The 72,089-nt window shown below is 44.0% G+C and overlaps 2 protein-coding genes and 1 pseudogene across 2 annotated transcripts in view; all 3 read left to right on the top strand.

Moving 5' to 3' along the window:
* LOC135532622 (cytochrome P450 3A27) overlaps positions 1-6,778 on the top strand; it is an 18,990-nt gene extending 12,212 nt beyond the window's left edge. Inside the window, exons 7-13 of the mRNA XM_064960091.1 lie at positions 1,320-1,468; positions 3,034-3,161; positions 3,506-3,584; positions 3,904-4,064; positions 4,161-4,387; positions 4,650-4,812; positions 5,666-6,778. Of these exons, the coding sequence (XP_064816163.1) occupies positions 1,320-1,468; positions 3,034-3,161; positions 3,506-3,584; positions 3,904-4,064; positions 4,161-4,387; positions 4,650-4,812; positions 5,666-5,791 (1,033 nt within the window). The 3' untranslated portion in view covers positions 5,792-6,778. The remainder of the gene's footprint in view (positions 1-1,319; positions 1,469-3,033; positions 3,162-3,505; positions 3,585-3,903; positions 4,065-4,160; positions 4,388-4,649; positions 4,813-5,665) is intronic.
* A 19,924-nt stretch (positions 6,779-26,702) lies between these two features.
* On the top strand, positions 26,703-49,686 carry LOC135532624 (cytochrome P450 3A27-like). Its single transcript, XM_064960092.1, has 13 exons — positions 26,703-26,907; positions 28,959-29,052; positions 29,436-29,488; positions 32,588-32,687; positions 33,241-33,354; positions 40,538-40,626; positions 44,223-44,371; positions 45,767-45,894; positions 46,242-46,320; positions 46,640-46,800; positions 47,015-47,241; positions 47,504-47,666; positions 48,598-49,686. Exons 1-13 carry the CDS (start codon positions 26,834-26,836, stop codon positions 48,721-48,723), a joined length of 1,557 nt encoding a protein of 518 aa, XP_064816164.1. The 5' UTR covers positions 26,703-26,833; the 3' UTR covers positions 48,724-49,686.
* An 11,876-nt stretch (positions 49,687-61,562) lies between these two features.
* Positions 61,563-71,932, top strand: LOC135532621 (cytochrome P450 3A27-like; annotated as a pseudogene).
* The last annotated feature ends 157 nt before the right edge of the window (positions 71,933-72,089 follow it).

The raw sequence follows: 72,089 nt of genomic DNA, 5'->3' as shown, positions 1-72,089 counted from the left end.
GGTCCGTAACTGTGTGATTGTGGTCAGTAGTTAGTTGTGTGGTCAGTAGGTGTGTGGTCAGTAGTTGTGTGGTCAGTAACTGTGTGATTGTGGTCAGTAGTTGTGTGGTTGTGGTCAGTAGTTGTGTGGTTGTGGTCAGTAGTTGTGGTCAATAGTTGAGTGGTCAGTAGTTGTGGTCAGTAACTGTGTGGTTGCGGTCAATAGTTGTGTGGTTGTGGTCAGTAGTTGTGGTCAGTAGTTATGTGGTCAGTAACTGTGTGATTGTGGTCAGTAGTTGTGTGGTCAGTAGTTGTGTGGTCAGTAGTTGTGTGGTTGTGGTCAGTAACTGTGTGGTTGTGGTCAGTAGTTGTGTGGTTGTGGTTAGTAGTTGTGGTCAATAGTTGAGTGGTCAGGTGTTGTGGTCAGTAACTGTGTGGTTGGGGTCAATAGTTGTGTTGCTGTGGTCAGTCATTGTGTGGTCAGTAACGGTTTGGTTGTGGTTAGTAGTTGTGGTTAGTAACTGTGGTTGTGGTCAATGGTTGTGCGGTTGTGGTCAGTCGTTGTGTGATTGTGGTCAATAGTTGTGTGTTCTGTAGTTGTGTGGTTGTGGTCAGTAGTTGTGTGGTCAGTAGTTGTGTGGTTGTGGTCAGTAGTTGTGTAGTTGTGGTCAGTAGTTGTGTTGCTGTGGTCAGTAGTTGGGTGGTCAGTAGTTGTGGTCAGTAATTGTGGTCAGTAGTTGTGGTCAGTAGGTGTGATCAGTAGTTGTGTGGTCAGTAGTTGTGTGGTTGTGGTAAGTAGCTGTGGTCAGTTGTTGTGTTGTTGTGGTAGGTAGTTGCGTTGTTGTGTGGTCAGTAGTTGTGTGGTTGTGGTCAGTAGTTGGGTGGTCAGTAGTTGTGTAGTTGTGGTCAGTAGTTGTGTTGCTGTGGTCAGTAGTTGTGGTCAGTAGTTGTGGTCAGTAATTGTGGTCAGTAGTTGTGGTCAGTAGGTGTGATCAGTAGTTGTGTGGTCAGTAGTTGTGTGGTTGTGGTCGGTAGCTGTGGTCAGTTGTTGTGTTGTTGTGGTAGGTAGTTGCGTTGTTTTGTGGTCAGTAGTTGTGTGGTTGTGGTTGTGTTGCAGGTTCTTTGGGCCCTACAGTATGGACGTGGTTGTGATCAGTAGTTGTGTAGTTGTGTGGTCAGTAGTTGTGTGGTCGGTAGCTGTGTGGTGTGTAATTGTGGTTGTGTTGCAGGTTCTTTGGGCCCTACAGTATGGACGTGGTTGTGATCAGTAGTTGTGTAGTTGTGTGGTCAGTAGTTGTGTGGTCAGTAGCTGTGTGGTGTGTAATTGTGGTTGTGTTGCAGGTTCTTTGGGCCCTACAGTATGGACGTGGTCACCAGCACAGCCTTCAGTGTGGACATTGACTCTCTGAACAACCCTTCAGACCCCTTTGTCTCCAACGTCAAGAAGATGCTCAAGTTCGACCTGTTCAACCCACTGTTCCTCCTAGTCGGTGAGACCACACACACACGCATTCGCAGACACACAAGGACGCAAAGTTTACTTTTTAATCCTATAAAGTTGTATGCCTCTGTATAAGAAGGGTATAAAGTCTGACCCTGGGATTTATAGGCCTGTATGTATCCTCTATGCTAGGCTAGAAAGTCCAAGCTGCTTGATAAGGACTCCATGAAAGTGCTAGCTTCTGGCGTTCCGCAGGGGAGCGTGCTTGGGCCTCTGCTGTATATATTGTATATTAACGATATGATGAAAGATGCTTGTTCTTGCTGTCTTTTTCTTTATGTGGATGACTACACTTCTGGTGTCTCACAAAAGTAATACTGTGTTGGAGAGCATACTTAGCACAGAGCTTACTAACATTAGCAAATAGCTTGGAGATATTAAGTTATATCTGTACTTAGGGAAAACCTGAAGCAATTATTTTTTGTTCCAGACCTAAATTGAGTAGGTCCTCTAAAATCAGAGTGGAGATAGGGGGTGAGGTGCTGACTACTCAAACCTCTGTTAGCTACTTGGGATGTATCCTTGATGGAAGCTTGGGAGGTGTGAGCATGGCCAATAAGGTGCTAGGGAAGGTTAATGCAAGGATTAAGTTTTTGGCTAGAAAGTCCAAGCTGCTGGATAAGGACTCCATGAAAGTGCTAGCTACTGCCCTCATTCAATGCCATTTTGACTATGCTAGTACTTCCTGGTTTGGGGGCTTATCTAATCTTATGAAGGGGAAGCTCCAGATAGCCCAGAATAAGCTGATCAGGGAAGTATTGAAGGTGAGTCCACGTACTCCCATAGGCAGGAGCTGCTTTCAGGAACTAAACTGGCTGCCTGTTGAGGCTAGGGTTTCCCAGACGAGACTAGGTCTGGTTAACAGAAGTATTTATGGTCCTGGTTCAGGAGTAATGCTGGGAAAGGTACTGTCTTGTATACTGGAGCCTCAGAATGAAATGAGTTGCCTCTGCCCATAACAACAACATCCTCTCTGGGCAACTTTAAAAATAAAGTAAAACTGTGTTTGATGTCTTCTGTGCCCATATGAATAACCCCTATGATGTAACTGGATTGATGAGATAGATGTTATTCTTCTCTGTTGTTGTTTGATTATTTCACAGCCATACTGTGTTTGATCTTGTCCAGCCATCTTGTCTCAAAGAGGAACACAATGGAAACAAGTCCCAGACTTTATTGTGTTTTATCCTCCATGATTTAACAATGGAAACAAGTCCCAGACTGTATAGTGTTTTATCCTCCATGATTTAACAATGGAAACAAGTCCCAGACTGTATAGTGTTTTATCCTCCATGATTTAACAATGGAAACAAGTCCCAGACTGTATTGTCTGTTATCCTCCATGATTTAACAATGGAAATAAGTCCCAGAATGTATTGTCTGTTATCCTCCATGATTTTATTCATGTGCTGTATGGCTTTTTCAAGTTTTATGTGTGCTTTTCTTTTTAAATGGTCGAATTAATAAACTAAACTAAAACTTTCTGTAAAACGTTCCTCTCCTCCTCTCCCGTCCTCCCCTCCATTCCTCTCCTCCTCTCCTCTCCTTCTCCAGCTTTCTTTCCCTTCACAGGTCCTATCTTGGAGAAGATGAAGTTTTCTTTCTTCCCGGCTGCGGTGACAGACTTCTTTTATGCCTCGCTGGCTAAGATCAAATCTGGACGTGACTCTGGGATCTCAACCGTAAACATGTTTTATATTTTTATTTAATTATTTTGATATTTTCATCTATACATTTACATTTGTAATGGAATATTCTGTATTTACTTATTAAGTTTAGGAAAACCTATGTAACTAGTAATGGACACCAATATGAAACGTCCATATCGATATCATGTTGGAATTTAAAAATACTATTATTGGGACCCAAATATCTGCATTCATATTAGAATCAGTTTGTGTTGGTTGTGATTGGTCGAGATCCAGTAGAATCTGTTTGTGTTGGTTGTGATTGGTCCAGATACAGTGGAATCTGTTTGTGTTGGATGTGATTGGACGGATTTGACCTCATGTCTTTCTGCTTCCAGAATCGGGTGGATTTCTTACAGCTGATGATCGACTCTCAGAAAGGCAACGACACAAAGACAGGAGAGGAACAGTCTAAAGGTACCTGCCGAACAAACAACTGTAATCTACTGTTACAAACACACACCTGTTACAAACACACACCTGTAAGCTACTGTTACCAACACACACCTGTAAACTACTGTTACAAACACACACCTGTAAACTACTGTTACAAACACACACCTGTTACAAACACACACCTGTTACAAACACACAACTGTAAACTACTGTTACAAACACACACCTGTAAACTACTGTTACATACACACACCTGTTACAAACACACACCTGTAAACTACTGCTACACACACCTGGAATCTCTCTCTCTCCCTCCTCTCCTCTCTCTCTCCCTCCACAGGACTGACTGATCATGAGATCTTGTCTCAGGCCATGATCTTCATCTTCGCCGGCTACGAGACCAGCAGCAGTACAATGAGTTTCCTGGCCTATAACCTGGCAACCAACCCCCATGTCATGACCAAACTGCAGGAGGAGATAGATACTGTGTTCCCCAACAAGGTAACCCCCACACCATGACGAAACTGCATGAGGAGATAGATACTGTGTGGGTGCCAGATGTGGTGACGTACTGATTTGTATGTAACCTCGGTGCAGGCTCCAATCCAGTACGAAGCTCTGATGCAGATGGACTATTTGGACTGTGTTTTGAACGAGTCTCTGAGACTGTACCCCATCGCCCCGCGACTAGAGAGGGTCGCCAAGAAGACGGTGGAGATCAATGGCATCATCATCCCCAAAGACTGCGTTGTCCTGGTTCCCACATGGACCCTTCACCGTGACCCAGAGATCTGGTCCGACCCTGAGGAGTTCAAACCAGAGAGGTACTGGGCCGCATTGTAACCACAGCACAACCATAACACAACCTTAATAGAACCACAGTACAACAATAACACAACCACAAATCAACTACAATACAATGTGTAATGTGTCTGAACCACAACCACAAATCAACAACAACACAATGTTTAATGTTTCTGAACCACAACCACAAATCAACTACAATACAATGTGTAATATGTCTGGACCACAACCACAAATCAACTACAATACAATGTGTAATGTGTCTGCCCTCCCCCTGTCCAGGTTCAGTAAGGAGAACAAGGAGCCTATTGATCCATACACGTACATGCCGTTTGGGGCGGGGCCCAGGAACTGTATCGGGATGCGCTTCGCCCTGATCATGATCAAACTGGCCATGGTCGAGCTCCTCCAGAGTTTCACTTTCTCCGTCTGCGACGAGACCGAGGTGAGACGCTCACCTGAGCAGACAGAATATGACATCATCAAACATCAGTATCTGTTTCAGCATGGTCAGCACCTGTTTTAACATGGACCTGTTTTAACATGGTCACCACCTGTTATAACATGGACCTATTTTAACATGGACCTGTTTTAACATGGTCACCACCTGTTATAACATGGTCACCACCTGTTTTAACATGGTCACCACCTGTTTTAACATGGTCACCAATTGTTTTAACATGGTCACCACCTGTTTTAACATGGTCACCACCTCGTTTAACATGGTCACCACCTGTTTTAACATGGACCTGTTTTAACATGGACCTGTTTTAACATGGTCACCACCTGTTTTAACATGGACCTGTTTTAACATGGACCTGTTTTAACATGGTCACCACCTGTTTTAACATGGACCTGTTTTAGCTTGGTCACCACCTGTTTTAACATGGACCTGTTTTAACATGGACCTGATTTAACATGGACCTGTTTTAACATGGCCACCACCTGTTTTAACGTGGTCAGCGCCTGTTTTAACATGGTCACCGCCTGTTTTAACATGGTCAGTGCCTGTTTTAACATGGTCACCGCCTGTTTTAACATGGTCACCGCCTGTTTTAACATGGTCACCACCGGTTTTAACATGGACACCACCGGTTTTAACATGGACCTATTTTAACATGGTCACCACCTGTTTTAACATGGTCAGCACCTGTTTTAACATGGTCAACACCTGTTTTAACATGGTCAACACCTGGTTTAACATGGTCAGCACCTGGTTTATCATGGTCTGTTATTCTCTATAGATCCTGTTGGAGATGGACAACCAGGGTTATGTTCTGATATTTTATTCTCTATAGATCCCTCTGGAGATGGACAACCAGGGTCTGCTGATGCCAAAACGACCAATCAAACTGAGGCTGGAGGCCCGTAGAAACACCCTGAGCAACACCACAGCTACCACTCTGAAGAGTCCAACAACGTGACCAAATGCAGTAGCACCCTACCCTGGAGTACCTCTCTCTCTCTTCCCCCTCTCCCCCCCACACAAAAGGGCAGACAGAAATACTCCTCTGCACGCACCCTCACCCCGCTAATTCTGGGATCTTTTATTTCAGCTCATGAAACATTTTTGTTCAACAGCCTCTCTATCTATCTATCTGTCTGTCTATCTGTCTGTCTATCTGTCTGTCTATCTGTCTATCTATCTGTCTGTCTATCTGTCTATCTGTCTGTCTGTCGATCGGCTACTGAATATTCAGGCCTTATCCTATAAGATACTGAATATTCAGGCTGGGATTCAATAGGCTACTTAATTAATATAATATGATATTAAGACTGCATTCACAATGAATGAACTGACTGAACTGAACAATCAGAAATGACCTTTAAAATGGCACATAGCTGACAAAGCGCTGGGATTGAATCCTGGTCTCAGTCTCATGCTTGGTTTGAGTAGGACTCAGAAACCCATTTCCACCAGATAACAGAGAGATAGAAATACTATGGATGCATTAGAGGTACATGTCTTGTTAAAGTTCAACACCAGGGGTATTAAATCCATGGCATGATGTCATGTCTGGATCCTGCACACTGGTGGCTGGTGGCTGGAATTCTCCTAGAATGTAGAACCTTAGCTGGTGTTCTCTAGAACTGTACTCTCATTCTGTTCCTCTGGGTGTTCTGCTGTCCAGTCATTCCAAAATAGAATCTTTACTGTCTAATCTAGAGGTACATGTCTTGTTAAAGTTCAACACCAGGGGTATTAAATCCATGGCATGATGTCATGTCTGGATCCTGCACACTGGTGGCTGGTGGCTGGAATTCTCCTAGAATGTAGAACCTTAGCTGGTGTTCTCTAGAACTGTACTCTCATTCTGTTCCTCTGGGTGTTCTGCTGTCCAGTCATTCCTAAATAGAATCTTTACTGTCTAATCATCACAAACCAATAAAATCATCACACTAATGAACAAGGTCGTCTGTGTATTTATTAACATTCATAAGACAAAACGTAAGACACAAACACACACAAATATACATGAGAACAATCAATATAGATTGATTTGTGTTATTTATCAAGACATACTGTATTTCTAATTTCATTCAGCTCGCCTAATTGTAGTGTGACGACTTGGTCGTCCACACGTTTCTTTTCAGATCCCAATACCGCCCCTGTGTGGCCGTTGGATGTAAATACACAGCCCAGGTCCCATTACAAACTATTAATCCACTGTCCACATTTTCCAGCTCTTGTAAATAAGAAAAGCATTTTGAATCAGAGATAATCTTGCAGCTCATTGGAACACTAGGATCGCATCTTACATCATACTCATAGTGCCATCTAGTTTAATACATTAAAAGAATTTAAAGAAATCTATGGCCTTATTTAGGATCATGAAGACCAACTTCTACTCTACTAAATAAATAAAAATATTAGAATAACAGTGCGGTTTCACATGAAACTATTTTGGAAATAGTTTGCCTTTAAACAGAAGCAAACGTGACGAAACACGGAGAAACAAAAACATCCTATGGCGTTCTGCATTAGCATCGAACAGCCCCCGTGATATGCAGCTGCTCAGGGAAGCTAGAAACCATTATACACGTGCAGTTAGAAAAGCTAAGGCTAGCTTTTTCAAGCAGAAATTTGCTTCCTGCCACACTAACTCAAAAAAGTTCTGGGACACTGTAAAGTCCATGGAAAATAAGAACACCTCCTCCCAGCTGCCCACTGCACTGAAGATAGGAAACACTGTCACCACTGATAAATCCACCATCATTGAGAATTTCAATAAGCATTTTTCTACGGCTGGCCATCCTTTCCACCTGGCTACTCCTACCCCGGTCAACAGCACTGCACCCCCCGCAGCAACTCGCCCAAGCCTTCCCCATTTCTCCTTCTCCAAAATCCGTTCAGCTGATGTTCTGAAAGAGCTGCAAAATCTGGACCCCTACAAATCAGCCGGGCTAGACAATCTGGACCCTTTCTTTCTAAAATGATCTGCAGAAATTGTTGCCACCCCTATTACTAGCCTGTTCAACCTCTCTTTCGTGTCGTCTGAGATTCCCAAAGATTGGAAAGCAGCTGTGGTCATCCCCCTCTTCAAAGGGGGGGTCACACTTCACCAAAACTGCGACAGACCTATATCTATCCTACCATGCCTTTCTAAGGTCTTCGAAAGCCAAGTCAACAAACAGATTACCGACCATTTCGAATCTCACCATTACTTCTCTGCTATGCAATCTGGTTTCAGAGCTGGTCATGGGTGCACCTCAGCCACACTCAAGGTCCTAAACGATATCTTAACCGCCATCGATAAGAAACATTACTGTGCAGCCGTATTCATTGATCTGGCCAAGGCTTTCGACTCTGTCAATCACCACATCCTCATCGGCAGCCTTGGTTTCTCAAATGATTGCCTCGCCTGGTTTACCAACTACTTCTCTGATAGAGTTCAGTGTGTCAAATCGGAGGGTCTGCTGTCCGGACCTCTGGCAGTCTCTATGGGGGTGCCACAGGGTTCAATTCTTGGACCGACTCTCTTCTCTGTATACATCAATGAGGTCGCTCTTGCTGCTGGTGAGTCTCTGATCCACCTCTACGCAGACAACACCATTCTGTATACTTCTGGCCCTTCTTTGGACACTGTGTTAACAACCCTCCAGGCAAGCTTCAATGCCATACAACTCTCCTTCTGTGGCCTCCAATTTCTCTTAAATACAAGTAAAACTAAATGCATGCTCTTCAACCGATCGCTACCTGCACCTGCCCGCCTGTCCAACATCACTACTCTGGACGGCTCTGACTTAGAATACGTGGACAACTACAAATACTTAGGTGTCTGGTTAGACTGTAAACTCTCTTTCCAGACCCATATCAAACATCTCCAATCCAAAGTTAAATCTAGAATTGGCTTCCTATTTCGCAACAAAGCATCCTTCACTCATGCTGCCAAACATACCCTTGTAAAACTGACCATCCTACCAATCCTCGACTTTGGCGATGTCATTTACAAAATAGCCTCCAATACCCTACTCAACAAATTGGATGCAGTCTATCACAGTGCAATCCGTTTTGTCACCAAAGCTCCATATACTACCCACCATTGCGACCTGTACGCTCTCGTTGGCTGGCCCTCGCTTCATACTCGTCGCCAAACCCATTGGCTCCATGTCATCTACAAGACCCTGCTAGGTAAAGTCCCCCCTTATCTCAACTTGCTGGTCACCATAGCATCTCCCACCTGTAGCACACGCTCCAGCAGGTATATCTCTCGTCACCCCCAAAACCAATTCTTTCTTTGGCCGCCTCTCCTTCCAGTTCTCTGCTGCCAATGACTGGAATGAACTACAAAAATCTCCCTCACTAGCTTTAAGCACCAACTGTCAGAACAGCTCACAGATTTCTGCACCTGTACATAGCCCACCTATAATTTAGCCCAAACAACTACCTCTTTCCCTACTGTATCTAATTAATTTATTTATTTGGCTCCTTTGCACCCCATTATTTTTATTTCTACTTTGCACATTTTCCATTGCAAATCTACCATTCCAGTGTTTTACTTGCTATATTGTATTTACTTTTGCCACCTTGGCCTTTTTTTTGCCTTTACCTCCCTTATCTCACCTCATTTGCTCAAATCGTATATAGACTTGTTTATACTGTATTATTGACTGTATGTTTGTTTTACTCCATGTGTAACTTTGTGTCGTTGTATGTGTCAAACTGCTTTGCTTTATCTTGGCCAGGTCGCAATTGTAAATGAGAACTTGTTCTCAACTTGCCTACCTGGTTAAATAAAGGTGAAATTAAAAATAAAAATAAATAAATAAAGACAAACCTTAATTTATCCCAGTAGAAACTCTCATTTTGCTCTGTTGCTTCCTTTTACTTCATAAACGTTAAACTGTTTCCGTAATGAATCTGCCCCTGCTCTCTCTGTGAATCTTTCACCATCCCTCCCTGCTTCACTTTCACCTCTCACACAGTCTCCCTCTAATCTCCTTATTGTGGTTGTGTCGTGAACATTTGCCTGAGCAACAATAGTAGAATTGGTGGTTCGGTTTTCAAAATAAAAGTTACCCATTGAATCGGATGCAAACGAAAATAAATTGTGGAATCATGCAACAATCCTGGAGGGCCTTTAGGTTGCTAAACATGTATAATACATTCAACAAAGGACAATAATTAGTTCATTTGACACCAAATAAAATCTGTAAAATTGCTCTGTGGATGTTTAGTATTCAGGACTGCAACATACCTTCAACGTGCAGCCTTATGGGTCTTGGGTTCATGACATATCGTACCAGTCTTATGGATCCTGGGTTCATGACAGGGGGTACCAGCCTTATGGATCCTGGGTTCATGACAGGGGGTACCAGCCTTATGGGTCCTGGGTTCATGACATATCATACCAGCCTTATGGGTCTTGGGTTCATGACATATCGTACCAGCCTTATGGATCCTGGGTTCATGACAGGGGGTACCAGCCTTATGGATCCTGGGTTCATGACATATCGTACCAGCCTTATGGGTCCTGGGTTCATGACAGGGGGTACCAGCCTTATGGATCCTGGGTTCATGACATATCGTACCAGCCTTATGGATCCTGGGTTCATGACATATCGTACCAGCCTTATCTACCTGGGTTCATGACATATCGTACCAGCCTTATGGATCCTGGGTTCATGACAGGGGTTACCAGCCTTATGGATCCTGGGTTCATGACAGGGGGTACCAGCCTTATGGATCCTGGGTTCATGACATATCGTACCAGCCTTATGGATCCTGGGTTCATGACAGGGGGTACCAGTGTTATGGATCTTGGGTTCATGACATATCCTACCAGCATTATGGATCCTGGGTTCATGACATATCGTACCAGCCTTATGGGTCTTGGGTTCATGACAGGGGGTACCAGTGTTATGGATCCTGGGTTCATGACAGGGGGTACCAGCCTTATGGATCCTGGGTTCATGACATATCGTACCAGACTTATGGATCCTGGGTTCATGACAGGGGGTACCAGCCTTATGGATCCTGGGTTCATGACAGGGGGTACCAGCCTTATGGATCCTGGGTTCATGACAGGGGTACCAGCCTTATGGATCCTGGGTTCATGACATATCGTACCAGCCTTATGGATCCTGGGTTCATGACAGGGGGTACCAGCCTTATGGATCCTGGGTTCATGACATATCGTACCAGCCTTATGGATCCTGGGTTCATGACATATTGTACCAGCCTTATGGATCCTGGGTTCATGACAGGGGGTACCAGCCTTATGGATCCTGGGTTCATGACAGGGGGTACCAGCCTTATGGATCCTGGGTTCATGACAGGGGGTACCAGCCTTATGGATCCTGGGTTCATGACAGGGGGTACCAGCCTTATGGATCCTGGGTTCATGACATATCGTACCAGCCTTATGGATCCTGGGTTCATGACATATTGTACCAGCCTTATGGATCCTGGGTTCATGACAGGGGGTACCAGCCTTATGGATCCTGGGTTCATGACAGGGGGTACCAGCCTTATCGATCCTGGGTTCATGACATATCGTACCAGCCTTATGGGTCTTGGGTTCATGACATATCGTACCAGCCTTATGGATCCTGGGTTCATGACATATCGTACCAGCCTTATGGGTCCTGGGTTCATGACATATCGTACCAGCCTTATGGATCTTGGGTTCATGACAGGGGGTACCAGCCTTATGGATCCTGGGTTCATGACAGGGGGTACCAGCCTTATGGATCCTGGGTTCATGACACATCATACCAGCCTTATGGGTCCTGGGTTCATGACATATCGTACCAGCCTTATGGATCCTGGGTTCATGACATATCGTACCAGCCTTATGGATCCTGGGTTCATGACATATTGTACCAGCCTTATGGATCCTGGGTTCATGACAGGGGGTACCAGCCTTATGGATCCTGGGTTCATGACAGGGGGTACCAGCCTTATGGGTCCTGGGTTCATGACATATCGTACCAGCCTTATGGATCCTGGGTTCATGACATATCGTACCAGCCTTATGGATCCTGGGTTCATGACATATCGTACCAGCCTTATGGGTCCTGGGTTCATGACATATCGTACCAGCCTTATGGATCCTGGGTTCATGACATATCGTACCAGCATTGTGGATCTTGGGTTCATGACATATCGTACCAGCCTTATGGGTCCTGGGTTCATGACAGGGGGTACCAGCCTTATGGGTCTTGGGTTCATGACATATCGTACCAGCCTTATGGATCCTGGGTTCATGACATATCGTACCAGCCTTATGGATCCTGGGTTCATGACATATCGTACCAGCCTTATGGATCCTGGGTTCATGACACATCATACCAGCCTTATGGATCCTGGGTTCATGACATATCGTACCAGCCTTATGGATCCTGGGTTCATGACATATCGTACCAGCATTATGGATCCTGGGGTCATGACAGGGGGTACCAGCCTTATGGATCCTGGGTTCATGACAGGGGGTACCAGCCTTATGGATCCTGGGTTCATGACATATCGTACCATCCTTATGGATCTTGGGTTCATGACACATCGTACCAGCCTTATGGATCCTGGGTTCATGACAGGGGGTACCAGCCTTATGGATCCTGGGTTCATGACAGGGGGTACCAGCCTTAGGTGTCCTGGGTTCATGACAGGGGGTACCAGCCTTATGGATCCTGGGTTCATGACAGGGGTACCAGCCTTATGGATCCTGGGTTCATGACAAGGGGTACCAGCCTTATGGATCCTGGGTTCATGACATGGGGTACCAGCCTTATGGATCCTGGGTTCATGACAGGGGTACCAGCCTTATGGATCCTGGGTTCATGACATATCGTACCAGCCTTATGGACCTGGGTTCATGACATATCGTACCAGCCTTATGGATCCTGGGTTCATGACAGGGGGTACCAGCCTTATGGATCCTGGGTTCATGACAGGGGGTACCAGCCTTATGGATCCTGGGTTCATGACACATCGTACCAGCCTTATGGATCCTGGGTTCATGACAGGGGGTACCAGCCTTATGGATCCTGGGTTCATGACACATCGTACCAGCCTTATGGATCCTGGGTTCATGACACATCGTACCAGCCTTATGGATCCTGGGTTCATGACATATCGTACCAGCCTTATGGATCCTGGGTTCATGACAGGGGGTACCAGCCTTATGGATCCTGGGTTCATGACATATCGTACCAGCCTTATGGGTCTTGGGTTCATGACACATCATACCAGCCTTATGGATCCTGGGTTCATGACATATCGTACCAGCCTTATGGGTCTTGGGTTCATGACACATCGTACCAGCCTTATGGGTCCTGGGTTCATGACATATCGTACCAGCCTTATGGATCCTGGGTTCATGACATATCGTACCAGCCTTATGGATCCTGGGTTCATGACATATCGTACCAGCCTTATGGATCCTGGGTTCATGACATATCGTACCAGCCTTATGGGTCTTGGGTTCATGACACATCGTACCAGCCTTATGGATCCTGGGTTCATGACAGGGGGTACCAGCCTTATGGATCCTGGGTTCATGACAGGGGGTACCAGCCTTATGGATCCTGGGTTCATGACATATCGTACCAGCCTTATGGATCCTGGGTTCATGACAGGGGTACCAGCCTTATGGATCCTGGGTTCATGACATATCGTACCAGCCTTATGGATCCTGGGTTCATGACAGGGGGTACCAGCCTTATGGATCCTGGGTTCATGACATATCGTACCAGCCTTATGGATCCTGGGTTCATGACAGGGGGTACCAGCCTTATGGATCCTGGGTTCATGACAGGGGGTACCAGCCTTATGGATCCTGGGTTCATGACAGGGGGTACCAGCCTTATGGATCCTGGGTTCATGACATATCGTACCAGCCTTATGGGTCTTGGGTTCATGACATATCGTACCAGCCTTATGGGTCCTGGGTTCATGACAGGGGTACCAGCCTTATGGGTCCTGGGTTCATGACAGGGGTACCAGCCTTATGGATCCTGGGTTCATGACATATCGTACCAGCCTTATGGGTCTTGGGTTCATGACATATCGTACCAGCCTTATGGGTCCTGGGTTCATGACAGGGGGTACCAGCCTTATGGGTCCTGGGTTCATGACAGGGGGTACCAGCCTTATGGATCCTGGGTTCATGACACATCGTACCAGCCTTATGGATCCTGGGTTCATGACAGGGGGTACCAGCCTTATGGGTCCTGGGTTCATGACAGGGGGTACCAGCCTAATGGATCCTGGGTTCATGACAGGGGGTACCAGCCTTATGGATCCTGGGTTCATGACATATCGTACCAGCCTTATGGATCCTGGGTTCATGACATATCGTACCAGCCTTATGGATCCTGGGTTCATGACAGGGGGTACCAGCCTTATGGATCCTGGGTTCATGACATATCGTACCAGCCTTATGGATCCTGGGTTCATGACATATCGTACCAGCCTTATGGATCCTGGGTTCATGACAGGGGGTACCAGCCTTATGGATCCTGGGTTCATGACATATCGTACCAGCCTTATGGGTCCTGGGTTCATGACAGGGGTTACCAGCCTTATGGGTCCTGGGTTTATGACATATCGTACCAGACTTATGGATCCTGGGTTCATGACAGGGGTACCAGCCTTATGGATCCTGGGTTCTTGACATATCGTACCAGCCTTATGGGTCCTGGGTTCATGACATATCGTACCAGCCTTATGGATCCTGGGTTCATGACATATCGTACCAGCCTTATGGGTCCTGGGTTCATGACATATCGTACCAGCCTTATGGATCCTGGGTTCATGACATATCGTACCAGCCTTAAGGATCCTGGGTTCATGACAGGGGGTACCAGCCTTATGGATCCTGGGTTCATGACATATCGTACCAGCCTTATGGATCCTGGGTTCATGACACATCGTACCAGCCTTATGGATCCTGGGTTCATGACAGGGGGTACCAGCCTTATGGATCCTGGGTTCATGACAGGGGGTACCAGCCTTATGGATCCTGGGTTCATGACACATCGTACCAGCCTTATGGATCCTGGGTTCATGACAGGGGGTACCAGCCTTATGGGTCTTGGGTTCATGACATGGGGTACCAGCCTACTCATTGACACCCACAGATTACAATTATAAAGTTCTAAAGAGTTTACACAAATATTGGCATCACAATTCTGCCAATTGAACATTCATATTTTAATTTACAGCCTTACCTATGTACTTGTGAGGTGATTTCCCACAGTTAAAGTCCTGCAATAAGAGCTATGACACAATTGTTTGCGTAATCTCTTCACATTTCATGGCCCCAAGATACAGAGGTAAGGCTGAAGTCTGCCCCAATGCAATTCTAATACAGCCACAGTGGGACTTCAACTATGTAACGCTTCTCGTCTGATGTCGGAGAAGCGGACCAAAATGCAGCGTGGTATTTTTAAGACATGTTTAATGACGATGAAAAAACACGAACAATACAAAAACAACAAACGGACCGTGAAAACCTATACAGCCTACCTGGTGACAACAAACACAGAGACAGGAACAATCACCCACAACATAATCAAAGAATATGGCTGCCTAAATATGGTTCCCAATCAGAGACAATGATACACACCTGCCTCTGATTGAGAACCACTCCAGACAGCCATAGACTTTGCTAGATAACCCCACTAAGCCACACACCCAACACCCCACAAAACCCTAAGACAAAACACACCACAATTTACCCATGTCACACCCTGGTCTGACCAAATAAATGAAGACAAACACAAATTATTACGACCAGGGCGTGACAAACAATTTTTTGTGTGTCAAATGAACTACTTTAGTTGATTTCATATAACAACATTCAAACCTTGTTTAGCATTATCTAATCCAAATATGTGTCACCTTAGGGGGGGTTCTGTCACGCCCTGGTCGTATTATATTGTGTTTGTCTTAATTTATTTGGTCAGGCCAGGGTGTGACATGGGTTTATTGTGGTGTGTTTTGTCTTGGGGGTGTCTAGCATAGTCTATGGCTGCCTGAGGCGGTTCTCAATCAGAGTCAGGTGATTATCGTTGTCTCGGATTGGGAACCATATTTAGGCAGCCATATTCTTTGAGTATTTCGTGGGTGATTGTTCCTGTCTCTGTGCTAGTTTTCACTGGACAGTTGCGGTCACTTTTGGATTTTCGTTTTTTCTTGTATCGGAAGAGAAAAGAACGAGCGCCATTCTCCTTGCGGAGATGGTGCTAAATACATCATCACGGTCGATCCCTGGGATTGGGCTGGCTAACACGATTCGTTTTGCTTGGAAGGAAAAGGAGTTGGAGCCGTTAGGACGAGAATCTTTTGGAAGAATTATATTGATGGGGATTCTAAAGCTGACGGTGAAGGACGTGTTTTGTTTCCAAGGCAACTCGTTGGAGGGAGCATACGACGTCGCGCTATATTCTGAAGAAAAGCATGATGATATCCTTAGAAGGGCAAGAGCAGTGGGAGGAGAGGGCCGATGTGCCACTACGAAATATCAAGTCTGGCGAAGAATAACTTTAGGGTTGTGACTGTTAACATGTATAACCCTTACGTTAAGGATGAAGAGGTGAGGGCTTTTCTGGGGAGATACATGGATAACGTTTCCTCAGCTAGGCACCTCAAAGACTCCCTTGGGTTTTGGAATGGGAGGAGAGGTTTCCAGGCCCTCCTCAGGGAGGACCCAAAGGGACATGGTGGATACCTTCATCCTCCTGCTATGTTCTCCCTTGGGGCTGACAGGGGGACTTTGTTTTATGCACGTCAGCCCCCATTTTGCAGGCGCTGTATGGCCTATGGACACATTTTTGCCTCGTGCAGCATGAGAAAATGCAGATTTTGTGGATCTGAGGATCACGAGGCGAGGGATTGTGACAAGCCTAAGACATGCCATGGGTGTGGCTCGTCAGCACACCTGTGGCGGGAGTGCCCGGCCCGTCAGAGGTCATATGCGTCTGCGGCTGGGGGGGGCAGGAGCTGGGGATGGGGGAAGAAGAGGAGGGGAAGGAAACATGCCTCATGATAAGACTACAAGTCCAGAGGGGAAGGCTACAAGGAAGGAGGAGGAGCAAGAAGCGGTGGATGGAAGAGAGAAGGAAACGGAAGGCACGGGAGTAGGAGAACCAGGAAAAGCGGTGGAAGAAGGTAACCGAGTGGAGGAGAATGAGAGAGAAGAAAGTGAGGGAGGAATGTTAGAGAAGAAGACGGTGGAAGAGCAAGTGGACTGGGGGGAAAGTGACATGGTGGAAGAGATGAGGGGTATGGTGGAGGAGCTGGCGGGGGGAGGGGGTGGTATCTCTCCACTGCAGCCATCACCAAAGAAGAGAATGAAGAGGAGGGTGCGATTGGCCGACAGTGAGGGGAAGGGGATAGCCAAGAGAGTGATGGGGGTGGGAGAAACCTCTGGGTTGCTGCTGGTTTCCCAAGACTCTCAACTTCATTTGGGTGGTGACACACCTAACAAGACTCAGGACTGGGTACAGGAGGAGGTGGGGGGTTTTTTGTTTGGGGACTCAGCCTCCCCAATTTTCTTCCAAACCAGCTGCAACACTGGGGAGGGGGAGGATTGTGGGGGTAGACCCAGGATGCAGGGCACCCCGAAGCCAAACACTATTCCTGCATCCTGGGATGGTGTGATGGAGGAAGAGGGGGGGATGTCGGGATTACAGATGGTGTTCTCACCGGTAGATATGGAGCAGGGGAGCATCGGGTGAGTCTCCTGTTTTTGTTTTTTTTTCTGTCTGGGTTTAGTATTTGAGTATATTACATGTTGTATTTTATTTTCTTCATGGAGTCTAATTTTACTTTTGTTAGTTTAAATGTAAGGGGTTTAAGAGATGTTGTTAAGAGGAGGGTAGTTTTTAGTTATTTGGAGGGTGTGGGTTTTGATTTTTGTTTTTTACAGGAGGTTCACCTGAGGGATGGAGGGGATGTTAGTAGATTTAAGAGGGAGTGGGACAAGGGAGAGTCGGTTTGGGGTGTAGGGGGGGTGCACTCATCTGGGGTAGGGATTTTGTGTGGACACAGGGAGGTAAAAGTAGAAGATTCCTTTGTTGTAATGCAGGGGAGAGTTATAGGGGTGGATGTCACGATAAGGGAGTGTAAATTTAGATTAGTGGTGGTGTATGGGCCACAGGGGTGGCAGACAGGAAGGAGATGGTGGACTGTCTGACGCCCCTGTGTGTTACAAATAGGAAATTAGTGATAGGGGGGATTTTAATACAGATTTAGGAAGAGGGGGGATAACAGTGCAGGCGCCATTGCTAGGCTAATGGCTTGCCATGGTCTGGTAGATGGTGGTATGCACACTACTCCGAAAATGGACGGTCCTACATGGCGTAACTCCAGGGGGTTGAGCGGAGGCTCGATTATATTTTTGTACCCAGGTCTTTGGGAAAGTTGTCTGGGCGGCTGTTGCCTGTTTTCTTTTCGGATCACGACGGGGTGCTCCTGCAGGTGGGGTCGTCGGTCTGCCTCTTTGGTAAGGGGTACTGGAAGCTAGATCGGGACGTGCTGGAGGAGCAGGCTTTTGTTGACGGGTTTTATGTTTTCTTTAGGAGGCTTGAGGGTCTCCGGTCCATGTGCGAGGGGGTGTTAGAGTGGTGGGAATTAGTTAAGGTGAGGATTAGAGCTTTTATAATAGGGTATTGCAAGAGGAAAAAAAGGGAGGAGAGGAGGGAGGTGGATCGTATCCAAAGGTTAATTGATCTCGAATACGAGGCAGGCAACCTCGGCGGGTCGTTTGACTGGGAGAGATCCTCAACCCTAAAGGCGCAGCTCAGGGAGTTGCAGGAGCGGAAGGCTCGAGTTTTCCTGGAGCGTGCGCATAGCGGCTTTCTAGAACATAATGAGACTTGTTCTGCTATGTTCTTTAAGTCGGTTAGGGCAAGACAGAGTAGGAAGGTAATGCTTGGTGTTAGGGAAGAAAATGGTAGTATAGTTAGAGAAACAGAGGATATGGTCAGGGTGACAACTGATCATTTCCAAGGTTTATTTAAGGAAAGGGAAATAGATGTAGAGCAGGGAAATGTGTTTTTAGAACACTTGTCCAGGCGGTTGCCGGAGGACATTAGAGAAGTGATGGAGGCCCAGATTTCACTAGAAGAGGTTGAGAGCGCTCTTAGGAGGATGGGAAAAGGGAAGGTGCCTGGGATGGATGGGCTGCCGGCTGAGTTTTATCTCAAGTTTTGGGGTATACTTGGACCAGTGGTCCTCGAAGTCTTGAAGGCCATCCTTGAGACGGGGGTCCCGGGGGATCAATGGCTGTTGGTGTGCTGTCACTTTTATATAAGAAGGGGAAGTAACTGACCTTGGCAACTGGCGGCCGTTGACCATGCTGTGTGTAGATTACAAGCTACTTGCAAAGGTTTTAGCAGACCGGTTGCGCACAGCCCTTCCCTACGTCGTTCATGAGGATCAGACGTGCGGGGTAGAGGGCCGCTCTATTAGATGGAACCTACAGTTAATCAGGGACTCCATCGCTTGGGTTGAAGATAGAGGACTGCCTTTTATGGTAGCAGCGCTAGATCAGGCGAAAGCCTTTGATCGCGTGAATAGATCCTTTTTATTCAGAGTGTTAGGTTTGATTAGGATTTGGGGAGAAGTTTATAGGATGGATTCGTACATTATATGTCGGAGCGGGGTGCCGAGTTAGTGTAAATAGTCACTTGGGTGACGTTTTTGACCTCTCGTCTGGGGTCAGGCAGGGGTGCCCACTCTCGGCTCTCCTCTTCGTTCTGTACATGGAGCCTCTGGGGGCTGCCATTAGGGCAGACACAGGGGTGGAAGGTCTGCTGATCCCTGGAAGTGGTGGACTGCGTGTTAAGTTGACGCAGTACGCCGACGACACTTCCTTGTTGTTGTGCAAGGACTCGTGCCTGACAAGGTCCCTTGCCATCTTTGGGGATTTCACTCGAGCGTCGGGAGCAGTTCTGAATCATGCAAAGTCTTCCGTCAAGTTTTTCGGAAGATGGCGCGGTAGAACGGATGTGCCTGGGGGTTATCTCTCTGTAAGGGGGCCCTGAGGATTCTCGGGGTCCATTTTGAGACCTCCGGCTCTGCGACGCTAAACTGGAACATGTGTATTGCAGTGGTACAGAGGAAGCTAGCAATGTGGAAAGCTAGGTTTTTGTCTTTTATGGGCAAGGTCCTGGTCCTAAAGGTGGATGTGTTGCCGTCGCTTTTGTATTTGGCATACATCTACCCATTGCCGGTTTGTCTGAGAAGGCCTCTAGTGAAGCTTGTGTTTCAGTTTATGTGGAGTGGCAGGTATGAGTGGGTCGCCAGGGCACGTATGATCTGTCCCATCGGGGAGGGAGGTAGGGGGTACCACATTTCCCCCTCAAGCTGGACACAATTTTTGTTTCTTTCTTGTTAACGGAGCTTGCTCAGCCAGTGATACACCCGTCCGGTTACTTCCTGCGGGTGTTTTTCTCGTATCAGGCGAGAAGCATAATGGTGTGGTCTAACACGGGTCCTCGGGCGGAACAGCTGCCGTGGCACTTTGGTCATGCGGCCAAGTGGCTGCGTGCGCACCCTGAGGTTGAAGTTGCCCGAGTAGGTTTAGATCATAGGCACCTGTACGAGGAGGCCAGAAAGGCAGAGAGTCGGGCGCCTGTAGTAGGTATCTCGGAAGCGGTCTGGGAGGGAGTACAGGTGCGGGGTCTGGACAACAGGCTCAAGGACCTGAATTGGTTGAGCCTTCATAAGTGTTTGCCGGTACGTTCCATCTTGTACCGGTTTAGTTTAGTGCAATCCCCCACCTGTCCAAGATCCTCTTGTGGCAGGGAGGAGACTGTGCGTCATGTCTTTTGGGACTGTGCCTTTGCCGGAGTAGTATGGGCTAGGGCACGGGTGTTGATAGGTTTGGTAAAGGGGGATTTTGTATTGACGTGGGCCAGGTTAGAGAGGGGTGTAGGGAGAGTGAGAGGGACGGATAGGGACAGGTTTCTGCTCTGGCTTCTCATGAGTCTCTTTAAACGGGGGCTGTGGGAAGCCAGGCAGAACATGGTGAAGACAGGGAGAGATTGGGGGTGGAAGGGATAGTGAGGAGAGTGGAAGGAGATTTGAGGGGGAGGATGAAGAGGGAGGAGAGGAAGTGGGGGCAGCATGCTGCTCGGGAGAGGTGGAAGGGGGGTTTAGGGCTGGGTGTCATTTAGATTTGTAAGAGGTTAGATTAGGGACGGGGAGATAGGGAAAGGTGTTTTGTAGGGTGACGGGGAGGGAAGATGCTCCCCTGAGGTTTTGTTTGGGGTTTATGTTTAGTTTCATTTAATTAGTTTAATTAAAAATATCTTTTTGTGTATGTATGTAAATTATGATTTGTAAAGAATGAATGGTACTGATGATAATAAATTATTTTTTTATAAAAAACCAGTATAGGCTCAGTCACTTTGGTTTTTCTTTTTTCCTTGTTTTGGAGGAGAAGAGAACGAGCGCCATTCTCCTTGCGGAGATGGTGCTAAATACATCAACACGGTCGGTCCCTGGGATTGGGCTGGCCAACACGATTCGGTTTGCTTGGAAGGAAAAGGAGTTGGAGCCTTTAGGACGGGAAACTTTTGGAAGGATAATATTGATGGGGATTCTAAAGCTGACGGTGAAGGACGTGTTTTGTTTCCAAGGCAACTCGTTGGAGGGAGTGTACGACGTGGCACTAAATACAGAGGAGAAACACGATGATATCCTGAGAAGGGCAAGAGCAGTGGGAGGTGAGAGGCCGATGAGCCACTATGAAATAACAAGCCTGGCAAAGAACAACTTTAGGGTTGTAACTGTCAACATTTACAACCCATACGTTAAGGATGAAGAGGTGAGGGCCTTTCTGGGGAGATGCATGGATAACGTCTCCTCAGCTAGGCACCTCAAAGACTCCCTTGGGTTTTGGAATGGGAGGAGAGGCTTCCAGGCCCTGCTCAGCGAGGACCCAAAGGGACATGGTGGCTATCTCAATCCTCCTGCTATGTTCTACCTCAATCCTCCTGCTATGTTCTCCCTAGGGGCTGACAGGGGGACGTTGTTTTATGCACGTCAGCCCTCATTTTGCAGGTGCTGTATGGCCTACGGACACATTTTCGCCTCGTGCAGCATGAGAAAATGCAGATTTTGTGGATCTGAGGATCACGAGGCGAGGGATTGTGACAAGCCTAAGGCGTGCCACGGGTGTGGCTCGTCAGCACACCTGTGGCAAGGGTGCCCGGCTCGTCAGAGGTCATATGCGTCTGCGGCTGGGGGGGAGCAGGAGCAGGGGATGGGGGAAGAAGAGGAGGGGAAGGAAGCACGCCTCATGACCAGAGTACAGGTCCAGAGGGGAAGGCCGCAAGGAAGGAGGAGGAGCAAGAAGCGGCGGATGGAAGAGAGAAGGAAACGGAAGGCACGGGAGTAGAAGAAACAGCAAAAGTGGCAGAAGAAGGCAACCGAGTGGAGGAGCATGAGAGAGAAGAAAGCGAGGGAGGAGTGTTGGAGACGGTGGAAGAGCAAGTGGACTGGGGGGAAAGTGCCCTGGTGGAAGAGATGAGGGGTATGGTGGAGGAGCTGGCGGGGGGGGAGGGTGGTATTACATTTCCATTTCCATTTAAGTCATTTAGCAGACGCTCTTATCCAGAGCTATCTCTCCACTACCGCCATCACCAAAGAAGAGAATGAAGAGGAGGGTGCGATTGGCCGACATTGAGAGGGAGGGGATGGCCAAGAGAGTGATGGGGGTGGGAGAAACTTCTGGGTTGCTGCTGGTTTCCCCAGGCCCTCAACTTCTGTTGGGTGGGGACACACTTAACAAGACTCAGGACTGGGTACAGGAGGAGGTGGGGAGTTTGTTTGGGGACTCAGCCTCCCCGATTTTTTTCCAATCCAGCTGCAGCACTGGGGGGGGGAGGATTGTGGGGGTAGACCCAGGGTGCAGGGCACCCCGGAGCCAAACACTATTCCTGCATCCTGGGTTGGTGAGATGGAGGAAGAGGGGGGGATGTCAGGAATATGGATGGTGTTCTCACCGGTAGATATGGAGCAGGGGAGCATCGGGTGAGTCTCCTGTTTTTGTTTTTTTTTCTGTCTGGGTTTAGAATTTGAGTGCATTACATGTTTTTATTTTTTCATGGGGTCTAATTTTACTTTTGTTAGTTTAAATGTAAGGCGTTTAAGGGATTTTGTTAAGAGGAGGGCGGTTTTTAGTTATTTGGAGGGTGTGGGGTTTGATTTTTGTTTTTTACAGGAGGTTCACCTGAGGGATGGAGGGGATGTTAGTAGGTTTAAGAGGGAGTGGGACAAGGGGGAGTCGGTTTGGGGTATTGGGGGGGTGCACTCATCGGGTGTAGGGATTTTGTGTGGGCACAGGGAGGTAAAAGTGGAGGATTCTTTTGTGGTAATGCAGGGGAGGGTTATAGGGGTGGATGTCACGATAAGGGATTGTAAATTTAGATTAGTGGTGGTGTATGGGCCACAGGTGGTGGCAGACAGGAGGGAGATGGTGGACTGTCTGACGCCCCTGTGTGTCACAAATAGGAAATTAGTGATAGGGGGGGATTTTAATACAGATTTAGGAATAGGGGGGGATAGCAGTGCAGGCGCCATTGCCGGGCTAATGGCTTGCCATGGTCTGGTAGATGGTGGTCTGCACACTACTCCGAAAATGGCCGGTCCTAAATGGTGCAACTCCAGGGGGGTTGAGCGGACGCTCGACTATATTTTTGTACCCAGGTCTTTGGGTAAGTTGTCTGGGCGGCTGTTGCCTGTTTTCTTTTCGGATCACGACGGGGTGCTCCTGCAGGTGGGGTCGCCAGTCTGCCTCTTTGGTAGGGGGTACTGGAAGTTAGATCGGGATGTGCTGGAGGAGCAAGCTTTTGTTGACGGGTTTTATGGCTTCTTTTGGAGGCTTGAAGGCCTCCGGTCCTTGTGCGAGGGGGTGTTAGAGTGGTGGGAATTAGTTAAGGTGAGGATTAGGGCTTTTATAATAGGGTATTGCAAGAGGAAAAAAAGGGAGGAGATGAGGGAGGTGGATCGTATCCAAAGGTTAATTGAACTCGAATACGAGGCAGGCAACCTCGGCGGGTCGTTTGACTGGGAGGGATCCGCAACCCTAAAGGCGCAGCTCAGGGAGTTGCAGGAGCGGAAGGCTCGAGCTTTCCCTGGTGCGTGTGCATAGTGGCTTTCTAGAACATAATGAGACTTGTTCTGCTATGTTCTTTAAGTCGGTTAGAGCCAGACAGAGTAGGAAGGTAATGCATGGCGTTAGGGAAGAAAATGGTAGTATAGTTACAGAACCAGAGGATATGGTCAGGGTGACAACTGATCATTTCCAAGGTTTATTTAAGGAAAGGGAAATAGATGTAGAGCAGGGAAATGTGTTTTTAGAACACTTGTCCAGGCGGTTGCCTGGACATTAGAGAAGTGATGGAGGCCCAGATTTCACTAGAAGAGGTTGAGAGCGCTCTTAGGAGGATGGGAAAAGGGAAGGTGCCTGGGATGGATGGGCTGCCGGCTGAGTTTTATCTCAAGTTTTGGGGTATACTTGGACCAGTGGTCCTCGAAGTCTTGAAGGCCATCCTTGAGACGGGGGTCCCGGGGGGATCAATGGCTGTTGGTGTGCTGTCACTTTTATATAAGAAGGGGGAAGTAACAGACCTTGGCAACTGGCGGCCGTTGACCATGATGTGTGTAGATTACAAGCTACTTGCAAAGGTTTTAGCAGACCGGTTGCGCACAGCCCTTCCCTACGTCGTCCATGAGGATCAGACGTGCAGGGTAGAGGGCCGCTCTATTAGATGGAACCTACAGTTAATCAGGGACTCCATCGCTTGGGTTGAAGATAGAGGACTGCCTTTAATGGTAGCAGCGCTAGATCAGGCGAAAGCCTTTGATCGCGTGAATAGATCCTTTTTATTCAGAGTGTTAGGTCGATTAGGATTTGGGGAGAAGTTCATAGGATGGATTCGTACATTATATGTCGGAGCGGGGTGCCGAGTTAGTGTAAATAGTCACTTGGGTGATGTTTTTGACCTCTCGTCTGGGGTCAGGCAGGGGTGCCCACTCTCGGCTCTCCTCTTCGTTCTGTACATGGAGCCTCTGGGGGCTGCCATTAGGGCAGACACAGGGGTGGAAGGCTTGTTGATCCCTGGAAGTGGTGGGCTGCGTGTTAAGATGACGCAGTACGCCGACGACACTTCCTTGCTGCTGTGCAAGGACTCGTGCCTGACAAGGTCCCTTGCCATCTTTGGGGATTTCACCCGAGTGTCGGGAGCGGTTCTGAACCATGCAAAGTCTTCCGTCAAGTTTTTCGGAAGATGGCGCAGTAGAACGGATGTGCCCGGGGGGTTCTCTCTCTGTGAGGGGGCCCTGAGGATTCTCGGGGTCCATTTTGAGACCTCCGGCTCAGCGACGCTAAACTGGAACATGCGTATCACAGTGGTACAGAGGAAGCTAGCAATGTGGAAGGCTAGGTATTTGTCATTTATGGGCAAAGTCCTGGTCCTAAAGGTGGATGTGTTGCCGTCTCTTTTGTATTTGGCATACATCTACCCATTGCCGGCTTGTCTGAGGAGGCCTCTAGTGAGGCTTGTGTTTCAGTTTATGTGGAGTGGCAGGTGCGAGTGGGTCGCCAGGGCACGCATGATCTGTCCCATCGGGGAGGGAGGTAGAGGGGTACCACATTTCCCCCTCAAGCTGGACACAATGTTTGTTTCTTTCTTGTTAACGGAGCTTGCTCATCCAGTGATACACCCGTCCGGTTATCTCCTGCGGGTTCTTCTCGTATCAGGCGAGAAGCGTAATGGTGTGGTCTAACACATAGGTTTAGATCACAGGCACCTGTACGAGGAGGTCAGAAAGGCAGGGAGTCCGGCGCCTGTAGTGGGCATCTCGGAAGTGGTCTGGGAGGGAGTGCAGGCGCGGGTCTGGACAACAGGCTCAAGGACCTGAATTGGTTGAGCCTCCATAAGTGCTTGCCGGTACGTTCCATCTTGTACCGGAAATAGTTTGGTACAATCCCACACCTGTCCAAGATCCTCTTGTGGCAGGGAGGAGACTGTGCGCCATGTCTTTTGGGACTGTGCCTTTGCCGGAGTAGTATGGGCTAGGGCACGGGTGTTGTTAGGTTTGGTAAGGGGGATTTTGTATTGACGTGGGCCAGTTTAGAGAGAGGTGTAGGGAGAGCGAGAGGGACGGATAGGGACAGGTTTCTGCTCTGGCTTCTCATGAGTCTCTTTAAACGGGGGCTGTGGGAAGCCGGGCAGAACATGGTGAAAACAGGGAGAGATTGGGGGTGGAAGGGATAGTGAGGAGGGTGGAAGGAGATTTGAGGGGCAGGATGAAGAGGGAGGAGAGGAAGTGGGGGCAGCATGCTGCTCGGGAGAGGTGGAAGGGGGTTTAGGGCTGGGTGTCATTTAGATTTGTAAGGGGATAGATTAGGGACGGGGAGATAGGGAAAGGTAGTTTGTAGGGTGACGGGGAGGGAAGATGCTCCCCTGAGGTTTTGTTTGGGGTTTTTGTTTTGTTAAAATTAAAATACCATTATTGGAGTATGTATGAAAATTATGAGTTGTAAAGAATGAATGGTATTGGAGGGAATAAATTATTTTTTATAAAAAAATAGGCTGTATAGGTTTTCACGTTCCATTAGTTGTTTTTGTATTTGGTCATTTTCATCGTCATTAAACATGTATCAGAATTACCACGCTGCATTTTGGTCCGCTTTTCTTCCACCCGACGAAAGCCATTACACTATGGCATTATATCCACTTTTTGAATATTTTTGCATAAGTTTCAATATTGGACTCTTATTTTGAAGGCAAAACGCAAATTCCATTGTTGCTCAACCTTATTCTAGCTAGCATCACACAGGTGCTTTTCCGACAGGATATAATAATCACTTGCAACCTGAACGGTCTCGAACAGAGCACGGAGAACAGCAGCGGTCGGTAGTCGACATCGGAGGAGTGAACGAGCCTGAGAGAAAACGGAGCCTTTGTTTTCAGAAGCAGCAGGGAGCAGAACCGGAGGAAAGATGATGAGTTTTCTGCCATACTTCTCCGCTGAGACCTGGACCTTCCTGGCCCTCCTCATCACCCTCATTGTAGTGTAAGGACTTACCTCAAATCAAATGTTATTTGTCACATGCATCGTAGTTTATGTCGTGGAAATATTCAGTCAATTATTTTTCACAAATACCGGAGCCTGTGAGTTCAAATAGACTTGCATTACGACATAATAAAAGCCGAGCTGCTTCATGAAAACAACAACTTTTGCAGTCTTGGCAAACACTTCTTATACATCTGTCCTCCTTACGTGACACCCATAGTAACTCCTCTAAATGACTCATCACCTCTGGCCTTTACCCACCGTTATCTTATTGCCTTGCACTAAGTTTGGTTTCACTTTAGGGCAAGGAAACTTTAGAGCCACAGCAATAGCTCAACAACACAGACATGTTCTCAACTAGGACAGGTGCATGTAGGACCATAGCAACAGTCCATAGAAATAACCAGTACATGTCATCCGGCTAACTACTCTGAAAAGAACACTCATGTTCTGATAAAATCCCAAGAGGTGTAACAATAGCAACAGTATATATTAGACCATACCACTGCTACCAAAATAAACAGCCATGTCCTCTCCCCAGACAGGTGCATGTCTAATGGTGTCTGATGACCCAAACCCACATAAACAGTGCACTCATCTTGTGGACTATCCTGAAATGTATCATGGCCACAAATGTTCTGGAAAATGCTCAATAGACAGGTGAAACAGATCAGGCTGTGTCACAATGGTAACATGGCTATATACAGAATAACATGGTTATATACAGAATAACATGGTTATATACAGAATAACATGGTTATATACAGAATAACATGGTTATATACAGAATAACATGGCTATATACAGAATAACATGGCTATATACAGAATAACATGGTTATATACAGAATAACATGGTTATATACAGAATAACATGGCTATATACAGAATAACATGGCTATAAACAGAATAACATGGTTATATACAGAATAACATGGCTATATACAGAATAACATGGTTATATACAGAATAACATGGTTATATACAGAATAACATGGCTATATACAGAATAACATGGCTATAAACAGAATAACATGGTTATATACAGAATAACATGGCTATATACAGAATAACATGGTTATATACAGAATAACATGGCTATATACAGAATAACATGGCTATAAACAGAACAACATGGCTATAAACAGAATAACATGGCTATATACAGAATAACATGGTTATATACAGAATAACATGGTTATATACAGAATAACATGGCTATATACAGAATAACATGGTTATATACAGAATAACATGGCTATAAACAGAATAACATGGCTATATACAGAATAACATGGTTATGTACAGTTTAACATGGTTATATACAGAATAACATGGCTATATACAGAATAACATGGTTATATACAGAATAACATGGTTATGTACAGTTTAACATGGTTATATAAATAACAAAATGGTTAAATACAGATTAACATGGTTATATTTTTAATTACCTTTATTTAACTAGGCACAGTGGGTTAACTGCCTGTTCAGAGGCAGAATGACAGATTTGTACCTTGTTCAGCTCTGGGATTTGAACTTGCAACCTTCTGGTTACTAGTCCGTCGCTCTAACCACTAGGCTACCCTGCCGCCCCCTATATACAGAATAACATGGTTATATACAGAATAACATGGCTATATACAGAGTAACATGGTTATATACAGAATAACATGGTTATATACAGAATAACATGGTTATATACAGAATATCATGGTTATATACAGAGTAACATGGTTATATACAGAATATCATGGTTATATACAGAGTAACATGGTTATATACAGAATATCATGGTTATATACAGAGTAACATGGTTATATACAGAGTAACATGGTTATATACAGAATAAAATGGGTATATACAGAAACACACAGATTAACAGGGATAATATACTTAATCTGACTTCTCTAGAACATATTGCTATTTACCGTGTGTGTGTGTGTGTGTGTGTGTGTGTGTGTGTGTGTGTGTGTGTGTGTGTGTGTGTGTGTGTGTGTGTGTGTGTGTGTGTGTGTGTGTGTGTGTGTGTGTGTGTGTGTGTGTGTACAGGTACGGGTACTGGCCCTACGGTGTATTCACTAAGATGGGTATCCCTGGTCCCAAACCCCTACCTTACTTTGGCACAATGATGGAGTATAGAAAGGTTAGTACCCATTCAGAATAAATATCTCTCTCATATTTTAAACAACAGTGTTATTTTTATCCTATGTAAAACAATACATTGAGAAGGAAAAAGAGGACTAGCTGGTTGTTTGTTGTTTGAACAATAGATAAATACAAGGTAATTTGAGACCTGATCAGTCTAGAAGTTGTATTATTGACCCTGGGGACCATATAAAATAACCCTCCTCAACCCTCACCTATTTCAGGTGTGTTCTCTGTTCAGCTGTAGGACACACCTACATGACCTCCTAGGGCATGAATCAGCTGTTTTCTCTGTCTGTCTCTGTCTGTCTCTGTCTCTCTCTGTCTCTCTCTGTCTCTCTCTCTTTCTCTCTGTCTCTCTCTCTCTCTGTCTCTCTACAGGGCATGAATAACTTTGACACAGAGTGCTTTCAGAAGTATGGGAGAATCTGGGGGTGAGTTCAGTTGGCTGTACCGTACTAGGATGACTGTACTATTCCTTACAATTCATCACCTGCTGGAGCTGTCATGTGACCATGAAGAATAGTAATAATATCAACCACGACCAGAATAATGTTTTCTTTGTAGTTTTATAAGAGGTGGTTAAATGTGTGTCTGTGTTTCTACTCTGTGAAGGATCTATGATGGGAGACAGTCTGTACCATGTAGGTGTATATATAGTGGTTAAAGACAGGCGTGTGTTTCTCCTCTGTGAAGGTTCTATGATGGGAGGCAGTCTGTACCATGTAGTTGTATATATAGTGGTTAAAGCCAGGTGTGTGTTTCTCCTCTGTGAAGGATCTATGATGGGAGGAAGTCTGTTCTGTGTATCATGTAGGATTGTAGGTGTAATCAGACCCCTTCAATTTTCCACATTTTTTTACATTACAGCCTTATTCTAAAATTGATTTAATCGTTTTTTTTCTAATCAATCTACTCACACAATTCCCCATATTGACAAAGCAAAACCTGTTTGATTTCATTCCAGTCTGAGGTCCTGAGCACTCTTGAGCAGACTTTCATCATGGATCTCTCTGTACTTTGCTCTGTTCATCTTTCCCTCGATCCTGACTAGTATCCCAGTCCCTGCCGCTGAAAAACATCCCCACATCATGATGCTGCCACCACCATGCTTCACCGTAGGGATGGTGCCATGTTTCATCCAGACGTGACCCTTGGCATTCAGGCCAAAGAGTTTAATCTTGATTTCATCTGACCAGAGAATCTTGTTTCTCATTGTCTGAGAGTCTTTAGTTACCTTTTGACAAACTCCAAGCGGGCTGTCATGTGCCTTTTACTGAGGAGTGGCTTCCGTCTGGCCACTCTACCATAAAGGCCTGATTGGTGGAGTGCTGTAGATATGGTTCTCCTCCTGGAAGGTTCTCCCATCTTCGACCTCATGGCTTGGCGTTTGCTCTGAAAATGCTCTGTCAACTGTGGGACCTTAAGAAGACAGGTGTGTGCCTTTCCAAATCATGTCCAATCAATGGAATTTACCACAGATGTACTCCAATCAAGTTGGAGAAACATCTCAAGCATGACGGAAACATGATCAATAGAAACAAAATGCACCTGAGCTCAATTTGGTGTCTGAATACTTATTTAACTAAGGTATTTCTGTTCTTCTCTTCTCGTTATGGGGTATTGTGATGTCATTATGGGGTATTGTGATGTCATTATGGGGTATTGTGATGTCATTATGGGATATTGTGTGTAGATTTATGAGGGATTTTATTTATTTAATCATTTTTAGAATAAGGATGTAACTTAACGAAATGCCTCTGTGAAGGATCTATGACGCGAGGCAGTCTGTTCTGTGTACCATAAAGCCAGGTGTGTGTTTCTCCTCTGTGAAGGATCTATGATGGGAGGCAGTCTGTTCTGTGTACCATAAAGCCAGGTCCGTGTTTCTCCTCTGTGAAGGATCTATGATGGGAGGCAGCCTGTACCATGTAGGTGTATATATAGTGGTTAAAGCCAGGTGTGTGTTTCTCCTCTGTGAAGGATCTATGATGGGAGGCAGCCTGTTCTGTGTATCATGTAGTTGTATATATATATAGTGGTTAAAGCCAGGTGTGTGTTTCTCCTCTGTGAAGGATCTATGATGGGAGGCAGTCTGTTCTGTGTACCATAAAGCCAGGTGTGTGTTTCTCCTCTGTGAAGGATCTATGATGGGAGGCAGTCTGCTCTGTGTACCATAAAGCCAGGTGTGTGTTTCTCCTCTGTGAAGGATCTATGATGGGAGGCAGTCTGCTCTGTGTACCATAAAGCCAGGTGTGTGTTTCTCCTCTGTGAAGGATCTATGATGGGAGGCAGTCTGTTCTGTGTACCATAAAGCCAGGTCTGTGTTTCTCCTCTGTGAAGGATCTATGATGGGAGGCAGCCTGCTCTGTGTACCATAAAGCCAGGTGTGTGTTTCTCCTCTGTGAAGGATCTATGATGGGAGGCAGTCTGTTCTGTGTACCATAAAGCCAGGTCTGTGTTTCTCCTCTGTGAAGGATCTATGATGGGAGGCAGTCTGTTCTGTGTATCATGTAGTTGTATATATAGTGGTTAAAGCCAGGTGTGTTTCTCCTCTGTGAAGGATCTATGATGGGAGGCAGTCTGTTCTGTGTACCATAAAGCCAGGTGTGTGTTTCTCCTCTGTGAAGGATCTATGATGGGAGGCAGTCTGTTCTGTGTACCATACAGCCAGGTCCGTGTTTCTCCTCTGTGAAGGATCTATGATGGGAGGCAGCCTGTACCATGTAGGTGTATATATAGTGGTTAAAGCCAGGTGTGTGTTTCTCCTCTGTGAAGGATCTATGATGGGAGGCAGCCTGTTCTGTGTATCATGTAGTTGTATATATATATAGTGGTTAAAGCCAGGTGTGTGTTTCTCCTCTGTGAAGGATCTATGATGGGAGGCAGACTGTTCTGTGTACCATAAAGCCAGGTCTGTGTTTCTCCTCTGTGAAGGATCTATGATGGGAGGCAGCCTGCTCTGTGTACCATAAAGCCAGGTGTGTGTTTCTCCTCTGTGAAGGATCTATGATGGGAGGCAGTCTGTTCTGTGTACCATAAAGCCAGGTCTGTGTTTCTCCTCTGTGAAGGATCTATGATGGGAGGCAGCCTGCTCTGTGTACCATAAAGCCAGGTGTGTGTTTCTCCTCTGTGAAGGATCTATGATGGGAGGCAGTCTGTTCTGTGTACCATAAAGCCAGGTCTGTGTTTCTCCTCTGTGAAGGATCTATGATGGGAGGCAGTCTGTTCTGTGTATCATGTAGTTGTATATATAGTGGTTAAAGCCAGGTGTGTGTTTCTCCTCTGTGAAGGATCTATGATGGGAGGCAGTCTGTTCTGTGTACCATACAGCCAGGTCCGTGTTTCTCCTCTGTGAAGGATCTATGATGGGAGGCAGCCTGTACCATGTAGGTGTATATATAGTGGTTAAAGCCAGGTGTGTGTTTCTCCTCTGTGAAGGATCTATGATGGGAGGCAGCCTGTTCTGTGTATCATGTAGTTGTATATATATATAGTGGTTAAAGCCAGGTGTGTGTTTCTCCTCTGTGAAGGATCTATGATGGGAGGCAGCCTGCTCTGTGTATCATGGACAAAAGCATGATCAAGACCGTCCTGATTAAAGAGTGTTACAACATCTTCACCAACCGCAGGGTGAGACACACACACACACACACACACACACACACACACCTCTACACACACACACACACACACACACACACCTCTACACACACACACACCTCTACACACACACACACCTCTACACACACCTCTACACACACACACACCTCTACACACACACACACACACACACACACACACACACACACACACACACACACACACACACACACACACACACACACACACACACACACACACACACCTCTACACACACACACCTCTACACACACACACACCTCTACACACACACACACCTCTACACACGCACACCTCTACACACACACACCTCTACACACACACACACACACACACACACACACACACACACACACACACACACACACACACACACACACACACACACACACACACCTCTTCACACACACACCCCTAATAATAATGGGAATAATAATAATCCTAACATTATGACTGATATTATTAATACATTATTTGTGTTTCAGAATTTAATTCTGAATGGTGACCTGTTTGATAATTAATACAACTGTCCTCCATGTTGTAGAACTTCCATCTGAATGGTGAGCTGTTTGACGCGGTGTCCGTTGCCGAGGACGATTCATGGAGACGGATCCGTAGTGTCCTCTCACCTTCCTTTACCTCTGGACGACTAAAGGAGGTAGAACCATCCCTCCATCCCTCCCTTTCTGCTTTATCAACTTGTTATAAACTCATTATAGCTTGTTATAAACTCATTATAAACTCATTATAGTTTGTTATAAACTCTTTATAAACTCATTATAGCGTGTTATAAACACTTTATAGCGTGTTATAAACTCTATAAACTCATTATAGATTGTTATAAACTCATTATAGATTGTTATAACTCTATAAACTCATTATATCTTGTTATAAACTCTATAACCTCAATATAGCTTGTTATAAACTCCTTATAAACTCAATATAGCTTGTTATAAACTCTAAACTCAATATAGCTTGTTATAACTCTATAAACTCATTATAGCTTGTTATAAACTCTATAAACTCAATATAGCTTGTTATAAACTCTTTGTAATCTCATTATACCTTGTTATAAACTCTATAAACTCATTATAGCTTGTTATAAACTCATTATAGCTTGTTATAACTCTATAAACTCATTATAGCTTGTTAAACTCTATACACTCATTATAGCTTGTTATAACTCTATAAACTCATTATAGTATGTTATAAACACTAAACTCAATATAGCTTGTTATAATCTCTATCAACTCAATATAGCGTGTTATAAACTCTATAAACTCAATATAGCTTGTTATACCCTCTTTGGAAACGCTTTATAGCTTGTTATAAACTCATTATAGCTTGTTATAAACTCATTCTAGCTTGTTATAAACTATTTACTAACTCATTATAGCTTGTTATAACTCTATACACTCATTATAGCTTGTTATAACTCTATAAACTCATTATAGTATGTTATAAACACTAAACTCAATATAGCTTGTTATAAACTCTTTATAAACTGTTTATAAACTCAATATAGCTTGTTATAATCTCTATAAACTCAATATAGCGTGTTATAAACTCTATAAACTCAATATAGCTTGTTATACCCTCTTTGTAAACGCTTTATAGCTTGTTATAAACTCATTATAGATTGTTATAAACTAATTCTAGCTTGTTATAAACGCTTACTAACTCATTATAGCTTGTTATAAATTCTTTATAAACTCATTGTAGCTTGTTATAAACTCTTTATAAACTCATTATAGCTTGTTATAAACTCTTTACTGACTCATTATAGCTTGTTGTAAACTCTTTACTAACTCATTATAGCTTGTTATAAACTCTTTATAAACTCATTATAGCTTGTTATAAACTCTTTACTAACTCATTATAGCTTGTTATAAACTCTTTACTAACTCATTATAGCCTGTTATAAACTCTTTAGAAACTCATTATAGCTTGTTATAAACTCTTTAGAAACTCATTATAGCTTGTTATAAACTCATTATAGCTTGTTATAACTCTATAAACTCATTATAGCATGTTATAAACACTAAACACATTATAGCTTGTTATAAAATCTTTATAAACTGTTTATAAACTCAATATAGCTTGTTATAAACTCTTTATAAACTCATTATAGCTTGTTATAAACTCTTTATAAACTCATTATAGCTTGTTATAAACTCTTTATAAACTCATTATAGTTTGTTATAAACTCTTTATAAACTCATTATAGCTTGTTATAAACTCTTTATAAACTCATTATAGCTTGTTATAAACTCTTTATAGCTTGTTATAAACTCTTTTCTAACTCATTATAGCTTGTTATAAACTCTTTATAAACTCATTATAGCTTGTTATAAACTCTTTACTAACTCATTATAGCTTGTTATAAACTCTTTAGAAACTCATTATAGCTTGTTATAAACTCTTTAGAAACTCATTATAGCTTGTTATAAACTCATTATAGCTTGTTATAAACTCTATCAACTCAATATAGCGGGTTATAAACTCTATAAACTCAAAATAGCGTGTTATACCCTCTTTGAGAACTCATTATAGCTTGTTATAAACTCATTATAGCTTGTTATAAACGCATTATAGATTGTTATAAACTCATTCTAGCTTGTTATAAACTCTTTACTAACTCATTATAGCTTGTTATAAACTCTTTATAAACTCATTATAGCTTGTTATAAACTCTTTATAAACTCATTATAGCTTGTTATAAACTCTTTATAAACTCATTCTAGCTTGTTATAAACTCTTTATAAACTCATTCTAGCTTGTTATAAACTCTTTATAGCTTGTTATAAACTCATTCTAGCTTGTTATAAACTCTTTACTAACTCATTATAGCTCGTTATAAAGTCTTTATAAACTCATTCTAGCTTGTTATAAACTCTTTATAAACTCATTATAGCTTGTTGTAAACTCTTTACTAACTCATTATAGCTTGTTATAAACTCTTTACTAACTCATTACAACTTGTTATAAACTCTATAAACTCTTTATAAACTCATTATAGCTTGTTATAAACTCTTTACTAACTCATTATAGCTTATAACTCATTATAGCTTGTTATAAACTCTTTACTAACTCATTATAGCTTATAACTCATTATAGCTTGTTATAAACTCTTTACTAACTCATTACAACTTGTTATAAACTCTATAAACTCTTTATAAACTCATTATAGCTTGTTATAAACTCTTTACTAACTCAATATAGCTTATAACTCATTATAGCTTGTTATAAACTCTTTATAAATTCATTCTAGCTTGTTATAAACTCTTTACTAACTCATTATAGCTTGTTGTAAACTCTTTACTAACTCATTATAGCTTGTTATAAACTATTTTCTAACTCATTATAGCTTGTTATAAACTCTTTATAAACTCATTATAGCTTGTTATAACTCTATAAACTCATTATATCTTGTTATAAACTCTATAACCTCAATATAGCTCGTTATAAACTCTTTATAAACTCAATATAGCTTGTTGTAAACTCTAAACTCAATATAGCTTGTTATAACTCTATAAACTCATTATAGCTTGTTATAAACTCTATAAACTCAATATAGCTTGTTATAAACTCTTTGTAATCTCATTATAGCTTGTTGTAAACTCTATAAACTCATTATAGCTTGTTATAAACTCATTATAGCTTGTTATAAACTCTATAAACTCATTATAGCTTGTTATAACTCTATAAACTCATTATAGTATGTTATAAACACTAAACTCAATATAGCTTGTTATAAACTCTTTATAAACTGTTTATAAACTCAATATAGCTTGTTTTACCCTCTTTGGAAACGCTTTATAGCTTGTTATAAACTCTTTACTAACTCATTATAGCTTGTTAAAACTCTATACACTCATTATAGCTTGTTATAACTCTATAAACTCATTATAGTATGTTATAAACACTAAACTCAATATAGCTTGTTATAAACTCTTTATAAACTGTTTATAAACTCAATATAGCTTGTTATAATCTCTATAAACTCAATATAGCGTGTTATAAACTCTTTAAACTCAATATAGCTTGTTATACCCTCTTTGTAAATGCTTTATAGCTTGTTATAAACTCATTATAGATTGTTATAAACTAATTCTAGCTTGTTATAAACGCTTTACTAACTCATTATAGCTTGTTATAAATTCTTTATAAACTCATTGTAGCTTGTTATAAACTCTTTATAAACTCATTATAGCTTGTTATAAACTCTTTACTAACTCATTATAGCTTGTTGTAAACTCTTTAATAACTCATTATAGCTTGTTATAAACTCTTTTCTAACTCATTATAGCTTGTTATAAACTCTTTATAAACTCATTATAGCTTGTTATAAATTCTTTACTAACTCATTATAGCTTGTTATAAACTCTTTAGAAACTCATTATAGCTTGTTATAAACTCTTTAGAAACTCATTATAGCTTGTTATAAACTCATTATAGCTTGTTATAAAATCTTTATAAACTGTTTATAAACTCAATATAGCTTGTTATAAACTCTATCAACTCAATATAGCGGGTTATAAACTCTATAAACTCAAAATAGCGTGTTATACCCTCTTTGTGAACTCATTATAGCTTGTTATAAACTCATTATAGCTTGTTATAAACGCATTATAGATTGTTATAAACTCATTCTAGCTTGTTATAAACTCTTTACTAACTCATTATAGCTTGTTATAAACTCTTTATAAACTCATTATAGCTTGTTATAAACTCTTTATAAACTCATTATAGCTTGTTATAAACTCTTTATAAACTCATTCTAGCTTGTTATAAACTCTTTATAAACTCATTCTAGCTTGTTATAAACTCTTTATAGCTTGTTATAAACTCATTCTAGCTTGTTATAAACTCTTTACTAACTCATTATAGCTCGTTATAAAGTCTTTATAAACTCATTCTAGCTTGTTATAAACTCTTTATAAACTCATTATAGCTTGTTATAAACTCTTTACTAACTCATTATAGCTTGTTATAAACTCTTTACTAATTCATTACAACTTGTTATAAACTCTATAAACTCTTTATAAACTCATTATAGCTTGTTATAAACTCTTTACTAACTCATTATAGCTTATAACTCATTATAGCTTGTTGTAAACTCTTTACTAACTCTTTACTAACTCATTATAGCTTGTTATAAACTCTATAAACTCTTTATAAACACATTATAGCTTGTTATAAACTCTTTACTAACTCATTATAGCTTGTTATAAACTCATTACTAACTCATTATAGCATGTTATAAAATCTTTACTAACTCATTATAGCTTGTTATAAACTCTTTACTAACCCATTATAGCTTGTTATAAACTCTTTCTCATATTATTTTAGATACCTTATTTACATTATTACTCAAAGATGGAGTTATGCGTCCTCTAAAACATGACCCTTTTGACCACCTACTTCCTGCTTGACCCGGTTGTCAGCAGCACTAATGTGAAAGACATGACCACCTACTTCCTGCTTGACCCGGTTGTCAGCAGCACTAATGTGAAAGACATGACCACCTACTTCCTGCTTGACCCGGTTGTCAGCAGCACTAATGTGAAAGACATGACCACCTACTTCCTGCTTGACCCGGTTGTCAGCAGCACTAATGTGAAAGACATGACCACCTACTTCCTGCTTGACCCGGTTGTCAGCAGCACTAATGTGAAAGACATGACCACCTACTTCCTGCTTGACCCGGTTGTCAGCAGCACTAATGTGAAAGACCCTTCGACTGACACCCCGAGTCAGCTTGCAGGCGCCCGGCCCTGTCACAAAGAGTCGCTAGAGCATGATGAGACAAGGTCCCGGACGGCGCTGCGACAATTGTGTGCCATCCTATGGGGTTCCGGTTGGGGTTCCGGTTGGTTCATGGTTGTGACACAGCCTGGGATTGAACACCAGGCTGTATTGACGTTCTGCAGTGCTATTGACCGCTGCACCACCCAGGACCCATATGTTCTTCATATAGGACTAGAATTAGATGCTGATGGCTTTCACTTCTCTTCACAAAGATTTAATGGTTATGGGTCTCCCTCTCTCTCTCTCTGAATTAATAACTGCTATAGTCAACCAACATCTGAATGATTATGGGTCTGAATGGTTATGGGTCTGAATTAATAACTGCTATAGTCTACCACCATCTGAATGGATATGGGTCTGAATTAATAACTGCTATAGCCTACCACCATCTGAATGGTTCTGGGTCTGAATTAATAACTTCTATAGCCTACCACCATCTGAATGGTTATGTGTCTGAATTAATAACTGCTATAGTCTACCACCATCTGAATGGTTATGGGTCTGAATGGTTATGGGTCTGAATTAATAACTGCTATAGTCAACCACCGTCTGAATGATTATAGGTCTGAATGGTTATGGGTCTGAATTAATAACTGCTATAGTCTACCACCATCTGAATGGTTATGGGTCTGAATTAATAACTGCTATAGTCTACCACCATCTGGATGGTTATGGGTCTGAATAAATAACTGCAATAGCGTTCACTCTTCTTTCAAACTACCCGTGATTTCTACCCGTGATTTCTACCCGTGATTTCTACCCGTGATTTCTACCTGTGATTTCTACCTGTGATTTCTACCTGTGATTTCTATTGACTGCTGTATTTAACATTCATCAAACAAGAGCTTGCATCCCTCTTCGATTAGTCTATTTGTATAGGAAATGCAACAACAACAAAAATGTCTAGCAAGCTATTCTAGTCTATCTTTTCCTGAATGGGAATCCAAGCGCTAAGGAACGTAATTGACTGGTTTCTCTTAGTTATTTGTCCCGGGAAAAGGGAGTGGTTTTGTGCGTTAATCTCGGTAACCGGGCTATGCCATTCAACCCTAATCATGAAGCAGCACTCTCTACCTCTCCCTCTACCTCTCCCTCTACCTCTCTCTCTCTCTCTCTCTCTACCTCTCTCTCTCCCTCTACCTCTCCCTCTACCTCTCTCTCTACCTCTCCCTCTACCTCTCTCTCTCTCTCTCTCTCTCTCTCTACCTCTCTCTCTCTCCCTCTACCTCTCTCTCTCTACCTATCTCTCTCTCTCTCTCTCTACCTCTCTCTCTCTACCTCTCCCTCTCTCTCTCTCTACCTCTCTCTCTCTCTCTACCTCTCTCTCTCTCTCCCTCTACCTCTCCCTCTCTCTCTCTCTACCTCTCTCTCTCTCTACCTCTCTCTCTCTCTCTCCCTCTACCTCTCCCTCTCTCTCTCTACCTATCTTTCTCTCTCTCTCTCTCTCTCTACCTCTCTCTCTCTACCTCTCTCTCTCTACCTCTCTCTCTCTCCCTCTACCTCTCTCTCTCTACCTCTCTCTCTCTACCTCTCCCTCTCTCTCTCTCTACCTCTCTCTCTCTCTCTACCTCTCTCTCTCTCTCCCTCTACCTCTCCCTCTCTCTCTCTCTACCTCTCTCTCTCTCTACCTCTCTCTCTCTCTCCCTCTACCTCTCCCTCTCTCTCTCTACCTCTCTCCCTCTACCTCTCCCTCTCTCTCTCTCTCTCTCTACCTCTCAATTCAATTCAATTCAAGGGCTTTATTGGCATGGGAAACATGTGTTAACATTGCCAAAGCAAGTGAGGTAGATAATATATAAGGTGAATATATAAAGTGAAATAAACAATAAAAATTAACAGTAAACATAACACATACAGAAGTTTCAAAACAATAAAGACATTACAAATGTCATATTATATATATACAATGTTTTAACAATGTACAAATGGTAAAGGACACAAGATAAAATAAACAAGCATAAATATGGGTCTCTCTCTCTATCCCTCTACCTCTCTCTCTCTCTACCTCTCTCTGTCTCTCTCTCCTCTAGATGTTTGGTATCATGAAGCAGCACTCTTCTAACCTGCTGAGCGGAATGAAGAAGCAGGCAGATAAAGACCAGCCCATTGAACTGAAGGAGTGAGTCCTGACCTCGAACCTCTTACCTCTGACATTTCAACTTACACCTCTGAGTCTTAATTGTAATACACATACAGTGGCAAGAAAAAGTATGTGAACCGTTTGGAATGACCTGTATTTCTGCATAAATGGTCATCGAATTTGATCTGATCTTCATCTAAGTTACGACCATTCTGTTGTTGATTTACTTCTGTGTTTTGGGTCGTTGTCCTGTTGTATCACCCAACTTCTGTTGACATTCAATTGGCGGACAGATAGCCTTCCATTCTCCTTCAAAATGTATTGATAAACTTGGGAATACATTTTTCCGTTCATGATAGCAAGCTGTCCAGGCCCTGACGCATCAAAGCAGCCCCAAACCATGATGCTCCCTCCACCAGACTTTACAGTTGGGGAAGAGGTTTTGATGTTGGTGTGCTGTGCCTTTTTTTTCTCCAGACATAGTGTTGTGTGTTCCTTTCAACCAACTAAACTTTAGTTTAATCTGTACACAAAATATTTTGCTTGTGGCGCTGTGGAACATCCAGGTGCTGCGAACATCAGACGTTCTGAAATGTTATTTTTTTTGGACAGCTTCTTCTTCTGTGGTGTCCTCCCATGAACACCATTCTTGTTTATTGTTTTACGTATCGTAGACTCGTCAACAGAGATGTTAGCATGTTCCAGAGATTTCTGTAAGTCTTTAGCTGACAATCTAGGATTCTTCTTAACCTCATAGAGCATTCTGCGCTGTGCTCTTGCAGTCATCTTTGCAGGACAGCCACTCCTAAGGAGAGTAGCAACAGTGCTGAACTTTCTCCATGTATAGACAATTTGTCTTACCGTGGACTGATGAACATCAAGGTTTTTAGAGATACTTCTGTAACCCTTTCCAGTTTTATGCAAGTCAGCAATTCTTAATCTTAGGTCTTCTGAGATCTCGTTTGTTCGAGGCATGGTTCACATAAGGCAATGCTTCTTGTGAATAGCAAACTCACATTTTTATAGGGCAGGGCAGCTCAAAACAACTTCTCCAATCTCGTCTCATTGATTGGACTCCAGGTTAGCTGACTCCTGACTCCAATTAGTTTTTGTCATTAGCCTAGGGGGGTTCACATACTTTTTCCAACCTACACTGTGAATGTTTAAATTATGTATTCAAAATAGACAATAAAAATACTGTAACGGCGTTCTTCTTTAGTAGAATGAGAGTCGGACCGAAATGCAGCGTGTAGGTTACTCATGTTTATTTAGTGAAGACAAACGAACGAACTATACATGAACAACTAAATAATACAAAACAACAAACGGAACGTGAAACCTATTACAGCCTGACTGGTGCACACTACACAGAGACAGGAACAATCACCCACGAAATACAAAGCGAAAACCAGGCTACCTAAATACGGTTCCCAATCAGCGACAACGAGAATCACCTGACTCTGATTGAGAACCGCCTCAGGCAGCCAACCTATTTAACACACACACACCCCTAATCAGCTACAATCCCAGACACTACAAACCCCAATACGAAAACACAATACATAATAACCCCATGTCACACCCTGGTCTGACTAACTAATAAACTAAAACACAAAATACTAAGACCAAGGCGTGACAAATACAATAATTTGTGTTATTAGTTTAAGAAGACTGTGTTTGTCTATTGTTGTGACTTAGATGAAGATGAGATCAAATTTTATAACTAATTTATTTAGAAATCCAGGTAATTCCAAAGGGTTCACATACTTTGTCTTGCCAATGTAGTTGTGTGGTCAGTAGATGTGTGGTCAGTAGACGTGTGGTCAGTAGATTTGTGGTCAGTAGTTGTGGTCAATAGTTGTGTGGTTGTGGTCAGTAGTTGTGTGGTCAGTAGATTTGTGGTCAGTAGATTTGTGGTCAGTAGTGGTGATGAATAGTTGTGTGGTTGTAGTCAGTAGTTTTGTGGTTGGTAGTTGTGGTTGGTAGTTGTGGTCAGTAACTGTGTGGTTGTGGTCAATAGTTGTGTGGTCAGTAGTTGTGGTCAGTAGTTGTGTTCAGTAGTTATGTTTGGTAATTGTGGTCAATAGTTGTGTGGTGGTGGTCAGTAGTTGTGTGGTCAGTAGTTATGGTCAGTAGTTGTGTTCAGTAGTTGTGTGGTCAGTAGATGTGTGGTTGTGGTTAGTAACTGTGTGATTGTGGTCAGTAGTTGTGTGATTGTGGTCAGTAGTTGTGTGGTTGTGGTCAGTAGTTGTGGTCAATAGTTGAGTGGTCAGTAGTTGTGTGGTCAGTAGTTGTGTGGTCAGTAGATTTGTGGTCAGTAGTGGTGATGAATAGTTGTGTGGTTGTAGTCAGTAGTTTTGTGGTTGGTAGTTGTGGTTGGTAGTTGTGGTCAGTAACTGTGTGGTTGTGGTCAATAGTTGTGTGGTTGTGGTCAGTAGTTGTGTGGTCAGTAGTTGTGGTCAGTAGTTGTGTTCAGTAGTTATGTTTGGTAATTGTGTTCAATAGTTGTGTGGTTGTGGTCAGTAGTTGTGTGGTCAGTAGTTGTGTGGTCAGTAGTTGTGTGGTTGTGGTCAGTAACTGTGTGGTTGTGGTCAGTAGTTGTGTGGTTGTGGTCAATAGTTGTGTGGTTGTGGTTAGTAGTTGTGGTCAATAGTTGAGTGGTCAGGTGTTGTGGTCAGTAACTGTGTGGTTGGGGTCAATAGTTGTGTTGCTGTGGTCAGTCATTGTGTGGTCAGTAACGGTTTGGTTGTGGTTAGTAGTTGTGGTTAGTAACTGTGGTTGTGGTCAATGGTTGTGCGGTTGTGGTCAGTCGTTGTGTGATTGTGGTCAATAGTTGTGTGGTCTGTAGTTGTGTGGTTGTGGTCAGTAGTTGTGTGGTCAGTAGTTGTGTGGTTGTGGTCAGTAGTTGTGTTGCTGTGGTCAGTAGTTGGGTGGTCAGTAGTTGTGGTCAGTAATTGTGGTCAGTAGTTGTGGTCAGTAGGTGTGATCAGTAGTTGTGTGGTCAGTAGTTGTGGTCAGTAGTTGGGTGGTCAGTAGTTGTGGAATTGTGGTCAGTAGTTGTGTTGCTGTGGTCAGTAGTTGTGGTCAGTAGTTGTGGTCAGTAATTGTGGTCAGTAGTTGTGGTCAGTAGGTGTGATCAGTAGTTGTGTGGTCAGTAGTTGTGGTCAGTAGTTGGGTGGTCAGTAGTTGTGTAGTTGTGGTCAGTAGTTGTGTTGCTGTGGTCAGTAGTTGTGGTCAGTAGTTGTGGTCAGTAATTGTGGTCAGTAGTTGTGGTCAGTAGGTGTGATCAGTAGTTGTGTGGTCAGTAGTTGTGTGGTTGTGGTCGGTAGCTGTGGTCAGTTGTTGTGTTGTTGTGGTAGGTAGTTGCGTTGTTGTGTGGTCAGTAGTTGTGTGGTTGTGGTTGTGTTGTAGGTTCTTTGGGCCCTACAGTATGGACGTAGTTGTGATCAGTAGTTGTGTAGTTGTGTGGTCAGTAGTTGTGTAGTCAGTAGCTGTGTGGTGTGTAATTGTGGTTGTGTTGCAGGTTCTTTGGGCCCTACAGTATGGACGTGGTTGTGATCAGTAGTTGTGTAGTTGTGTGGTCAGTAGTTGTGTGGTCGGTAGCTGTGTGGTGTGTAATTGTGGTTGTGTTGCAGGTTCTTTGGGCCCTACAGTATGGACGTGGTCACCAGCACAGCCTTCAGTGTGGACATTGACTCTCTGAACAACCCTTCAGACCCCTTTGTCTCCAACGTCAAGAAGATGCTCAAGTTCGACCTGTTCAACCCACTGTTCCTCCTAGTCGGTGAGACCACACACACACGCATGCGCAGACACACAAGGACGCAAAGTTTTTTTTTTTATCCTATGAAGTTGTATGCCTCTGTATAAGAAGGGTATAAAGTCTGACCCTGGGATTTATAGGCCTGTATGTATGCTCTATGCTAGGCTAGAAAGTCCAAGCTGCTTGATAAGGACTCCATGAAAGTGCTAGCTTCTGGCGTTCCGCAGGGGAGCGTGCTTGGGCCTCTGCTGTATATATTGTATATTAACGATATGATGAAAGATGCTTGTTCTTGCTGTCTTTTTCTTTATGTGGATGACTACACTTCTGGTGTCTCACAAAAGTAATACTGTGTTGGAGAGCATACTTAGCACAGAGCTTACTAACATTAGCAAATAGCTTGGAGATATTAAGTTATATCTGTACTTAGGGAAAACCTGAAGCAATTATTTTTTGTTCCAGACCTAAATTGAGTAGGTCCTCTAAAATCAGAGTGGAGATAGGGGGTGAGGTGCTGACTACTCAAACCTCTGTTAGCTACTTGGGATGTATCCTTGATGGAAGCTTGGGAGGTGTGAGCATGGCCAATAAGGTGCTAGGGAAGGTTAATGCCAGGATTAAGTTTTTGGCTAGAAAGTCCAAGCTGCTGGATAAGGCCTCCATGAAAGTGCTAGCTACTGCCCTCATTCAATGCCATTTTGACTATGCTAGTACTTCCTGGTTTGGGGGCTTATCTAATCTTATGAAGGGGAAGCTCCAGATAGCCCAGAATAAGCTGATCAGGGAAGTATTGAAGGTGAGTCCACGTACTCCCATAGGCAGGAGCTGCTTTCAGGAACTAAACTGGCTGCCTGTTGAGGCTAGGTCTGGTTAACAGAAGTATTTATGGTCCTGGTTCAAGAGTAATGCTGGGAAAGGTACTGTCTTGTATACTGGAGCCTCAGAATGGAACGAGTTGCCTCTGCCCATAACAACAACATCCTCTCTGGGCAACTTTAAAAATAAAGTAAAACTGTGTTTGATGTCTTCTGTGCCCATATGAATAACCCCTATGATGTAACTGGATTGATGAGATAGATGTTATTCTTCTCTGTTGTTGTTTGATTATTTCACAGCCATACTGTGTTTGATCTTGTCCAGCCATCTTGTCTCAAAGAGGAACACAATGGAAACAAGTCCCAGACTGTATTGTCTGTTATCCTCCATGATTTAACAATGTAAATAAGTCCCAGAATGTATTGTCGGTTATCCTCCATGATTTTATTCATGTGCTGTATGGCTTTTTCAAGTTTTATGTGTGCTTTTCTTTTTAAATGGTCGAATTAATAAACTAAACTAAAACTTTCTGTAAAACGTTCCTCTCCTCCTCTCCCGTCCTCCCCTCCATTCCTCTCCTCCTCTCCTCTCCTTCTCCAGCTTTCTTTCCCTTCACAGGTCCTATCTTGGAGAAGATGAAGTTTTCTTTCTTCCCGGCTGCGGTGACAGACTTCTTTTATGCCTCGCTGGCTAAGATCAAATCTGGACGTGACTCTGGGATCTCAACCGTAAACATGTTTTATATTTTTATTTAATTATTTTGATATTTTCATCTATTCATCTATTCATCTATACTATTCATCTATGTATTACATTTACATTTGTAATGTAATATTCTGTATTTACTTATTAAGTTTAGGAAAACCTATGTAACTAGTAATGGACACCAATATGAAACGTCCATATCGATATCATGTTGGAATTTAAAAATACTATTATTGGGACCCATATATTCTACTGGACCCGAGATCCAGTAGAATCTGTTTGTGTTGGTTGTGATTGGTCCAGATACAGTGGAATCTGTTTGTGTTGGATGTGATTGGACGGATTTGACCTCATGTCTTTCTGCTTCCAGAATCGGGTGGATTTCTTACAGCTGATGATCGACTCTCAGAAAGGCAACGACACAAAGACAGGAGAGGAACAGACTAAAGGTACCTGCCGAACAAACAACTGTAATCTACTGTTACAAACACACACCTGTTACAAACACACACCTGTAAGCTACTGTTACCAACACACACCTGTAAACTACTGTTACAAACACACACCTGTAAACTACTGTTACAAACACACACCTGTTACAAACACACAACTGTAAACTACTGTTACAAACACACACCTGTAAACTACTGTTACATACACACACCTGTTACAAACACACACCTGTTACAAACACACACCTGTAAACTACTGCTACACACACCTGGACTCTCTCTCTCTCCCTCCTCTCCTCTCTCTCTCCCTCCACAGGACTGACTGATCATGAGATCTTGTCTCAGGCCATGATCTTCATCTTCGCTGGCTACGAGACCAGCAGCAGTACAATGAGTTTCCTGGCCTATAACCTGGCAACCAACCCCCATGTCATGACCAAACTGCAAGAGGAGATAGATACTGTGTTCCCCAACAAGGTAACCCCCACACCATGACCAAACTGCAGGAGGAGATAGATACTGTGTTCCCCAACAAGGTAACCCCCACACCATGACGAAACTGCATGAGGAGATAGATACTGTGTTCCACAACAAGGTAACCCCCACACCATGACGAAACTGCATGAGGAGATAGATACTGTGTGGGTGCCAGATGTGGTGAGGTACTGATTTGTATGTAACCTCGGTGCAGGCTCCAATCCAGTACGAAGCTCTGATGCAGATGGACTATTTGGACTGTGTTTTGAACGAGTCTCTGAGACTGTACCCCATCGCCCCGCGACTAGAGAGGGTCGCCAAGAAGACGGTGGAGATCAATGGCATCATCATCCCCAAAGACTGCGTTGTCCTGGTTCCCACATGGACCCTCCACCGTGACCCAGAGATCTGGTCCGACCCTGAGGAGTTCAAACCAGAGAGGTACTGGGCCGCATTGTAACCACAGCACAACCATAACACAACCTTAATAGAACCACAGTACAACAATAACACAACCACAAATCAACTACAATACAATGTGTAATGTGTCTGAACCACAACCACAAATCAACAACAACACAATGTTTAATGTTTCTGAACCACAACCACAAATCAACTACAATACAATGTGTAATATGTCTGGACCACAACCACAAATCAACTACAATACAATGTGTAATGTGTCTGCCCTCCCCCTGTCCAGGTTCAGTAAGGAGAACAAGGAGCCTATTGATCCATACACGTACATGCCGTTTGGGGCGGGGCCCAGGAACTGTATCGGGATGCGCTTCGCCCTGATCATGATCAAACTGGCCATGGTCGAGCTCCTCCAGAGTTTCACTTTCTCCGTCTGCGACGAGACCGAGGTGAGACGCTCACCTGAGCAGACAGAATATGACATCATCAAACATCAGTATTTGTTTCAGCATGGTCAGCACCTGTTTTAACATGGACCTGTTTTAACATGGTCACCACCTGTTATAACATGGTCACCACCTGTTTTAACATGGTCACCACCTGTTTTAACATGGTCACCAATTGTTTTAACATGGTCACCACCTGTTTTAACATGGTCACCACCTCGTTTAACATGGTCACCACCTCGTTTCAGCATGGTCAGCACCTGTTTTAACATGGACCTGTTTTAACATGGTCACCACCTGTTATAACATGGACCTGTTTTAACATGGTCACCACCTGTTTTAACATGGTCACCACCTGTTTTAACATGGTCACCAATTGTTTTAACATGGTCACCACCTGTTTTAACATGGTCACCACCTCGTTTAACATGGTCACCACCTGTTTTAACATGGACCTGTTTTAACATGGACCTGTTTTAACATGGTCACCACCTGTTTTAACATGGACCTGTTTTAACATGGCCACCACCTGTTTTAACATGGACCTGTTTTAACATGGACCTGTTTTACATGGTCACCACCTGTTTTAACGTGGTCAGCGCCTGTTTTAACATGGTCACCGCCTGTTTTAACATGGTCACCGCCTGTTTTAACATGGTCACCACCTGTTTTAACATGGTCACCACCGGTTTTAACATGGACACCACCGGTTTTAACATGGACCTATTTTAACATGGTCACCACCTGTTTTAACATGGTCAGCACCTGTTTTAACATGGTCAGCACCTGTTTTAACATGGTCAACACCTGTTTTAACATGGTCAGCACCTGATTTAACATGGTCAGCACCTGGTTTATCATGGTCTGTTATTCTCTATAGATCCTGTTGGAGATGGACAACCAGGGTTATGTTCTGATATTTTATTCTCTATAGATCCCTCTGGAGATGGACAACCAGGGTCTGCTGATGCCAAAACGACCAATCAAACTGAGGCTGGAGGCCCGTAGAAACACCCTGAGCAACACCACAGCTACCACTCTGAAGAGTCCAACAACGTGACCAAATGCAGTAGCACCCTACCCTGGAGTGCCTCTCTCTCTCTTCCCCCTCTCCCCCCCACACAAAAGGGCAGACAGAAATACTCCTCTGCACGCACCCTCACCCCGCTAATTCTGGGATCTTTTATTTCAGCTCATGAAACATTTTTGTTCAACAGCCTCTCTATCTATCTATCTGTCTGTCTATCTGTCTGTCTATCTGTCTATCTATCTGTCTATCTGTCTGTCTGTCGATCGGCTACTGAATATTCAGGCCTTATCCTATAAGATACTGAATATTCAGGCTGGGATTCAATAGGCTACTTAATTAATATAATATGATATTAAGACTGCATTCACAATGAATGAACTGACTGAACTGAACAATCAGAAATGACCTTTAAAATGGCACATAGCTGACAAAGCGCTGGGATTGAATTCTGGTCTCAGTCTCATGCTTGGTTTGAGTAGGACTCAGAAACCCATTTCCACCAGATAACAGAGAGATAGAAATACTATGGATGCATTAGAGGTACATGTCTTGTTAAAGTTAAACACCAGGGGTATTAAATCCATGGCATGATGTCATGTCTGGATCCTGCACACTGGTGGCTGGTGGCTGGAATTCTCCTAGAATGTAGAACCTTAGCTGGTGTTCTATAGAAATGTACTCTCATTCTGTTCCTCTGGGTGTTCTGCTGTCCAGTCATTCCAAAATAGAATCTTTGCTGTCTAATCTAGAGGTACATGTCTTGTTAAAGTTCAACACCAGGGGTATTAAATCCATGGCATGATGTCATGTCTGGATCCTGCACACTGGTGGCTGGTGGCTGGAATTCTCCTAGAATGTAGAACCTTAGCTGGTGTTCTCTAGAACTGTACTCTCATTCTGTTCCTCTGGGTGTTCTGCTGTCCAGTCATTCCAAAATAGAATCTTTACTGTCTAATCATCACAAACCAATAAAATCATCACACTAATGAACAAGGTCGTCTGTGTATTTATTAACATTCATAAGACAAAACGTAAGACACAAACACACACAAATATACATGAGAACAATCAATATAGATTGATTTGTGTTATTTATCAAGACATACTGTATTTCTAATTTCATTCAGCTCGCCTAATTGTAGTGTGACGACTTGGTCGTCCACACGTTTCTTTTCAGATCCCAATACCGCCCCTGTGTGGCCGTTGGATGTAAATACACAGCCCAGGTCCCATTACAAACTATTAATCCACTGTCCACATTTTCCAGCTCTTGTAAATAAGAAAAGCATTTTGAATCAGAGATAATCTTGCAGCTCATTGGAACACTAGGATCGCATCTTACATCATACTCATAGTGCCATCTAGTTTAATACATTAAAAGAATTTAAAGAAATCTATGGCCTTATTTAGGATCATGAAGACCAACTTCTACTCTACTAAATAAATAAAAATATTAGAATAACAGTGCGGTTTCACATGAAACTATTTTGGAAATAGTTTGCCTTTAAACAGAAGCAAACGTGACGAAACACGGAGAAACAAAAACATCCTATGGCGTTCTGCATTAGCATCGAACAGCCCCCGTGATATGCAGCTGCTCAGGGAAGCTAGAAACCATTATACACGTGCAGTTAGAAAAGCTAAGGCTAGCTTTTTCAAGCAGAAATTTGCTTCCTGCCACACTAACTCAAAAAAGTTCTGGGACACTGTAAAGTCCATGGAAAATAAGAACACCTCCTCCCAGCTGCCCACTGCACTGAAGATAGGAAACACTGATAAATCCACCATCATTGAGAATTTCAATAAGCATTTTTCTACGGCTGGCCATCCTTTCCACCTGGCTACTCCTACCCCGGTCAACAGCACTGCACCCCCCGCAGCAACTCGCCCAAGCCTTCCCCATTTCTCCTTCTCCAAAATCCGTTCAGCTGATGTTCTGAAAGAGCTGCAAAATCTGGACCCCTACAAATCAGCCGGGCTAGACAATCTGGACCCTTTCTTTCTAAAATGATCTGCAGAAATTGTTGCCACCCCTATTACTAGCCTGTTCAACCTCTCTTTCGTGTCGTCTGAGATTCCCAAAGATTGGAAAGCAGCTGTGGTCATCCCCCTCTTCAAAGGGGGGGTCACACTTCACCCAAACTGCGACAGACCTATATCTATCCTACCATGCCTTTCTAAGGTCTTCGAAAGCCAAGTCAACAAACAGATTACCGACCATTTCGAATCTCACCATTACTTCTCTGCTATGCAATCTGGTTTCAGAGCTGGTCATGGGTGCACCTCAGCCACACTCAAGGTCCTAAACGATATCTTAACCGCCATCGATAAGAAACATTACTGTGCAGCCGTATTCATTGATCTGGCCAAGGCTTTCGACTCTGTCAATCACCACATCCTCATCGGCAGCCTTGGTTTCTCAAATGATTGCCTCGCCTGGTTTACCAACTACTTCTCTGATAGAGTTCAGTGTGTCAAATCGGAGGGTCTGCTGTCCGGACCTCTGGCAGTCTCTATGGGGGTGCCACAGGGTTCAATTCTTGGACCGACTCTCTTCTCTGTATACATCAATGAGGTCGCTCTTGCTGCTGGTGAGTCTCTGATCCACCTCTACGCAGACAACACCATTCTGTATACTTCTGGCCCTTCTTTGGACACTGTGTTAACAACACTCCAGGCAAGCTTCAATGCCATACAACTCTCCTTCTGTGGCCTCCAATTTCTCTTAAATACAAGTAAAACTAAATGCATGCTCTTCAACCGATCGCTACCTGCACCTGCCCGCCTGTCCAACATCACTACTCTGGACGGCTCTGACTTAGAATACGTGGACAACTACAAATACTTAGGTGTCTGGTTAGACTGTAAACTCTCTTTCCAGACCCATATCAAACATCTCCAATCCAAAGTTAAATCTAGAATTGGCTTCCTATTTCGCAACAAAGCATCCTTCACTCATGCTGCCAAACATACCCTTGTAAAACTGACCATCCTACCAATCCTCGACTTTGGCGATGTCATTTACAAAATAGCCTCCAATACCCTACTCAACAAATTGGATGCAGTCTATCACAGTGCAATCCGTTTTGTCACCAAAGCTCCATATACTACCCACCATTGCGACCTGTACGCTCTCGTTGGCTGGCCCTCGCTTCATACTCGTCGCCAAACCCATTGGCTCCATGTCATCTACAAGACCCTGCTAGGTAAAGTCCCCCCTTATCTCAGCTTGCTGGTCACCATAGCATCTCCCACCTGTAGCACACGCTCCAGCAGGTATATCTCTCGTCACCCCCAAAACCAATTCTTTCTTTGGCCGCCTCTCCTTCCAGTTCTCTGCTGCCAATTACTGGAATGAACTACAAAAATCTCCCTCACTAGCTTTAAGCACCAACTGTCAGAACAGCTCACAGATTTCTGCACCTGTACATAGCCCACCTATAATTTAGCCCAAACAACTACCTCTTTCCCTACTGTATCTAATTAATTAATTTATTTGGCTCCTTTGCACCCCATTATTTTTATTTCTACTTTGCACATTTTCCATTGCAAATCTACCATTCCAGTGTTTTACTTGCTATATTGTATTTACTTTTGCCACCTTGGCCTTTTTTTTGCCTTTACCTCCCTTATCTCACCTCATTTGCTCACATCGTATATAGACTTGTTTATACTGTATTATTGATTGTATGTTTGTTTTACTCCATGTGTAACTCTGTGTCGTTGTATGTGTCGAACTGCTTTGCTTTATCTTGGCCAGGTCGCAATTGTAAATGAGAACTTGTTCTCAACTTGCCTACCTGGTTAATTAAATAAAGGTGAAATAAAAAATAAAGAAAAAATAAAGAAAATAAAGACAAACCTTAATTTATCCCAGTAGAAACTCTCATTTTGCTCTGTTGTTTCCTTTTAGTTCTTAAATGTTAAACTGTTTCCGTAATGAATCTGCCCCTGCTCTCTCTGTGAATCTTTCACCATCCCTCCCTGCTTCACTTTCACCTCTCACACAGTCTCCCTCTAATCTCCTTATTGTGTTTGTGTGGTGAACATTTGCCCGAGCAACAATAGTAGAATCGGTGGTTCGGTTTTCAAAATAAAAGTTACCCATTGAATCGGATGCAAACGAAAATAAATTGTGGAATCATGCAACAATCCTGGAGGGCCTTTAGGTTGCTAAACATGTATAATACATTCAACAAAGGACAATAATTAGTTCATTTGACACCAAATAAAATCTGTAAAATTGCTCTGTGGATGTTCAGTATTCAGGACTGCAACACACCTTCAACGTGCAGCCTTATGGATCCTGGGTTCATGACAGGGGGTACCAGCCTTATGGGTCTTGGGTTCATGACATATCGTACCAGCCTTATGGATCCTGGGTTCATGACATATCGTACCAGCCTTATGGATCCTGGGTTCATGACATATCGTACCAGCCTTATGGATCCTGGGTTCATGACATATCGTACCAGCCTTATGGATCTTGGGTTCATGACATATCGTACCAGCCTTATGGATCCTGGGTTCATGACAGGGGGTACCAGCCTTATGGATCCTGGGTTCATGACATATTGTACCAGCCTTATGGATCCTGGGTTCATGACAGGGGGTACCAGCCTTATGGATCCTGGGTTCATGACAGGGGGTACCAGCCTTATGGATCCTGGGTTCATGACAGGGGGTACCAGCCTTATGGATCCTGGGTTCATGACATATCGTACCAGCCTTATGGATCCTGGGTTCATGACATATCGTACCAGCCTTATGTATCCTGGGTTCATGACACATCGTACCAGCCTTATGGATCCTGGGTTCATGACATATCGTACCAGCGTAATGGATCCTGGGTTCATGACAGGGGGTACCAGCCTTATGGATCTTGGGTTCATGACATATCGTACCAGCCTTATGGATCCTGGGTTCATGACAGGGGGTACCAGCCTTATGGATCCTGGGTTCATGACATATCGTACCAGCCTTATGGATCCTGGGTTCATGACATATCATACCAGCCTTATGGATCCTGGGTTCATGACACATCGTACCAGCCTTATGGATCCTGGGTTCATGACATATCGTACCAGCCTTATGGATCCTGGGTTCATGACACATCGTACCAGCCTTATGGATCCTGGGTTCATGACATATCGTACCAGCCTTATGGATCCTGGGTTCATGACACATCGTACCAGCCTTATGGATCCTGGGTTCATGACACATCGTACCAGCCTTATGGATCCTGGGTTCATGACATATCGTACCAGCCTTATGGATCCTGGGTTCATGACATATCGTACCAGCCTTATGGATCCTGGGTTCATGACACATCGTACCAGCCTTATGGATCCTGGGTTCATGACAGGGGGTACCAGTATTATGGATCCTGGGTTCATGACATATCGTACCAGCCTTATGGATCCTGGGTTCATGACATGTCGTACCAGCCTTATGGATCCTGGGTTCATGACATATCGTACCAGCCTTATGGATCCTGGGTTCATGACATATCGTACCAGCCTTATGGATCCTGGGTTCATGACAGGGGGTACCAGCCTTATGGATCCTGGGTTCATGACATATCGTACCAGCCTTATGGATCCTGGGTTCATGACGTATCGTACCAGCCTTATGGATCCTGGGTTCATGACAGGGGGTACCAGTCTTATGGATCCTGGGTTCATGACAGGGGGTACCAGCCTTATGGATCCTGGGTTCATGACACATCGTACCAGCCTTATGGATCCTGGGTTCATGACACATCGTACCAGCCTTATGGATCCTGGGTTCATGACACATCGTACCAGCCTTATGGATCCTGGGTTCATGACATATCGTACCAGCCTTATGGGTCCTGGGTTCATGACAGGGGGTACCAGTCTTATGGATCCTGGGTTCATGACATATCGTACCAGCCTTATGGATCCTGGGTTCATGACATATCGTACCAGCCTTATGGATCCTGGGTTCATGACGCATCGTACCAGCCTTATGGATCCTGGGTTCATGACATATCGTACCAGCCTTATGGATCCTGGGTTCATGACATATCGTACCAGCCTTATGGATCTTGGGTTCATGACAGGGTATACCAGCCTTATGGATCCTGGGTTCATGACATATCGTACCAGCCTTATGGATCCTGGGTTCATGACAGGGTATACCAGCCTTATGGATCCTGGGTTCATGACATATCATACCAGCCTTATCGATCCTGGGTTCATGACATATCGTACCAGCCTTATGGATCCTGGGTTCATGACATATCGTACCAGCCTTATGGATCCTGGGTTCATGACAGGGGGTACCAGCCTTATGGATCCTGGGTTCATGACAGGGGGTACCAGCCTTATGGATCCGGGGTTCATGACATATCGTACCAGCCTTATGGATCCTGGGTTCATGACATGGGGTACCAGCCTTATGGATCCTGGGTTCATGACATGGGGTACCAGCCTACTCATTGACACCCACAGATTACAATTATAAAGTTCTAAAGAGTTTACACAAATATTGGCATCACAATTCTGCCAATTGAACATTCATATTTTAATTTACAGCCTTACCTATATACTTGTGAGGTGATTTCCCACAGTTAAAGTCCTGCAATAAGAGCTATGACACAATTATTTGCGTAATCTCTTCACATTTCATTGCCCCAAGATACAGAGGTAAGGCTGAAGTCTGCCCCAATGCAATTCTAATACAGCCACAGTGGGACTTCAACTATGTAACGGTTCTCGTCTGGTGTAGGAGAAGCGGACCAAAATGCAGCGTGGTATTTTTGAGACATGTTTAATGACGATGAAAAAACACGAACAATCCAAAAACAACAAACGGACCGTGAAAACCTATACAGCCTACCTGGTGACAACAAACACAGAGACAGGAACAATCACCCACAACATAATCAAAGAATATGGCTGCCTAAATATGGTTCCCAATCAGAGACAATGATACACACCTGCCTCTGATTGAGAACCACTCCAGACAGCCATAGACTTTGCTAGATAACCCCACTAAGCCACACACCCAACACCCCACAAAACGCTAAGACAAAACACACCACAATTTACCCATGTCACACCCTGGCCTGACCAAATAAATGAAGACAAACACAAATTATTACGACCAGGGCGTGACAAACAATTTTTTGTGTGTCAATTGAACTACTTTAGTTGAATTCATATAACAACATTCAAACCTTGTTTAGCATTATCTAATCCAAATATGTGTCACCTTAGGGGGGGGTTCTGTCACGCCCTGGTCGTATTATATTGTGTTTGTCTTCATTTATTTGGTCAGGCCAGGGTGTGACATGGGTTTATTGTGGTGTGTTTTGTCTTGGGGGTGTCTAGCATAGTCTATGGCTGCCTGAGGCGGTTCTCAATCAGAGTCAGGTGATTATCGTTGTCTCGGATTGGGAACCATATTTAGGCAGCCATATTCTTTGAGTATTTCGTGGGTGATTGTTCCTGTCTCTGTGTTTGTTGCACCAGTATAGGCTCAGTCACTTTGGTTTTTCTTTTTTCCTTGTTTTGGAGGAGAAGAGAACGAGCGCCATTCTCCTTGCGGAGATGGTGCTAAATACATCAACACGGTCGGTCCCTGGGATTGGGCTGGCCAACACGATTCGGTTTGCTTGGAAGGAAAAGGAGTTGGAGCCTTTAGGACGGGAAACTTTTGGAAGGATAATATTGATGGGGATTCTAAAGCTGACGGTGAAGGACGTGTTTTGTTTCCAAGGCAACTCGTTGGAGGGAGTATACAACGTATATACAGAGGAGAAACACGATGATATCCTGAGAAGGGCAAGAGCAGTGGGAGGTGAGAGGCCGATGAGCCATTATGAAATAAGAAGCCTGGCGAAGAACAACTTTAGGGTTGTAACTGTCAACATTTACAACCCATACGTTAAAGACGAAGAGGTGAGGGCCTTTCTGGGGAGATACATGGATAACGTCTCCTCAGCTAGGCACCTCAAAGACTCCCTTGGGTTTTGGAATGGGAGGAGAGGCTTCCAGGCCCTCCTCAGGGAGGACCCAAAGGGACATGGTGGCTACCTCAATCCTCCTGCTATGTTCTCCCTAGGGGCTGACAGGGGGACGTTGTTTTATGCACGTCAGCCCCCATTTTGCAGGTGCTGTATGGCCTACGGACACATTTTCGCCTCGTGCAGCATGGGAAAATGCAGATTTTGTGGATCTGAGGATCACGAGGCGAGGGATTGTGACAAGCCTAAGGCGTGCCACGTGTGTGGCTCGTCAGCACACCTGTGGTGAGGGTGCCCGGCTCGTCAGAGGTCATATGCGTCTGCGGCTGGGGGGGAGCAGGAGCGGGGGATGGGGGAAGAAGAAGAGGGGAAGGAAGCACGCCTCATGACCAGAGTACAGGTCCAGAGGGGAAGGCTGCAAGGAAGGAGGAGGAGCAAGAAGCGGCGGATGGAAGAGAGAAGGAAACGGAAGGCACGGGAGTAGTAGAAACAGCAAAAGTGGCAGAAGAAGGCAACCGAGTGGAGGAGCATGAGAGAGAAGAAAGCGAGGGAGGAGTGTTGGAGAAGGAGATGGTGGAAGAGCAAGTGGACTGGGGGGAAAGTGCCCTGGTGGAAGAGATGAGGGGTATGGTGGAGGAGCTGGCGAGGGGGAGGGTGGTTTCTCTCCACTACCGCCATCACCAAAGAAGAGAATGAAGAGGAGGGTGCGATTGGCCGACAGTGAGAGGGAGGGGATGGCCAAGAGAGTGATGGGGGTGGGAGAAACTTCTGGGTTGCTGCTGGTTTCCCCAGGCCCTCAACTTCTGTTGGGTGGGGACACACTTAACAAGACTCAGGACTGGGTACAGGAGGAGGTGGGGAGTTTGTTTGGGGACTCAGCCTCCCCGATTTTTTTCCAATCCAGCTGCAGCACTGGGGAGGGGGAGGATTGTGGGGGTAGACCCAGGGTGCACCCCGGAGCCAAACACTATTCCTGCATCCTGGGTTGGTGAGATGGAGGAAGAGGGGGGGATGTTGGGAATACGGATGGTGTTCTCACCGGTAGATATGGAGCAGGGGAGCATCGGGTGAGTCTCCTGTTTTTGTTTTTTTTCTGTCTGGGTTTAGAATTTGAGTGTATTACATGTTTTTATTTTTTCATGGGGTCTAATTTTACTTTTGTTAGTTTAAATGTAAGGCGTTTAATGGATTTTGTTAAGAGGAGGGCGGTTTTTAGTTATTTGGAGGGTGTGGGGTTTGATTTTTGTTTTTTTACAGGATGTTCACCTGAGGGATGGAGGGGATGTTAGTAGGTTTAAGAGGGAGTGGGACAAGGGGGAGTCGGTTTGGGGTATTGGGGGGGTGCACTCATCGGGGGTAGGGATTTGTGTGGGCACAGGGAGGTAAAAGTGGAGGATTCTTTTGTGGTAATGCAGGGGAGGGTTATAGGGGTAGATGTCACGATAAGGGATTGTAAATTTAGATTAGTGGTGGTGTATGGGCCACAGGTGGTGGCAGACAGGAGGGAGATGGTGGACTGTCTGACGCCCCTGTGTGTCACAAATAGGAAATTAGTGATAGGGGGGGATTTTAATACAGATTTAGGAATGGGGGGGATAGCAGTGCAGGCACCATTGCCGGGCTAATGGCTTGCCATGGTCTGGTAGATGGTGGTCTGCACACTACTCCGAAAATGGCCGGTCCTACATGGTGCAACTCCAGGGGGGTTGAGCGGACGCTCGACTATATTTTTGTACCCAGGTCTTTGGGTAAGTTGTCTGGGTGGCTGTTGCCTGTTTTCTTTTCGGATCACGACGGGGTGCTCCTACAGGTGGGGTCGCCAGTCTGCCTCTTTGGTAGGGGGTACTGGAAGTTAGATCGGGATGTGCTGGAGGAGCAGGCTTTTGTTGACGGGTTTTATGGTTTCTTTTGGAGGCTTGAAGGCCTCCGGTCCTTGTGCGAGGGGGTGTTAGAGTGGTGGGAATTAGTTAAGGTGAGGATTAGGGCTTTTATAATAGGGTATTGCAAGAGGAAAAAAGGGAGGAGATGAGGGAGGTGGATCATATCCAAAGGTTAATTGAACTCGAATACGAGGCAGGCAACCTCGGCGGGTCGTTTGACTGGGAGGGATCCGCAACCCTAAAGGCGCAGCTCAGGGAGTTGCAGGAGCGGAAGGCTCGAGCTTTCCTGGTGCGTGTGCATAGTGGCTTTCTAGAACATAATGAGACTTGTTCTGCTATGTTCTTTAAGTCGGTTAGAGCCAGACAGAGTAGGAAGGTAAAGCATGGCGTTAGGGAAGAAAATGGTAGTATAGTTAGAGAACCAGAGGATATGGTCAGGGTGACAACTGATCATTTCCAAGGTTTATTTAAGGAAAGGGAAATAGATGTAGAGCAGGGACATGTGTTTTTAGAACACTTGTCCAGGCGGTTGCCTGGACATTAGAGAAGTGATGGAGGCCCAGATTTCACTAGAAGAGGTTGAGAGCACTCTTAGGAGGATGGGAAAAGGGAAGGTGCCTGGGATGGATGGGCTGCCGGCTGAGTTTTATCTCAAGTTTTGGGGTATACTTGGACCAGTGGTCCTCAAGTCTTGAAGGCCATCCTTGAGACGGGGGTCCCGGGGGGATCAATGGCTGTTGGTGTGCTGTCACTTTTATATAAGAAGGGGGAAGTAACAGACCTTGGCAACTGGCGGCCGTTGACCATGATGTGTGTAGATTACAAGCTACTTGCAAAGGTTTTAGCAGACCGGTTGCGCACAGCCCTTCCCTACGTCGTCCATGAGGATCAGATGTGCGGGGTAGAGGGCCGCTCTATTAGATGGAACCTACAGTTAATCAGGGACTCCATCGCTTGGGTTGAAGATAGAGGACTGCCTTTAATGGTAGCAGCGCTAGATCAGGCGAAAGCCTTTGATCGCGTGAATAGATCCTTTTTATTCAGAGTGTTAGGTCGATTAGGATTTGGGGAGAAGTTCATAGGATGGATTCGTACATTATATGTCGGAGCGGGGTGCCGAGTTAGTGTAAATAGTCACTTGGGTGATGTTTTTGACCTCTCGTCTGGGGTCAGGCAGGGGTGCCCACTCTCGGCCCTCCTCTTCATACTGTACATGGAGCCTCTGGGGGCTGCCATTAGGGCAGACACAGGGGTGGAGGGCTTGTTGATCCCTGGAAGTGGTGGGCTGCGTGTTAAGATGACGCAGTACGCCGACGACACTTCCTTGCTGCTGTGCAAGGACTCGTGCCTGACAAGGTCCCTTGCCATCTTTGGGGATTTCACCCGAGCGTCGGGAGCGGTTCTGAACCATGCAAAGTCTTCCGTCAAGTTTTTCGGAAGATGGCGCGGTAGAACGGATGTGCCCGGGGGTTCTCTCTCTGTGAGGGGCCCTGAGGATTCTCGGGGTCCATTTTGAGACCTCCGGCTCAGCGACGCTAAACTGGAACATGCGTATCACAGTGGTACAGAGGAAGCTAGCAATGTGGAAGGCTAGGTATTTGTCATTTATGGGCAAAGTCCTGGTCCTAAAGGTGGATGTGTTGCCGTCTCTTTTGTATTTGGCATACATCTACCCATTGCCGGCTTGTCTGAGGAGGCCTCTAGTGAGGCTTGTGTTTCAGTTTATGTGGAGTGGCAGGTGCGAGTGGGTCGCCAGGGCACGCATGATCTGTCCCATCGGGGAGGGAGGTAGAGGGGTACCACATTTCCCCCTCAAGCTGGACACAATGTTTGTTTCTTTCTTGTTAACGGAGCTTGCTCATCCAGTGATACACCCGTCCGGTTATCTCCTGCGGGTGTTCTTCTCGTATCAGGCGAGAAGCGTAATGGTGTGGTCTAACACATAGGTTTAGATCACAGGCACCTGTACGAGGAGGTCAGAAAGGCAGGGAGTCCGGCGCCTGTAGTGGGCATCTCGGAAGTGGTCTGGGAGGGAGTGCAGGCGCGGGGTCTGGACAACAGGCTCAAGGACCTGAATTGGTTGAGCCTCCATAAGTGCTTGCCGGTACGTTCCATCTTGTACCGGAAATAGTTTGGTACAATCCCACACCTGTCCAAGATCCTCTTGTGGCAGGGAGGAGACTGTGCGCCATGTCTTTTGGGACTGTGCCTTTGCCGGAGTAGTATGGGCTAGGGCACGGGTGTTGTTAGGTTTGGTAAGGGGGATTTTGTATTGACGTGGGCCAGTTTAGAGAGAGTGTAGGGAGAGCGAGAGGGACGGATAGGGACAGGTTTCTGCTCTGGCTTCTCATGAGTCTCTTTAAACGGGGGCTGTGGGAAGCCGGGCAGAACATGGTGAAAACAGGGAGAGATTGGGGGGTGGAAGGGATAGTGAGGAGGGTGGAAGGAGATTTGAGGGGCAGGATGAAGAGGGAGGAGAGGAAGTGGGGGCAGCATGCTGCTCGGGAGAGGTGGAAGGGGGGTTTAGGGCTGGGTGTCATTTAGATTTGTAAGGGGATAGATTAGGGACGGGGAGATAGGGAAAGGTAGTTTGTAGGGTGACGGGGAGGGAAGATGCTCCCCTGAGGTTTTGTTTGGGGTTTTTGTTTTGTTAAAATTAAAATACCATTATTGGAGTATGTATGAAAATTATGAGTTGTAAAGAATGAATGGTATTGGAGGGAATAAATTATTTTTTATAAAAAAAATAGGCTGTATAGGTTTTCACGTTCCATTAGTTGTTTTTGTATTTGGTCATTTTCATCGTCATTAAACATGTATCAGAATTACCACGCTGCATTTTGGTCCGCTTTTCTTCCACCCGACGAAAGCCATTACAATATGGCATTATATCCACTTTTTGAATATTTTTGCATAAGTTTCAATATTGGACTCTTATTTTGAAGGCAAAACGCAAATTCCATTGTTGCTCAACCTTATTCTAGCTAGCATCACACAGGTGCTTTTCCGACAGGATATAATAATCACTTGCAACCTGAACGGTCTCGAACAGAGCACGGAGAACAGCAGCGGTCGGTAGTCGACATCGGAGAAGTGAACGAGCCTGAGAGAAAACGGAGCCTTTGTTTTCAGAAGCAGCAGGGAGCAGAACCGGAGGAAAGATGATGAGTTTTCTGCCATACTTCTCCGCTGAGACCTGGACCTTCCTGGCCCTCCTCATCACCCTCATTGTAGTGTAAGGACTTACCTCAAATCAAATGTTATTTGTCACATGCATCGTAGTTTATGTCGTGGAAATATTCAGTCAATTATTTTTCACAAATACCGGAGCCTGTGAGTTCAAATAGACTTGCATTACGACATAATAAAAGCCGAGCTGCTTCATGAAAACAACAACTTTTGCAGTCTTGGCAAACACTTCTTATACATCTGTCCTCCTTACGTGACACCCATAGTAACTCCTCTAAATGACTCATCACCTCTGGCCTTTAACCACCGTTATCTTATTGCCTTGCACTAAGTTTGGTTTCACTTTAGGGCAAGGAAACTTTAGAGCCACAGCAATAGCTCAACAATACAGACATGTTCTCAACTAGGACAGGTGCATGTAGGACCATAGCAACAGTCCATAGAAATAACCAGTACATGTCATCCGGCTAACTACTCTGAAAAGAACACTCATGTTCTGATAAAATCCCAAGAGGTGTAACAATAGCAACAGTATATATTAGACCATACCACTGCTACCAAAATAAACAGCCATGTCCTCTCCCCAGACAGGTGCATGTCTAATGGTGTCTGATGACCCAAACCCACAAAAAGTGTGCACTCATCTTGTGGACTATCCTGAAATGTATCATGGCCACAAATGTTCTGGAAAATATTCAATAGACAGGTGAAACAGATCAGGCTGTGTCACAATGGTAACATGGCTATAAACAGAATAACATGGCTATATACAGAATAACATGGCTATATACATAACAACATGGCTATAAACAGAATAACATGGCTATTTACAGAATAACATGGCTATATACAGAATAACATGGCTATATACAGAATAACATGGCTATATACAGAATAACATGGCTATATACAGAATAACATGGCTAAAAACAGAATAACATGGATATAAACAGAGTAGCATGGCTATATACAGAATAACAAAGTAATATAGAGAATAACATGGATATATACAGATTAACATGGCTATACACAGAATAGCATGGCTATATACAGAATAGCATTGTAATGTACAGAATAACATGGTTACATACAGAATAACATGGTTATTTACAAGGATACTATACTTAATATAACTTCTCTAGAACATATTACTATTTACTGTGTGTGTGTGTGTGTGTGTGTGTGTGTGTGTGTGTGTGTGTGTGTGTGTGTGTGTGTGTGTGTGTGTGTGTGTGTGTGTGTGTGTGTGTGTGTGTGTGTGTGTGTGTGTGTACAGGTACGGGTACTGGCCCTACGGTGTATTCACTAAGATGGGTATCCCTGGTCCCAAACCCCTACCTTACTTTGGCACAATGATGGAGTATAGAAAGGTTAGTACCCATTCAGAATAAATATCTCTCTCATATTTTAAACAACAGTGTTATTTTTATCCCATGTAAAACAATACATTGAGAAGGAAAAAGAGGACTAGCTGGTTGTTTGTTGTTTGAACAATAGATAAATACAAGGTCATTTGAGACCTGATCAGTCTAGAAGTTGTATTATTGACCCTGGGGACCATATAAAATAACCCTCCTCAACCCTCACCTATTTCAGGTGTGTTCTCTGTTCAGCTGTAGGACACACCTACATGACCTCCTAGGGCATGAATCAGCTGTTTTCTCTCTCTCTGTCTCTCTCTGTCTCTCTCTGTCTCTCTCTGTCTCTCTCTGTCTCTCTCTGTCTCTCTCTGTCTCTCTCTGTCTCTCTCTGTCTCTCTCTGTCTCTCTCTGTCTCTCTCTGTCTCTCTCTCTCTCTCTCTCTCTCTCTCTCTCTCTCTCTCTCTCTCTCTCTCTCTGTCTCTCTCTCTGTCTCTCTCTCTCTGTCTCTCTACAGGGCATGAATAACTTTGACACAGAGTGCTTTCAGAAGTATGGGAGAATCTGGGGGTGAGTTCAGTTGGCTGTACCGTACTAGGATGACTTACAACTGTACTATTCCTTACAATTCATCACCTGCTGGAGCTGTCATGTGACCATGAAGAATAGTAATAATATCAACCACGACCAGAATAATGTTTTCTTTGTAGTTTTATATGAGATGGTTAAATGTGTGTCTGTGTTTCTACTCTGTGAAGGTTCTATGATGGGAGGAAGTCTGTTCTGTGTATCATGTAGGATTGTAGGTGTAATCAGACCCCTTCACTTTTCCACATTTTTTTACATTACAGCCTTATTCTAAAATGGATTTAATCGGGTTTTTTTCTCATCAATCTACTCACACAATTCCCCATATTGACAAAGCAAAACCTGTTTGATTTCATTCCAGTCTGAGGTCCTGAGCACTCTTGAGCAGACTTTCATCATGGATCTCTCTGTACTTTGCTCTGTTCATCTTTACCTCGATCCTGACTAGTCTCCCAGTCCCTGCCGCTGAAAAACATCCCCACAGCATGATGCTGCCACCACCATGCTTCACCGTAGGGATGGTGCCATGTTTCATCCAGACGTGACCCTTGGCATTCAGGCCAAAGAGTTTAATTTTGATTTCATCTGACCAGAGAATCTTGTTTCTCATTGTCTGAGAGTCTTTAGTTACCTTTTGACAAACTCCAAGCGGGCTGTCATGTGCCTTTTACTGAGGAGTGGCTTCCGTCTGGCCACTCTACCATAAAGGCCTGATTGGTGGACTGCTGTAGATATGGTTCTCCTCCTGGAAGGTTCTCCCATCTTCGACCTCATGGCTTGGCGTTTGCTCTGACATGCTCTGTCAACTGTGGGACCTTAAGAAGACAGGTGTGTGCCTTTCCAAATCATGTCCAATCAATGGAATTTACCACAGATGTACTCCAATCAAGTTGGAGAAACATCTCAAGCATGACGGAAACATGATCAATAGAAACAAAATGCACCTGAGCTCAATTTGATGTCTGAATACTTATTTAACTAAGGTATTTCTGTTTTTCTCTTCTCGTTATGGGGTATTGTGATGTCATTATGGGGTATTGTGATGTCATTATGGGGTATTGTGATGTCATTATGGGATATTGTGTGTAGATTTATGAGGGATTTTATTTATTTAATCATTTTTAGAATAAGGATGTAACTTAACGAAATGCCTCTGTGAAGGATCTATGACGCGAGGCAGTCTGTTCTGTGTACCATGTAGTTGTATATATAGTGGTTAAAGACAGGTGTGTGTTTCTCCTCTGTGAAGGATCTATGATGGGAGGCAGCCTGTTCTGTGTATCATGTAGTTGTATATATAGTGGTTAAAGACAGGTGTGTGTTTCTCCTCTGTGAAGGATCTATGATGGGAGGCAGCCTGTTCTGTGTATCATGGACAAAAGCATGATCAAGACTGTCCTGATTAAAGAGTGTTACAACATCTTCACCAACCGCAGGGTGAGACACACACACACACACACACACACACACACACACACACACACTCACACACACACATACACACACACACACACACGCACACACACACGCACGCGCGCACATACACACACACACACACGCGCGCGCGCGCACGCACACACATGCACACACACACACGCGCGCACACACACACACACGCACGCACACACCACACGCACGCACGCACGCACGCACGCACGCACGCACGCACGCACGCACGCACGCACGCACGCACACACACACACACACACACACACACACACACACACACACACACACACACACACACACACACACACACACACACACACACACACACACACACACACACACCCCTAATAATAATCTGAATAATAATAATCCTAACATTATGACTGATATTATTAATTCATTATTTGTGTCATTCATTATTCATACATTTTAAAGTAGTGTGAATATTGTGTAAATACTGTGATCCTTATTAAATCATATAATTCATACAATTGTTGTTTAAGAACATCATTCTGAATGGTGAGCTGTTTGATGCGGTGTCCATTGCCGAGGACGATACATGGAGACGGATCCGTAGTGTCCTCTCACCTTCCTTTACCTCTGGACGACTAAAGGAGGTAGAACCATCCCTCCATCCCTCCCTTTCTGCTTTATCAACTTGTTATAAACTCATTATAACTTGTTATAAACTCTTTATTAACTCATTATAGCTTGTTATAAACTCTTTATAGCTTCTTAAAAACTCTATAAACTTAAACTCATTATGGATTGTTATAAATGCTTTATAAACTCTATAGCTTGTTATAAACTCTTTATAAACTCATTATAGCTTGTTTTAAACTCTATATAAACTCATTATAGGTTGTTTTAAACTCTTTATAAACTCATTATGGCTTGTTATAAACTCTTTATAACTTGTTATAAACTCTTAACTCATTATTGCTTGTTATGAACTCTTTATAAACTCATTATAGCTTGTTTTAAACTCTTTATAAACTCATTATAGGTTGTTTTAAACTCTTTATAAACTCATTATAGCTTGTTATAAACTCTTTATAACTTGTTATAAACTCTTAACTAATTATAGCTTGTTATGAACTCTTTATAAACTCTTTATAACTTGTTATAAACTATTAACTCATTATCGCTTGTTATAAACTCAAACCTAAATCAAATCAAATTGTATTTGTCACAAACACATATTTAGCAGTTATGGGTGTAGTGAAATGTTTCCAAAGGCAGTAATTTCTAACAAGACACAATACAATACAAGTCTAAAAGTAAAATAATGGAATTAAGAAATATAGAAAAATTAGGATGAGCAGCGTCGAAGTCTGGAGTATAAAATTATATATATAAGTATATTTTTTTTAAATTGCTTTTACCTTAATTTACCTAGGCAAGTCAGTTACAAACAAATTCTTATTTACAATGACGGCCAAGGAACAGTGGGTTAACTGCACTTTTCAGGGGCAGAACAAATTATTTTTACCTTGTCAGTTCGGGGATTCGATCTAGCAACCTTCCGGTTATTAGTCCAACGTCCTAACCACTAGGTTACCTGCCTCCCCTAATGTGATGGGATGTATAGACATCATGTACATTATGTTGATAGAATATATAGCAAATCTGTAGAATACATGGATAGAGTTGAAGTGGGAAGTTTACATATACTTAATATGGAGTCATTAAAACTCGTTTTTCAACCACTCCACAAATTTCTTGTTGACAAACTATAATTTTGACAAGTCGGTGAGGACATCTACTTTGTGAATGACAAGAGTACATTTTTCCAACAATTGTTTACAGACAGATTATTTCACTTATAATACACTGTTTCACAAATCCAGTGGGTCAGAAGTTTACACACACTAAGTTGACTGTGCCTTTAAGTTTGGAATATTCCAGAAAATTATGTCATGGCTTTAGAAGCTTCTGAAAGGCTAATTGACATCATTTGAGTAAATTGGTGGTGTACCTGTGGATGTATTTCAAGGCCTTCCTTCAAACTCAGTGTGTCTTTGCTTGACATCATGGGAAAATCAAAGAAATCGGCCAAGACCTCATAAAAAATGTAGCCCTCCAAAAGTCTGGTTCATCCTTGGAAGCAATTTCCAAATGGTCGGTCAGTCAGTCGGTCGGTCGGTCAGTCGGTCTGTCTGCAGTATATACACAAAATTAACAAAAGTATGTGGACACCTGCTCGTCAAACATCTCAATCCAAAATAATGGGCATTTGCATGGAGTTGGAAGTTTGCTCTGTTTTTAATTATATATTTCCATCTCTCTCAATCTCTCTTTCTCTCTCCTCTAGATGTTTGGTATCATGAAGCAGCACTCTACTAACCTACTGAACGGAATGAAGAAGCAGGCAGATAAAGACCAGACCATCGAAGTGAAGGAGTGAGCCCTGATTCCTAACCTCTAGCTTTTCACCTCATAACTCTGAGTCTTGATTATAATACACACACACACACACACACAGACACACACACACACACACACACACACACACACACACACACACACACACACACACACACACACACACACACACACACACACACACACACACACACACACACACACACACATATATAGCCACCCATTGCCTTGATAACAGCTTTGCACACTCTTGGCCTGAGGTAGAGCACCTCATGATAAGCTGTAGACCACACTGTCTACCAAGATTTCATCAATAGTATCGTAGCAGTCTATTTACCACCACAACCCGATGCTGGCACTATGACCACACTCAACGAGCTGTATAAGGGACAGTAGCCGCCATTGAAAATAAAAAATGTCATCTTAACTGACTTGCCCAGTTAATTAAAGGTAAAATAAAAATGTAAAAAAATAAGGTCATGAGCGGCGCTCCAAGTGGGACTTTAACTTAAATCCAGCATGTCACATGTGCAACCGCAGGGCAGGACGGATTACCAGGATGTGTAATCAGAGCATGTCCTGACCAACTGGCAAGTGTCTTTACTGATATTTTCAACCTCTCCCTGTCCGAGTCTGTAATGCCTACATGTTTCAAGCAGACCACCATAGTGCCTGTGCTCAAGAACACCAAGGTAACCTACCTAAATGACTACCAACCCGTAACACTCACGTCTGTAGCCATTAAGTTATTTGAAAGGCTGGTCGTGGCTCACAACACCATTATCCCTTTATCACCATAAACCCACTCCAATTCACATACCGCCCCAACTGATCCACAGAGGATGCAATCTCTATTGCACTCCACACTGCCCTTTCCCACCTGGACAAAAGGAACACCTATGTGAGAATGCTGTTCATTGACTACTGCTCAACGTTCAACACCATAGTGCCCACAAAGCTCATCACTAAGGTAAGAACACTGGGACTAAACACCTCCCTCTGCAACTGGATCCTAGACTTCCTGATGGGCTGCCCCCAGGTGGTGAGGGTAGGTAACAACACATCCGCCACGCTGATCCTCTCCACGGGGGCCCCACATGGGTTTGTGCTTAGACCCATCCTGTACTCCCTGTTCACCCACGAGTGCATGGCCAGGCACGACTCCAACACCATCATTAAGTTTGCTGATGAGAAAACAGCCTGATCAACGACAACAATGAGACAGCTTATAGGGAGGAAGTCAGAGACCTGGCAGTGTGGTGCCAAGACAACAACCTCTCCCTTAATGTGAGAAAGACAAAGTAGCTGATCGTGGACTACAGGAAAAGGAGGACCCGAACACGCCCCATTACAATCGACAGGGCTGTAGTGAAGTGTGTTGAGAGTTTCAAGTTCCTTGGCGTCCACATCACCAACAAAAACGAACATGGTCCAAACACACCAAGACAGTCGTGAAGAGGGCACGACAATGCCTTTTCCCCTAAGGAGACTGAAAAGATATGGCATGGGTCCCCAGATCCTCAAAAAGTTCTACAACTGCACCATCGAGAGCATCCTGACCGGTTGCATCACCACCTTGTATGGTAACTTCTCGGTATCTGACCATAAGGCACTACTGAGGGTAGTGCGTACAGACCAGTACATCACTGGGGCCAAACTTCCTGCCATCCAGGACCTACAGTTGACGTCGGAAGTTTACATACACTTAGGTAGGAGTCATTAAAACTTGTTTTTCAACCACTCCACAAATTTCTTGTTAACAAACTATAGTTTTGGCAAGTCGTTTAGGAAAAAGGGGGAGGCTTGCAAGCCGAAGAACACCATCCCAACCGTGAAGCACGGGGGGTGGCAGCATCATGTTGTGGTGGTGCTTTGCTGCAGGAGGGACTGGTGTACTTCACAAAATAGATGGCATCATGAGGCACGAAAATTATGTGAATATCTTGAAGCAACATCTCAAGACATCAGTCAGGAAGTTAAAGCTTGGTCGCAAATGGGTCTTTCAAATGGATAATGACCCCTAGCATACTTCCAATGTTGTCCTTAAGCCATTTTGCCACAACTAAGTCAAGGTATTGGAGTAGCCATCACAAAGCCCTGACCTCATAAACCTCAATCCTATGACTCAGTTACACCAGCTCATAGAAAATGTGTGGGCAGAGCTGAATAAGCGTGTGTGAGCAAGGAGGCCTACAAACCTGACTCAGGAATGGGTCAACTTATTGGTATCGAGTGGCCATGACAAAGCCACAACCCCTTACGAGTTAAGAACAAATTCTTATTTTCAATGACGGCCTAGGAACAGTGGGTTAACTGTCTGTTCAGGTGCAGAACAACAGATTTGTACCTTGTCAGCTCGGGGGTTTGAACTTGCAACCTTCCGGTTACTAGTCCAACAGTCTAACCACTAGGCTACCCTGCCATCCCAAAAGTGTGGGCAGAACTGAAAAAAGCATGTGTGAGCAAGGAGGCCTACAAACCTGACTCAGTTACACCAGCTCTGTCAGGAGTAATGGGCCAACATTCACCCAACTTATTGTGGGAAGCTTGTGGAAGGCTACCCCGAAATGTTTGACCCAAGTTAAACAATTTAGAGGCAATGCTACCAAATGCTAATTTAGTGTATGTGAACTTCTGACCCACTGGGAATGTGATGAATGAAATAAAGCTGAAATAAATAATTATCTGTACTATTATTCTGACATTTCACATTCTTAAAATTAAGTGGTGATCCGAATTGACCTAAGACAGAGAAATTTTACTCAGATTAAATGTCAAGAATTGTGAAAAACTGAGTTTAAATGTATTTGGCTAAGGTGTATGTAAACTTCCGACTTCAACAGTGTGTACTCAGCGGTGTCAGAGGAAGGCCCCAAAATTGTCAAAGACAGTCACCTGGAGCCTCCCAAGTGGCGCAATGGTCTAAAGCATCACAGTGCTAGCTGTGCCACTAGAGATCCTGGTTCGAGTCCAATGGTCTAAAGCATCGCAGTGCTAGCTGTGCCACTAGAGATCCTGGTTCGAGTCCAATGCTCTAAAGCACCGCAGTGCTCGCTGTGCCACTAGAGATCCTGGTTCGAGCCCAGGCTCTGTTGCAGCTGGCAAGTTGTGTGACAAACACATTTGATTTGTTTTAGTTGTGTGGTCAGCAGTTGTTGCCATTAGTTGTTGTCAGTGGTTGTGTGGTCAGTAGTTGTGTTTTCAGTAGTTGTGTGTTCTGTAGTTTTGTGGTCGGTAGTTTTGTGGTTGTGGTTATGGTCTGAAGTTGTGTGGTCAGTAGTTGTGTAATTGTGGTTGTGTTGCAGGTTCTTTGGGCCCTACAGTATGGACGTGGTTGTGATCAGTAGTTGTGTAGTTGTGTGGTCAGTAGTTGTGTGGTCAGTAGCTGTGTGGTGTGTAATTGTGGTTGTGTTGCAGGTTCTTTGGGCCCTACAGTATGGACGTAGTTGTGATCAGTAGTTGTGTAGTTGTGTGGTCAGTAGTTGTGTGGTCAGTAGCTGTGTGGTGTGTAATTGTGGTTGTGTTGCAGGTTCTTTGGGCCCTACAGTATGGACGTGGTCACCAGCACAGCCTTCAGTGTGGACATTGACTCTCTGAACAACCCTTCAGACCCCTTTGTCTCCAACGTCAAGAAGATGCTCAAGTTCGACCTGTTCAACCCACTGTTCCTCCTAGTCGGTGAGACCACACACAAAGTTGTTCTTTATAATCGTATGTATGTGTACCTTTATAAAACTTTCTCCCCCTCCTGTCCTGTCCTCTCCCGTCCTCAACTCCTCTCCTCCTCTCCCCTCCTCCTCTCGTTCTCCAGTGTTGTTTCCCTTCACAGGTCCTATCTTGGAGAAGATGAAGTTTTCTTTCTTCCCGTCTGCGGTGACAGACTTCTTTTTATGCCGCGCTGGCGAAGATCAAATCTGACGTGACTCTGGGAACTCTACCGTAAACATGTTTTATATTTGTATTTGATTATGTTGATATTTTCATCTATACATTTATATTTGTACTGTAATATTCTCCACCAATATGGAATGTCCAAATCGATATCATGTCGGAATTGAAAACACTATTATTGGGACCCAAATATCTTCATTCATATTTGAATCTGTTTGTGTTGGTTGTGATTGGACCAGATCCATTAGAATCTGATTGTGTTGGCTGTGATTGGACCAGATCCATTAGAATCTGATTGTATTGGCTGTGATTGGACCAGATCCATTAGAATCTGATTGTGTTGGTTGTGATTGGACCAGATCCAGTAGAATATGTTTGTGTTGGCTGTGATTGGACATATTTGACCTAATTTCATTCTGCTCGCAGAGTCGGGTGGATTTCTTACAAATGATGATCGACTCTCAGAAATGCAACGACACGAAGACAGGAGGGGAACCGACTAAAGGTACCTGCCGAACACACACCTGTAATCTACTGTTACAAACACACACCTGGAAACTACTGTTACAAACACACACCTGTAAACTACTGTTATAAACACACACCTGTTACAAACACACACCTGTAAACTACTGTTACAAACACACACCTGTAAACTACTGT

Source organism: Oncorhynchus masou, unplaced genomic scaffold (assembly GCF_036934945.1).
Source record: "Oncorhynchus masou masou isolate Uvic2021 unplaced genomic scaffold, UVic_Omas_1.1 unplaced_scaffold_1949, whole genome shotgun sequence".
Classification (NCBI taxonomy): Eukaryota; Metazoa; Chordata; class Actinopteri; order Salmoniformes; family Salmonidae; genus Oncorhynchus; species Oncorhynchus masou.
This window is presented reverse-complemented; position numbering and strand designations above follow the sequence as displayed.

What these genes read in the sequence shown, in the direction of transcription:
- LOC135532624 (XM_064960092.1), top strand. Translation starts at nt 26,834, where the DNA reads ATGATGAGTTTTCTGCCATACTTCTCCGCTGAGACCTGGACCTTCCTG. An exon ending in AAGTATGGGAGAATCTGGGG is followed by an intron (nt 29,489 to 32,587) that starts GTGAGTTCAGTT and finishes TCCTCTGTGAAG; the next exon opens with GATCTATGATGGGAGGCAGC. An exon ending in GAGGAGTTCAAACCAGAGAG is followed by an intron (nt 47,242 to 47,503) that starts GTACTGGGCCGC and finishes CCCCCTGTCCAG; the next exon opens with GTTCAGTAAGGAGAACAAGG.